The 72,089-nt window shown below is 50.1% G+C and overlaps 1 protein-coding gene across 1 annotated transcript; it reads left to right on the forward strand.

The window, feature by feature from the left end:
- The first annotated feature begins 36,112 nt into the window (after positions 1 to 36,112).
- On the forward strand, positions 36,113 to 50,743 carry LOC119373546 (uncharacterized). Its single transcript, XM_037643599.2, has 4 exons — positions 36,113 to 36,227; positions 42,803 to 42,882; positions 45,724 to 45,941; positions 49,188 to 50,743. The coding sequence occupies exons 2-4, from the start codon at positions 42,859 to 42,861 to the stop codon at positions 49,786 to 49,788; spliced, it is 843 nt and encodes a 280-aa protein (XP_037499527.1). The 5' UTR covers positions 36,113 to 36,227; positions 42,803 to 42,858; the 3' UTR covers positions 49,789 to 50,743.
- Positions 50,744 to 72,089: the final 21,346 nt, after the last annotated feature.

The following is a 72,089-nucleotide window of genomic DNA, read 5'->3' on the forward strand; positions in this document are numbered from 1 at the left end:
TGCAGAAATTAGTCGAGGCAAAAATTAAAGGTGAAAGTGAACGCTGGATGACAGAGATTCGCGAAAAGAAGAAGGCCGCGCCTAGGATATTTTGGAGCCACCTAAAAGCGCTAGGTAGGAAGTCTGTCACAATGCAACAACGTTTGGTAGATGAAGGAGGAAATCAATTGGAAGGGCATAAAGCGCTAGGTTACATCCGAAAGATAACAGCCGATTCGTTTAAAAAGGTCACCCAGGGGATTCCCCCGGTAGGTAATAGTACGCAAAGGAGTGCAACTGACGAAGGTGTAGTACTAGAGAATTTCAATTGGAAGAAGGCCGAAGGAAAAATTCCTAAGCGCACTACTCCGGGCTTAGATGGGGTTCCCGTCAGCCTCATTAACGAACTCGGACATAACACTAAAGAAGCACTGCTGAAAGCCGTAGAAAAGTGCTTACAGGAGCGGGAAATACCAGACAGTTGGCGAAAAAGTAGAATGAACTTAATCTATAAAGGCAGGGGAGAAAAGGATAACATTCGCTCGTATAGACCGCTAACCATTACATCGGTGCTATACAGGTTGGCGATGCAGGCAGTAAAATTAAAAATAGAAGCGTGGGTAGAACAAAATGATATTTTGGGAGAACTTCAGAATGGATTTCGAATCGACAGGCGGTTAGACGATAATCTGTTTGTTCTTACCCAGTGTATAGAAATATCGAAAATAGAAAAGAGGCCCTTATACATAGCTTATCTAGATATCACCGGAGCGTATGACAACGTTAATCAGGAAATTTTGTGGGATATATTGAAAGAAGTGGGCATAGGGGACGACTGTATACAGCTTTTGAGGGAAATGTACCGAGAAAATACAGTTTGTATAGAATGGGAAGGAATAAGTAGTAAGGACAGCGTTGAAATTAGCAAGGGGCTGAGACAGGGATGTCCTTTGTCCCCGCTGTTATTCATGCTGTACATGGTGAGGATGGAAAAAGCGCTAGAAGGTAGCAACATTGGATTTAATTTGTCACACAAACAGGTCGGCACGATGGTTGAGCAGAAGCTTCCAGGTCTATTTTATGCTGATGATATTGTCTTATTTGCGGACAGTCAAGATGATATACAGCGACTGGCAGATATATGCGGAAGGGAATGTGAGGCTCTAGGACTAGGATTTAGTGCAACCAAATGTGGATTGATGGTATTCAATGATCACGAAGACCATGCGGTCTTCATACAGGGCCAAAAAATACCGAGGGTAAGCGAGTACAAGTACCTCGGAGTATGGGTAAATGAGGGGGATAGATATATGGAGGTACAAGAGAAAGCAGTGGTAGCAAAGGGAAAGAGGAATGCTGCAATTATGAAGCACAGAGCTTTATGGGGATACAATAGGTACGAGGTGCTTCGAGGGCTGTGGAAGGGTGTGATGGTCCCGGGGCTTACATTTGGGAACTCAGTGGTTTGCATGAAGTCAGAGGTACAATCAGGATTGGATGTAAATCAAAGGACGGTGGGCCGCCTCGCGTTGGGCGCTCACGGGAAGACGACAATTGAGGCTGTAAAGGGTGATATGGGATGGACAGGCTTTGAAGTGAGGGAAGCTCAGAGCAAAATGAGATTCGAAGAGAGGCTGAGGAAAATGAAGAAGAGTAGATGGGCAGACAAGGTTTTCAGGTATTTGTATAGAAAAAGCGTTGACACGCAGTGGAGAAAGAGAACTAGGAGGCTCACCAGTAAATATACGGCTAGCAGTGCGGGCGATATGGCAACAGGGAGCATTAAGCGGAAGGTCAGGGAGGCGGAGAGGACTTATTGGATGACAGCGATGGGAAAGAAGCCGGCTCTGAGTAACTACCGAAAGGGAAAAAACGAAATAAGGAGGGAAAGGTTTTATGATAATTCAAGGGGAAGCGCTTTACTGTTTGAAGCAAGGTCGGGCTGCCTTAGAACGCGAAGCTATAAAGCGAGATTCAGTAACGAAGACGAACACTGTACATGCTGCGGGGGAACTAGGGAAACGATGGAACATGTACTGATTGAATGTGGCGATATTCACCCAGGTATACGTGTGGGCACGAGTCTACAGGAAGCCTTGGGTTTTAGGGACAACAATGGAAAGCTGAACACGTCCGCGATAGAAATAAGTAAGAGACGGTTAGAGTATTGGTGGCAGAAGAGTAGAGATAAAGTACAAAAATAAATAATGGGGGGGGTGGGGGGGGAATAAGGTCATTCTGCCTTAAGAGGCAGAGAGATAGACCGTGAATTTATAAATATTTTTGGTATAATAAGATAGATTTAATCAATGTAGACAAGGTATTAGGCCAGCATGAAACAAGGAAGTTTTTCCTTTTTCTTCGAGCATGGTGGCAGACATGTCACCGCCCCGTTATAAAGGGGACGCTCATAGCATCCAGCAAGCCAGAGCGCGTCCCATCGGAGGTATAGAGTTTCCGCCCTTTGCCCTAACTGCGTCAACGAATCCTCTCTATCGGCGCTCGCGAGTGTCATCACACAGAATTTCACTTCAGCGCTCCGAGACAGCGACGCCGCACCGCCAACCAAGAGCACCGTGTGAGAGTCGACTGAAACGCGCTCATCGGCTAGTTAATACGTTGTCATTAGGAAAAAAATAAAGACAGGAAAACACGGACATGAATGATAGGACATATGGACACTCACATGAAACACAGACATGGATACTCATCCTGTTCTTCGTGTCCGTGTTCTCTTTTCACGCCTTTCCTTGCTATGGGAGTAATCTCATCTGTTCATTGCGCACATCGCTGAAATACTCGGCATGCCTGACCGGCATTCCGCAGTTATATCGAGGGTTTTTCTTTCCCTGCTGTTGCCTTTTAGCACGTTATCGATCAGTGTGCTATAGCAACATTAATCCTTTCGGATACGGGCACACAGAAGTACAGTATATATTAACCACATAACACCACACAGCCACCAGCCATTGCATCCATAACAATCACCAATGAACAGATTGCGCAAACTGCTAGTCCTTCCTCATACTCTTATGAAATATCGAGCGACAGTGGCAACGCGAAGAAACCGTCGACTAGTAACTGCCTGAAAACACTTCAGGTGAGCTGCGCGCATTAAACACGAGGAAAGACCTGCCGCGGCAGAGCACCAGCTGTCACGCCACTCCAGCAGGTAACGCTATTTTTGACGCATTCGCTACAAGTACAACGCTTCTGTCCCAGTATCAAAACACAGAATGCAAGTCAGAGCACACTAACGTCAATATATAATCCAGCCTAAAAGCTTGTCGAATCTAGCCTTACGCGAAGTGAGATATTTTGTTTGAATCGTAAAGGGCACTTCGAAGGTTAACATTCAAAAGAGGTATCTCTGGTTAAGGCTGAAGCGGATGTGTTTGAACTGCGCACACATAGCAACGGAGCAATGGCAGAAAATTCAGGCGCCCTTCTTGAAAACGATAGCCTCAGTGCTTTACAAATAGCGAACCACTAGGCGATGTTTCTTGCTGTAAACACCAAAGCACACAAAACAAAATCGAAGTCACCCATCAGTCAGCAAGCATGTCCTTGCGCACAAAGTTCTGGCCTCTTGCGAACACGCCACGAATGTGCGCTTCACACGTACGCGTACTCTCTGACCGTCGCGTTGCTGGGGCAGGAAAACGCCCCTGCGAAGGGGCCGAAATTTCTCGTCGCATCAGTGCACATCTTAGAAAACTTCCTCTTCAAAGAGTCCGTCCAGCAAGTGCCATGGCAGAAGGTGGCGAAAAACACCTGCGTGGGACTGTATTCGCTCAAACCTTTGAGGCGCAGGTCGGAGGCCTCGTCTTTAAACCTCAAATACGACGTGTAGGCGACATCCAGCGCGGGCAGCCACGGAAACGTCCTCTCGGCCTCCCGGACATCGGAATACCATGAGAGGTTCCAGAAGGACGACGTGACTGCAGATTCCGATGGTGCCATCACAGCACCTCCGTTCAAGAGGTGCGTCATCATATCGACAGCCCTGAAGATTCCTTCTGCGTAGATAAAGCCGAGGCCACCGTAGAACATCGTGCTAGTCGCCTCGCCATAGTAATACGGTGGTCTAAGGGCGGCCACAGAGATGGAGAGCACGTTCCGCACGGGATTGTAGCTCGTCAGAGCCCGCCCAACAAGCGCGAAGATTTCCGAAGCAGCCACGTAGTTCCCGATAGCCACTGCTGCTTCACTGCCGCGGTTGAACATCTGCAAGCAGCTCCATTCCCATTCGGCGTAACAGCCACCGTCGCTCTCATTGTACGGTTTGCCGAAGTACTGCTCGAAGCCGCCGGGTCTTCCAAAGTCGTCCTCGAGCCAGATGATAGTGGACATACCTTGCACAACTGAGGAGAGTGCTCGTCTCATCTCGCGGTGAGCTTGGAATACGCGCGCAGTTTCTCGACTACGACAGATCGGATGTTGTCCAGCCGGCTGGTGATGACGAGTCGTGCTTCCATCGATAGCATCGGCTTGTTGATGGCCGCCAGAAGGACGCTGTACGTCGTGTCCACGTGGTCGAAGCAGATGAGACGCTGAAAGTACTTGCCTTCCGGAATGCTGCTTACGGAGGAACGCAGTTTACTGCTGATAGTGGCACCCACAGCTTGCACAAACCACCAGATCGTGTGGAACCAGATGTCTTGCGCGGTGTTCGAGGCAAATATGGAGTCTACGGCTTTGATGATCCCGCCGTTCGTAGCCAAGACGAAGTCATTCTCGTTGATGTCCAGTCCACGAGTGCCATATACGGATCGAAGCGCTCTCACCCAGTCGTTCGCGCTCAGATTTCTCACTAGCTCCGGCATGCGTCCTATCTCTACGAGTCTTGGCTCATGGAGGCCATTGTCGATCGAAGAGGCCAGATCGTGAAATATCTGCTCCTGTACTCCGTCACTTCTTGTTAACAAGAAGGTCGCGAAGGACTCCGATGCTGGTCTAAGCGCGAACAGAGTGTCCATTAAAAAGTTCGTGTACATGGAATAGCCGTCTTGGTACCTAGATATGGTCTTGTGTGTGAAATGCCAGAAAAGCGACGGCGTGGATGGACTCAGCATGATGGCACGATCCCGTTGAAGACACGATGAAGCCGCCGCCGGAAGCAAGTGGACGCGGAACCACAGCGGTAGCGCCCATACAACGGACAGTTCCAGGACTACCACCAGGGCTCGGCCGTGGTCGACGATTTCTTCAGTTTCACCAGACGTGGGCCACGCGAAGCTTCGTTTGCTTATGAAGGCCGTCAGCATTTTCACGGCGTCCTCTTCGTCGGCGGTGCCCGACACGCACTGGCGCATCATGCTGAGCGGCCTGTTGATCACAGCGTGCCGGTCGTAGTCGCCGAAGCTCAACTTATCAATGGTCGCGATCCAGTTGAGAATGGCTTGCTCCGTGACCGAGCCGTTGACGTACCGATAGTCGTTCGACCAGCCAGAGCACACGAAGCAACCGAAGCATTGGCAAGGCGATCCCCTGCGGCCGTTGTCGATGTTTAGCGCCCTGGCGTGCTCGATACAGTCTGGCGTGCCGCACAAGCCAGCCACTCGGCTGTCAACCTTGTTCCCCTGGTATAGAGCGAACAGCACCAGTGCCAGAATGAACGCCAGCAGTGCAGCTGCTCCCACAAATGCTGTTCGGCCAAACGACGGGCGGGTGACGCTCAGTTTGTCCTTCTTGGGAGACACTTGCAGTAGGTCTTCGAGCCGAGCCTTCTGCAGGCGGCGTAGGAAGAGAAAGGGTAGTCGAAGTCTTAGGAAGATTAGAGCGACTGCTACCATCTTTGTTTAATTTTAATGAAATATTGCTTTCATACCCAAACAACTTATTGGGATGTGTTTGTCTGCTTAATATGACAGCTCTTTATACACTGCGCTAGCAGCGGTTTTTGCTTGACACTCGTGTACTCGACTGGTGTCCCTGCTCTACTTTCCGACCAGCCAGCGGGCTGCAATTTACTTACAAGAAAATAATAAGAAGCCTTCGCACGATGGCGCGAATACTGCTCTGCAGTCTTACCTTGTCTGTAAGCGTATTCTTTTCACAATACGGGATCACCTGATAGGTAAAGCGTGGACACCTGGGCTAGTTGGTTTTTACTGTTGCTCTACACTTGAAAGGTGTAGAGCAGCAGCGACGCTGGTAGCGATATTTTTTGTGACGCATCGTGTATACATTGAGGACATAAAACTGCAATGATTTTTCATATTCTTATCTGCTCGGGTAAAGCGTTCGTTAGCAACATATTCACTAACGTGCAATCTTTTCACATTTCTTCTCGGAGAGAACTTGTTCCGCCCAGAAACCTCTCAGTCGTATTATAGTGGCAGAAAGCGTCGCAGGATACCACTTATATTCACACTGTTGCCACTTATGACTCCGATTACATGGTGGTTTGCAACAGTAAAAAAATTCCGGTGATCAAAAAAAGGAAAACGAATCTACCTAAGCAAAATAGCAAGGCGATTCTGTATCAAACGATCACGGTGAGTAAGTATACAGGGTGTTTCACGTGAGTAGAACCAAGTATTTTAAAAAAGTTGTCAACCGCGACTGAATGAAATTAACGGCATACGGTTTACCCTCATGTGACACTCGTTATGGTATTTTTGTACTGTGCCTAGTTGGTTTATGCAACATTTTTAATATTCACTGTAGGGCCAAGTGCGTTTCGTCACGTCATAGAGAGCATTCCAAAACGAGGGATCTAGTTTTCTTGGCGATGTACATGTTACGTGGTGATTTTTTCCGGCTTTTAAAGAAAGCCCACGAAATTTGAAATAATACTATGTGACTGCGCTCATGGGCTACCGTACTGCAGCGCTCTCAAACGTGCTTCGAGCGAAGCAACCGGCGCGCGGACCGTCATCCTTATCGCTTCTCGGGGACAATGGCGTCCTTGCCATGTGCGGTCATCAGAAATGGTGACAGTGAAACCTTCGTCAGCATTAAATTTTAAGGTCAGGCAATGAAAACCTATAGAAAGTGCCTATAGAAGTTGGCATAGAACGGCTTGCAGGGACACTGATAAGGAAAACGGAGTACTTGGTATTACATTTCTCGAATCCTTTTTCCTAACATTTTTAGATGTTTTCTTATAATTTCCATTACTATAATGCCAATTCAATTTCGCTCGTTTAATGAGTGTTAAGCAGAATTTTTGTTGTACTCCAGCCACTCACAGATTAATGTACGGTCACAACATCGGCTTGACATAACAGCAAACACAAATGGAATTTAGATATGCAAATAGCAGGAATGACGCAGAAAGTCAAAAAAAGAACAACAAACCAGAGTACGTATTTTAGCAGCAGGTTACAAATGAAATGCTGCGGTAAGCAGACGGGCAAAAACGATGCAGAATCCTAGGTAATGTATGAAATGCAAACGGAGGACAGCTAAGAAGGCACTTCTGCTAACAATCAAATTATGCTTAAAAGAATTCTAACAATTTAGCAGGAAGACCAAAGATACAGTATGCCAAGATATATTGCGTTACGTAAATGTTTGTTCTATTGCATCTAGCATCGGCGCCGGTGGTGCGACAGTTGCTAGAATCTCGTTTGCATACAAGTCAATCTCATCGTATGCAAGTCGAACTTACATCTACGAGATCGTTCAAATCACTGACGTGTGAAAGCCGCGAGACGCAAAGAAACCCCATTCTTGCATTCTTGAGACTTCGCAACGAAGCACCACGCAAGAGAAACTTCGATAACGTGACTATAGCGGGATAACAATTCGCGTGAAAGACGCCGCACGCATTGGAGTACGCAGCACAGTACAGTGGCTACGAGCAAATGTCATGGAACCAACACAACCAAAAAGGAAGAAAAGTCCAGAAAAGAAAAGTTCGGCTGCGCGCAGACGTTCGCGCGCCTGTTTTTTCGAGATTGCGCGAGTGCGACCACGTGACTCTGCTCCACCAATAGGGACGCGCAGAGCTCATTGCCTACCCTTCGCTGGAGCACTCTAGCTGAAACATAAAAGAATTTCACTGTAGTTAGTTTTATTCAGGTGGCTTAGTGGCAGAAATATCAGCTTAAGAAGCGGAGTTCAGCCAACGTTTCTTGTTCCGCACGGTAGTGTTTCTATAGCGGTATCTTGTATCTTAAGTTACAAGATACATTATTGGATGTATCGGAAATACAGATACAGATACTCATGAGGGTGTCGACTTGGGCTTGTTGGTTTGTCATAATCGTAAACTGTTGGTTTGTCATAATCGTAAACTGTTGTTGGTATGTACTTGCTGCCATGCGCATTGAGTTTTGCCAGGTGTATAAGGTCACGTCGCTCTGCTAATAAAATTTGTTGACAGTGTGCGCTCCGTGTGTGTCTTTTGTGTTCCCCGTCTACGTCTTTCCGCGCAACAGTTTACGATTATGACAGATACTCATCTTGCGGGACGTATCGCGATACAGGTACAAGATACCCAAAATGTATCTAAGATAGTGTCTAAGATACATGTATCTTCGATGCTGCCCAGCCCTGGCAGCACCATACACCAGAACGCGCTTGAGTGTTTCAAAACGGTCCACAATCTCACCTGCTCCGTAAGCGTGGCTCGCCTGGTGCCCAATTTGCCACGTCCGGAAGTGAACCGCGGTATGGCACGAGTAAATGTGGAGCACCGAGGCTGAGCGGCGGCCTGCCTCACTGGCGTCCTTGCGGTAGTCGCTGGTTCCTTCGAGGTGGAAGGAGCAGTGTCACTCGTCACGGAGATGGCACTGCGGCTGTCGGGAGCTTCAAGGAGCGCATCACAATTACAAATTGATATGTATTCAGGCATATCGAAATGTTTCTTGTGGGGCACTCTCTCTCCCGTTTGTGTGTGATGTGTGTGTGTTGCGTGCGTGTGTGTGTGTGTGTGTGCGTGCGTGCGTGCGTGCGTGCGTGCGTGCGTGCGTGCGTGCGTGCGCGTGCAACAGATATTTGGCGTCTAAAGTCACCTAAACATACGTTTTTGCTGGAAGATTATGGCTTATACTCGAGGACAACTTTCTGTGGCAATAAAGGGAAAGCTACGGCGGCGGAGCGTCTGTCCATGTACTGCTACGCGAAGTAGTCCGGTTTGGCGCGCGTCTCGTAACGCCGTGGAAAGTGATGGCAAGCGTTGCATTTCGACGCAAACGCTGCTTAGCGTCTAAGATACGGGTAAAAGGCGCGACTTTTTCACGCACGCAAAAACGCAAAGTGACAACGTATAAAGTAAAAGAAATACAAATATCTCGCTTGTGTGCGCTGCGTTCCGTCTCAAGAAGCTACATGTAGAAAATGAAGGAGTATTTTATATATATCACGCAGAAAATACGGACGCAATTGTGGGACTACATTTATTAGCGGTAGGATACGTGCATTGTGGCTCTGTAGCTTTCCCTTCATTGCCACAAAAAGTTGTCCCCGAGTATAGAGAGGGCTCTCAAGCAGTGTAACATTTTTTTAAGAAAATTGCTCCAACTACGCGGCTCACGTATACTCTTAATTCCGGAATTAGTTCGACCGAAGCTTTCCCTTTGTGCCATTCCGCCTGCTCTTTCTCTCACGCCGGATCTGTTACACAAATCAGAGATCAAAAATTACAAAACACAAAATCACAAATCGCAGTTGTTACTACATGTCACGTGACGGTTGGTTCATTTTAGTGTTTAAGTGGATCGAAAGCCTCGTGCTCCGCAGTTCACCCAATCAGTTATTGCGTACGCGTACACTATAACTGAACAAGTGACCAAAGCCGGGTTAGTTTGTACATTTCTTGAAGTGGTAAAGACATTCACAGTTTCGCTGCAAGGACGAAGCAATGAAATTCGAATGTTCTATGAAGAAAGGCTAACAGCTCATTCCTTTAGGAAATGCGGCCACTGAGACGGGCGAAGTGACATTCGTGCTGTCTATACGGCTTCAACTGAAACTTTGCTACGAGAGCACAAGACGTACACAGCTGTGAGCCATGTGTTCATTCCTTCTAGAGATAAGCGTGCGACAGATGTCAAAATACGCATTTTTTCCTGGAGACATGCGGCCGCCCTCCGGCTCTTACTCCATGCGCCTTTCACGGTTGGGGCGTTTCCTCTGTGCTTGAGTAACTGTTTCATGCGGCGCCGGGGCGATGGTACAGAGTCAGAATTTTAAGCAACATCAGCGCGGCGCCGAAAGCGGCGCTCACAACCAAAAACCCGCCGAGAGTGCCCATGTAATTGCTATCGAAATAAAACTTCGTTGAGGCGGGACAAGAGAACGAGATACTCCCAGCGCTTTTTGTAGCCTTCTTCCTTTTTCCCGCCTTAGTGAGGTGTTCAAGTGAGCCCATTTTATGCCGGAAAGCTCCGTTTCCATTGGACCGAAATTTCTCTCGCGTAAAGCTCACCCACCTTTCACTAGCCCTTCGTCGCTGAGCCTTCCGCCGGTACCTCCCGACTGCCGTCTTCCTCCGGGTGTGACTGGGGCGTCTGTAGCTTTTCCCACTTCCACAGTCGACACGGCCGGTTCTTTCACCGTCCTGGACATGGACGATGCTTGACTTGGAGTACCACTGCAGGTTGCGGGACCTGCTGCTTTTTTCGGTCTTGGCTCACCAGGCTGCTGCAGAACGCGCGCAGTCCGATCGGTAGCTGTGACAGCGGCGAACGGTGCTGTCACGGGTTCCCGATCGCCGGTCGAGTAAGGAGGGACTACATCCGACCTGCGCTGCTGCCTCCGAACGGCGCCGCGACGCCGCGAGCCCGAGGACTTGTCGTTGGACTGGTCATAGTTAGGCAGGACCAAAACCACACTCGACAGCGTTCGGCAAAGTCGTGGTGGCTTGCCGGCCTCCTGGGCTGCTCGGACGGTTTCGCCCGACCGAGAAGCCTTGTCCAAGTCCCGGTCGTTCGAGTGACCAGCGCCGTCTGGCTGAACGTCGCTGGCGGCGGCAGCTGAACCTTCGTTCCTAGAAGCCTTCTTGGTGCCGCATGAGGTTCGGGAGGGCTTCCTGGACATAATTGCAGCTCGGAGATCGCTGAATCGACCAAGACCGATTGTTTCTTCTTCTTAATGAACGCGCAAAGCGCACGACGGAACGCGTGGCACGTGACTATTTGATGCGTCCTAATGAAACGCTCGTACCCTCTATGGGAAATTGGCCAGGAATGAACTGAATCCTGGCAGAAAACACAAATTAATGAGAAAGATAGATAAGTAACATATAAAAACATGGTAATAAATGTAAAATCTTAGCAAGGGGACCATCCTTGTTCACGAATAAAAGACTGCCGTCATTTGGCTATTTCGTCCGTTCTTTGTTCCTGGTCCTTCTTTATGTACCTTGACATAATCAAAAAATTGCGGGATGTGCTTAGAACGTTCCGAGAATTTCAGGGTGAAAGCCTCGTTGGACCTTCTGTTGATCTGCTGTTCCGGTAGTCGCCTCTCCCTTCGCCAATTCTGCATTCCCCGAGCTCCTGCGTCGCATTTAGGGCCGCATGTTGGTCTCGTCGGGCTGCTTCCGCAGTTCCATCCATAGCCGCATCCTCCTGTCAGCGGTTAAGATGAGCGTCTTTTAGGGGCGAAGCTCCTTAAAGCGGCACCCGTTCGTCCCTCGTAGTCGTAGTGCGTAACCAGTCGTAACGCTAGTACAAGATCTTGACCTCCAAGGTGGTGCCGGTGGGAGATTTTTCCTGTGCGTTGTTGAACAATAAAAAATTCGCAGCGTGCGCGTTAACTAAAAGCCGAATTCTTCTGTCTCTCATTCCCCATTAGCAGCCATTGGCATGTTCCAGTAGGAAACGTTAGTAGAAGTAGAAGTGTAAGCGTTAGCTAAAAGCAGACTTCTTCTGTCTCTCATTCCCATTAGCAGCCATTGCTTACCTCTAAGGTAGTGCCTGGTGAGATTTCTCCTGTGCGTGATTAAACAATAAAAATTTTGTTCAAAACGCCGTTGATTGATGAAATAAACCAACGAAAGACGCCAGATGTTTTCTAAAAGCAATACGAAAGAACGCCAGATTTTTTTAAAGCAAAACGAAAAGACGCCAGCTGCTTAACGAACGGCGCCAGGGGTTTTCTAAAGCAATGGTTTTCTAAGCAATGAAAATTCACAGCGTACATGTCAAATTAAAGTGAGCTGCAAGTCTTCATAACTCTCATCGAACCTTTAGTATAAACGCGCCCGATCTCACGTCGGTGATGATGCACTGGGCAGAATTCACGGAAGATTCACGGTTTACCGATGAACCTCCGCTGCTTCGCCCACTCATCATCATTCACTCCGTGGATATGCTGTGATTTTTCTATCCTTAGATTACAAGGTAGGCTCGTCTGGAGCAGGTCGCCCAGCACCAAGGCACTGCTTTTACTGATGTTTAGTTTCGCTCCCGAGAGCCTACCGTAATCTTCAAAGCGCCTCAGCGCCTAAAGCGATGACACGCGGAATTGCGACGTACACTGCCGATGGAGCCAAATGAAAAAAGATACACCTAGCGTAAGTCATCGTGTAAAACCTCTGTGCTAGATCAAGCTACATTTCAGAGTTCGGCTGCCTAATAAAATATGTTTACTTGTAACCTATGGAATAATATGTACTGAAAAAGACTAAGTGAGTTTTCATTTTATTCTTTAAGCAAACGACTTCAAGATAAAGAAAATGCTTAGAATGGTGTCTTTGAAATGTATGATACAAATGCTTCCACAAACAAGGGGCCGGATCTGCCAAAAAGAAGCACTGATAGCCATAGCAATGAATGAATGAATGAATGAATGAATGAAAAATTCACGCTGAGTTCCTTTTTCTGGCTGCTCTCGCCTCTCCTGCCGTGACGTACTTGCTCGGCATTCCTCGCCTGCGACTAGCGCGAGGTTACGTCATATTTCCGCTTTCCGCTTTAAGAGCGAAGCTGTTTAGGCTAGCCGTAATCGGTGTGGCCTATCAGAAAACCATCGTCATAATGAACGGGTATGCGCCGCAGAAATTGGGGTGGTGGTGGTAAAAAGTATTTTTATTAGTGAAAATTAACCAAAGAGTTGCAGTGTGAGACACTGCATGCTTGAGTGGCCAGACCCTATTCCGGGACGCCAATGGAGCTGGCCGCTGCACGAGCGCGCGTCACCAAGGAGCGTTGAGCATCCGAGGTGGAGCAGACTCACCACGGGTTCACTAGGAAAAAGAGAAAGTTATAGAAGGAAAGAGAGAGAGAAAGACTGATAGAAATAATGGGAATACATAAGAAGATAGAATGAAAGAGAAAGATATCGAAAGAGAGATAAAGGGAAACATGGAAAGAGAGAGAAAGAAGCAGAGAGAGAAAAAAAGAACAGAGATAAAGATAGGGTCGTCCTATGAGAGGTGCGAACGCTCGGTACTGGAGTTTGGCCATCCGTGTGTTGACTAACCTAGCGAAATCGTAGCAACAGCCTATAAGCACCAGATTAGGCTGCAGAATCGTCGATTTGCTCAGTTTCAAGCCTTGTGCGACTTGGTGTAATAAAGGTCACATATAGGAGGTGACAGAGAAAATATGAGAAAAGACGACGAAGACGTTGAGCATGGCATCAAGGCTAGAAGAAGACAAAAACGACGTCGAAAATATAAAAGAGGAAGCTGACGTGGGCAGGGGGGCCCTGGGTGTTCGATCGTGAGCGCGTGAGGCGGGCACGAGCGTCGCCGGCTTGTGTTCCGTGCGCTTCGGCTCCCTTTGTTCTACGGCATCGCACCGTAGTCACCGGCCGTTCAAGGACACGTCCTAGGAACTGAATGGCCGTCACGAACACCTGCAGCGGCTAGGGAGCGTCATCGGCTTGTGTCCCGAGCGCTTCGTCCTACGGCACCGCCCCGTAGGCCTCGTCTGAGCCAGGACCTGTTCCCGAGCAACGCTGGCCAACTCAAGAACCTGCGGCGCACAGGTCATTGAACTTCGAGCCTCCCAGCCTCAACAACAACGCCAGCTCGCGTTCCGTACCAGAGAAAGACAGCGTCGCCGACTTGTACGCCGGCGTTGACTCCAGTGCCCAACGCAACGCCTCGCCTCATCATGAATCGGCACAGAACGCCGTGAGTTGTTTGAGCGAAGAACGCTTCGTACTATATAGATGTTGGTTTCCTTCATTTTTTTGTGTGATAGCTTTATTTAGTGTCGGTATGTTTTATATGTTTGCAGTGGTTTGGGGTAAAAATGTGTTTTTCTTTTTTTGTGTAATTAAAATAGGTGTGTGTAACGCTCTCGTCTTGTCTGTTCCTTCTGGCCGATTGCTGTCCGGAGATCCGTGACAGGGTAATATACTTTATTTAGAGTCCATCGAGGAATCACTGGCCCGGGCTAGGCCTCCTGGAGCCGTCGTCCGGGGAACATCGTGCGATGTCCTCGGCGATAGCCCCAACTCGCTGGACAGCCCAGATTTGGTCCACTAGATGTGGGCTGAGAAGGGCGGCTCGCCACACTTCGCCATGTTTTTTTTTTCACGCGAATGGCGCAAAGACGAAGTCGACGCACAGCTCGCGCGCTCACGTGGTAGTATCTGTAACTCACACGACCTTAAAACATGGACATCTAAGGCTTTCGCCTCAAAATAAGGTTGATTTGATTTGAATTACACAAAAAACATAATGCTACTGACAGACTGTGTTGCTGTCCCAGGTGGCGGTGCATGGACGTGCCACAATAGGGCAGCATCAGGCGTTTTTTTTTTTCGTCCAATGCAATCATGAATCGACAACGACTGTCTCTGTCAGGCCATACTTGACAGACAGTGAGGGCTGCCCCCGTCTTTTGTCGAAAATAGCACTTGTACACCTGCACACTAATCTACTGGGTGCCATTAAACGAGTGATACGAGCCGAGGCCTAACCAGTGAGTGGTACACCGGGCTCATCTCAAAATTTCTGTCTACCATGGGCTACCTGGCAAAAACATGCACGTGACAACATTCGCGTCCAAGGAACCGCTACACGGTCAAATGCCTCCTCTAAACAAGATTGCTCACCACACCAGCGAGCACAAGTCCATTACAATCCCATAGTGGACAGTCGGCCGTAAAAAGTATACGCACCATGCGCCTGAGTTCCAAATTAGGGTGCCTTGATGCGCGTTTTGTTGCGCGTTTTGTGGGGCGCACACATCGAGGCACACTATTCCAAATTGTTCATCTGCGCCACCTGGAGGTATGCCACCTAACGTAAAACTAGGTGCTTCGTAGGAAATGTGTATTCCTGTTATTCGATCACGTATGAGTTTTTCCTCCCGCACAGCAAAATTTCCGTTTCAGTGTTTTGTTATAGGCTTCCCAAGCAACGCTTAGCGGCGCTGCTGCTCTTGACAGGCAGCGCCATCTCTGGCAGAAAAAGAGAAACTGGGGCGTGATCAGCGAGCGCTTTCCCTTCTCGCCACCGCGTTGCCGCTCGCTTCCGTGCACGTGCAGAGCTCTCGCGGTGCACTTGCGGCGTCTCACGATGTACCGCGTGCAGTGCGGCTTCAAAAGGATCTTCAAGCTTGACTGGCACTTCCGCAAAGCGAACTTGATAAAATGAGGAAAGCTCGTCAATCACGTTAACGGTGAAGAGCAGACGATCGACGACAACCACGCCCGACTCAAAGCGAAATGCATTTCCCAAGTCGCGATTACACCGTGTAGGACGTATACCCCGAGGTAAGTCTCATTCTGTCATGTTAAAGATGAATAATGGTCCACATGCACTCCGAAATGAAGCCGTACACGCTATCGATGTTCTGCGGTGTGGACTACGAATCATATGATTGTTGTTTTGATATGGCATGCTTACAGTAGCAGCCGTGTACTTTCGTGAACAAACGTTTGCGGCGTGCGAAAAAAAGATTATACGGCCATGGCACTGCTTCCTGAGAAGGTTAGAGTCAAGTCCTCCGTGCCGCTGGAGAATCACCCGCCGATTAAGACGCGAGGCAGCTAGCTGAGCTTCAACCACTGTGAAGCAAGATGAACTGCTCACCTCGTTTTTTCGGCTCTCGCGTCATGCTTGCAGTCTCTTTTTTATGATATCGACTTGACAGGCGTATAAAACCTGTTGCGTGAACGCGGCTAGAAAATCGCACAAAGTCAGAAGGTGGTTAATTCAAGGTTGCAATTGCAAAGCATGTATGAAGTGCCAGTTATATTTAGCGGCTTAAATATATATCACCCCAATAAAGTGACAAAAACAAAGCAAACCTGCAGAACGATGTCAAAGCTTGCTGAAAATGCACAGACGTCCGTTCCGGCGTGATAAAGCAGCCTTCCCGACGCGTGAAATGCAGGCGCCGAACTTCTGACAATGTGCGGAGTTCAGTTGAATTCAACCAACCGCGCAACGCTAACGGTATAACGCGAATGTGAACGTTCAACAACGACGGGTAGGTCTCACGAGCACGGGGAATCAAAACACAAAGTTGCTTCACCTACAACCGTAACTGGACTTTCACAATGCGAGAAGACAGCGAGTAATCATTACTGTAGTCGCTGCGTGCATGCGCCCCGTTACTTACCGATTCAGGTAGTCGGAACGAACGAAAGCGATGAACTCAGACAGCCAAAATAGAAGGCGAGACAGCGCTGTCAGGTATCCACGCTTACCGCCTTTATTTCTCGTGCGACACGCCAGTTTAACACGTGAATCGTGTGCCTTGTCTGCACTGTTGTGGCTGGCCACTAAACCGCAATACTTCGGACCACGCTTGCGCTTCCGCGGGGTCGCTTCTGCCATCGTGGAAATGCGCAGCTTCGCACAGCAAGCCTCTCGGTTCAACGTGCCGAGCTGATTGCCCCACAGTTACCCGCACCGAGAGAAGAACGCGAGCGCACGTGCGCTACCGCTACCGTGAAAGGGGCTGAGTCGGCCGCGCGACGGTTCAGTGTTTTCCGACAGAGCCGCAGCGCGGCTGGCGCGGCGCTGTCGTCGCGCCGCAAACTTGAGCTTGGGTTCCCTATACCAGCCGAAGGCCACGTGACTAATAAAGAGTTATGGCTCATTCACACTGGGGAATCCGCCGGCCACAGCGACCGGAATTTGCGCGCCGCCGAAATTCAACATTGTTCACACCGCGTAGTAACCGCACTGCCGAAACTAGGGCGCCTAGTTGTCATCGTCCCTTCGCTCGAAGGAACGCTGGCATCGACGCGCTCTGCGTTGTGTACGCGTTTCGTTATGGCGAAGCGCATAAACAGGAGCAGGGTCGTGGAACTGCTGGGCCTGCTGGAAAGGAACTTTCTGGCGATATCTGACGAGGAGAAACATGCGTTCGCCGAGCAAGAAACGACGCAAGCAGTCGTGGTTGGTTCGTCCTGATTTGCAAGACGCGAGAAGCTTGGTCGAGCCGAGATAATGCTACCCGTTTTGCGAGATCGCGATGGTGTATTGCAAAGATGATAATCGCGACAACACTTGGCACTTGTCGAGAGCTACAGGATGATTACGAAAGACTTCGCTGTTGCTGCGGGCTTCGACGACTGCAATATCACAAGCACGCCGCCATTTTTCAAATGTTCTACTCGCGTTCCGATTGGTTCGCGGTGAGGGAATCCGGCGGCAGCTGCCGCAAAAATCGGTCCAGGACCGATCGACGCGGAAAGGGTTTTTCCGGCGGATCTCGCTGTCGCCGAAGCGGATTCCGCGCGCTCTCGCCGCCGAATGTCTCAGTGTGAACGCGCCCTTATATCGATACTGCTCTCGAGCCAGAAGCGTGTAGCTATGGCCGCGTAAGAGCGCTTCGCATTATAAAGTAGGTGAGGCTGGAACTCCCCCTCACCCACGTGGGAGCGGCCCGCGACGTTGCTCTTTTAAGTGCGTAGCAATTTAGGGGCCCGGCTTCTCTTCCATTAACAGACCTCATGTGGCGTGGTCAATCTCACAGTCAAGCGCTTAATGTAGACCTAAAACATGGCTAGCAATTGAACAAAGCCGGATTAAAATAAACAAGCAACGTCTGAAATAACATAACAGCAATAACGAATACGTAATCGCAATAATTAACTTAAAATTGATAAGAAAGCTTCCGACACATGCGGTTCCCTCATGCACCGCCGCCTCGCAGAGCGCACGATTGCTCCTCCCACCTGCAATTCTCTGGCGCCTTCCTCGCTAGATCTGAAGGGGGAAACAATCTGACGGAACTCGCTGCAGACGACTCGTATCTCAACTGCCGTAACCAGCAGGAATTCGATAAAGCGCGCCAAGAAGTAGTGCGCATGTTGCAAACCGAGTTTGGGAATCTCCCTAAGAAGATTCTACTCGTGCCTGGGAAAACCTACACGGTTGCCTCAAACATTAACGTTATCGACGGTTTGTTATGCGGAGCAGTGGGAACTCTACGAACGGGAATCGCTGCGTGACCGTGCTACGCACTTCCTCAGGTCTCACAGTAGCGTAGCCGCATTTACTTTTATTTTGCATTTTTTTTACAGTGGCGTTTCTCAGAACCCAAATAATGTTCTTTGCCTATCTGTCATGGTTGCACGCCGTTAAACGAAGCTTGTCGAGTGATAGGTCGATTTTGCATGCTTTGGGAAAGCTCGAGACAGTTGGTTTGCCGAGATTTAACTCTATAGAATGTCTTGGTTTAGGCAAGGGCGACGAGAAGTCTGCACGCTTCGAGTACACGCTGCGACAAGGGAGCCAACGTGCTGCCCTGAAAGACAGCACACGGACGCTGCTTGGTGCTGTCGGTGCGATAGTCGCAAATGTGCAGCAATTTTGGATGCAGCCAGCGCATGCGGCCTTCGCGTGACGAAGATGGCCGGCTCGTTTCATTGTAGCTTCAGCCGCGTTGGTCGGCAACACTCGCGTGGTTTTACTCGCACGTAGAACATACGATGCGCGGAGAAATGTTATTGATTTGGAATTTATACGGAACATAGCGGCGACGCGGACGGCGAAAACGCGCCCAGAGTGTACATATTTATTTATTTACTTATTTACTTATAGGTACTGTGATCTGGTACCACATCTTGGTAGGGTGGGTATACATGAAATCGTACAGGCATTTAAACACATAAAAGGTCATAGCGATTGCAGGCATTGTTGATACATTTGTAAAGAATTTTTAAACACTGGTAGTGAACACATAACAAATACACAAAGACAAATTAATAACATTTTCAGATATTTTTCAAATATATTATTAAGGCATTTGGGCAACGACTTATGTATTAAGATTATTCCAGTCAGTGATTTCCCTAGGAAAAAAAGAATATTTAAAAGAGTTATTCCTTCTGTTCAAGGGAACTATTGTTAGAGCATGTCTTTGTCTTGTTTGATAACCTGGTAAGTAAGTAAAAAACTGGAAGTCCTATATAACTGCTATCGCAATAAAATTACCTAAGAAATGTGTGCGTTAACTCATTTAAGCGACGAACCATGTTTTAAAAATCTCCGTCTTAATTGCAAGATATTCACACTCGCCAACTTCATTATATCATTTCCTTTGCCCGTGAATGGCCGCTCTAAGAAAACATTGCCCCGTTCGGGCAGTATCTAGAGAACCCAAAACAACTGTCGTCATCTATAGTCGGGTACAACTTTAGAAGGCAGCGGCATTTCCTCCTCAAAGGCGGATGAACACAAGCCTGCACCAATGGGCGCGCCCTCAGGACTGACGTCATGAGTGGGACGCCCGGTGGCTCCGCCTTCGGAGAACATCGGCGCGTGCATGAGCGGGACTATTTCTTTAGTCGCGGAGGCGATCGGTTGCCGCGTTTAAGTCGTCTGGGCGGGGCCTGTCCTGCCTTCTTAAGCTGTATCCGACTATAAGTTGCATGCATATTGCTTAAAGGCACCGACAGCCGCTCAGAACACGAATTGAGATAACCCCATTAATAGAAGGATTGTCTATCGTAGTGTCTAAAACGAACCCTGTTTTTCTCATTGATCACGGATTTATATTTTTATTTCATCACTCAAGGTTACTTTTGGCCCCTCTGGCGGTCAAGAAGTGAACGTGCACATATGAGGCGTTTTTTTTCGAAATGGGTCAAATTCATCCAAAGAGAATTTGAAAAAATGGCAAAAATTTGCTATGCAAACTAAATACAACGCTGTCAAAGCTATTCTATGATATGTTTTACATGTCGGCTAGAGGAAGTTTCTGGCCACAATCAATTAAAAAATATGCAGCGGATTTCACCATTATTAGCATGATAACTTTGGATTTCGCTCATTTCGAATTGAGACATGGAATTCAATGCGGTATTCTTGAAAAAACTTTATTGAAATTCGACCAGTGGCACATTCTTGCTTCGTCGGCGTCGACATTTTGCTTCTGTTCACGATGTCGTCGACGTCTCGGGACCGATCTCTCGCCGATCTCTTCACTTCCACCGGAATTCATGATAATCCAGCTCCGAAAGGGCAAAAAAAAACTTGCACAAACACCCAGAAAACAGGCAGAGTAGTCAGGCGAGGCGGGAAATCACACGGAGGCTTCCACGTTCGCCGAATCACGTGATCGCCGAAGCGCTCTACTATCTGCATACTGGATTTGACTCATTTCGATCCATACATCGCATGGATCTGGCTCAATTTTGTTTTGAAACGGGATCTGTGAGCACACGTAGCTGTTGGTATTTGACTCATTTCGTTCCGATCTCTCTTTTAGAGGAAAGTTGAGAGAATGTACTTGCCAAGGGAGCAATATTTGAGCTAGTTTCGGTTTCTGGATTTAGCCCATTTCGAAAAAAAAGCCACATATACCTGTCACGTGACCTATTACAAGTGCACGCTATAATTGTATTTATATTAGTTTTGAAATACATCACACCTTTTATTATAATCTTTTCTAACGTAAAACGTGCACATATGTATACACATATGTATACATATACATATATACTGTGAGACAACGTTTAGGACGCTCAAGACACTTCTTTATGGTGTCGAGTATGAGCCCCACAACCCAAACCCAAGCTGTGATGATGAGTATGTACATATGAGAAGATGAAGCGCATAAACAATGCTCACACTAAGTTTCCCCGCGCGCGCGAGCGGCCGGCCCGGCCGCGATTCAGACGGGAACGGTACGGCGAACGAAGGGCTTGAGGCGCGAAACGTGAACTACCTCAGCAGCACGGTAGCGATGGTCCGAAGAAACCTCGATGGGAGTGACAAGGTAGTTGACTGGGGATGTTTGTTCACGGACAACGTATGGTCCAAGAAAGTGCGATTGAAACTTGGCACACAATCCGGGAGTACGAACAGGCGTCCAAAGTAGTACTTCATCTAAAGGACGGAAGGCGACGTCGCGATGAAAGCTGTCATAGCGCTGCTTGCGGTCTTGTTGACTGGCCTGTGTGTTGAGGCGAGCACGCCGTCTACATTCATCCAGCCTAACGACGAAATGTTCTGGTGTAGTTGAAGGGGTTTTCGTCGTTACATTGAAGAAAGAGGCGTCGATGGTGAATGTCGGCGCGCGACCATAGACGAGGTAGAAAGGTGAATATCCGGCAGTCCGTTGGACAGAGGTGTTATGCGCAAACGTCACGAAGGGTAAGATTGTGTCCCAGTTATCGTGGTTTGGTCCGATGTACATTGATATCATGTCTGTTAGAGTCCGATGGAATCGCTCTGTTAAACCATTTGTTTGAGGATGGTAGGCTGATGTCGTCTTATGAACTGTCCCACAAGTTTTAAGCACTTCCTCAAGAATTGTGGACAAAAAGGTCTTCCCGCGATCACTAAGCAGCACGCGAGGTGCACCATGACGCAACACAATGGCTTCCAAAAAGAAGGCGGCCACGTCTGACGCAGAACTAGTGCGTAGACGGGCGGTCTCTGCGTACCGTGTGAGGTGGTCGACCGCTGTGACAATCCACCGATGACCTGCTGGCGTTACGGGAAGTGGCCCGACTAGGTCTATTCCGATGATGGCAAATGGTGTTTCGGGACATGGGATAGATTGTAACAGGCCAGCAGGAGGTGAAGTTTGTCGTTTCTGGCGTTGACAAAGTGCGCAAGAAGCGACATACTTGGCCACAAAGGTAGAAAGGCCAGGCCAGAAGAAACGGCTCCTAACGCGGTCGTATGTCTTCTGAAACCCCAAGTGGCCAGCAGATGGGCCATCGTGCAGTGCTTCGAGAACTTGTGCACGCAGTGAACGGGGAAGTACTGGCGCCCACCGATGTCCATCGGTATTGTAAATATAGCGATGCAGCACGTTGTCTTCCAACTTGAACCGTCTCAACTGACGACGTAGTCTGGCATTAGGTGGAGAAGACGTGCCACTTAGGTATCCGATTACGCGGTTACAATAGGGGTCGTCACGTTGACACAAGGCAAACTGAGCGCAGCGGTTAGAAGATAACGACTCAGCAACTGCCAGCGGCGATAACGTGGGTGAAGATGAAGCCTCATGAGCACCTGGAGGGTGCGTGGCCGGAGATGAAAGTGGCAGAGGGCAGCGAGAGAGGGCGTCGGCATCCTGATGCTGTTTGCCCGACTTGTACACAACGTCAAAAGTGTACTCTTGCAAGCGAAGTATCCAGCGACCGAGGCGCCCAGACAAGTTTTTGAGTGAGGATAACCAGCACAAAGCGTGATGGTCGGTAATCACAGTGAAATGGCGTCCATAAAGGTACGGTCGGAATTTTTGTATGGCCCAAACTACAGCGAGACATTCCTACTCTGTTATCGAGTAGTTCTGCTCCGCAGGTGTTAGTGCACGACTGGCATAAGCGACAACTCGCTCGTGTGAAGTGTCGTCGCGCTGTAGAAGGACAGCACCGATTCCATGGCCGCTTGCATCTGTGTGCAGAAAAGTAGGCGCACTCTCGTCGAAGTGACGAAGGACGGGGTCTGATGTTAATGCACGTTTGAGGGTTTGGAACGCACACTCGCAGTCATCGGTCGAAACGAAGGCTGTTCCTGAAGCCAGAAGTTTGTGTAATGGCCCCGCAATGGCAGCAAAGTGACTGATGAAACGGCGGAAGTAAGACGCCAGGCCAAGTAAACTTCGCAAATGTTTCTGATTTTCTGGACGAGGGAAACGAATAACGGCAGCAATCTTGTCCGGGTCCGGTCGAACGCCATCTTTACTGACAAGGTGGCCCGGTACTTTAATGCTTTTGCTGGCGAAGTGGCACTTCTTTGTATTGAGCTGAAGTCCAGCGTTCGAAATACATGTTAAAACTTCGTCCAAACGCTCAAGGTGCTGAGGAAAAGTGGAGGAAAAAATAACAATGTCATCCAGATAACATAAACAGGTTCTCCACTTTAGGCCTCGTAAAACGGTGTCTATCATGCGCTCGAATGTTGCAGGAGCGTTGCATAATCCGAAGGGCATTACGTTGAACTGATAAAGCCCATCCGGCGTTGCAAAGGCTGTTCTGTCTTTGTCTGCTTCGTGCATAGGTATCTGCCAATACCCGGACCGGAGGTCGAGACTGGAGAAATACTCTGCGCCTTGAAGGGAGTCGAGGGCATCGTCGATTCGTGGCAACGGATAGACGTCTTTTTTCGTGATCTTATTAAGGGCGAACGATGCAGCTCTCCCTCCCGAAGCTGCACTATTTAGTTTTCCAGCCGATGATCAGGAGTCGAAGTAGCAGGTCGAAGTGGGGAAGAGGAGCGCCGCATCGGTGAAGGCGAGCGACGACGCGGGAATCGGGAACTACCAACTGAGCCGAAGTTCTGCGGAGACTGTGATCGACGTGGGCTGTTCTGGTATGGGCGACGATATTGCGGTCCAGTGGTGTAAAACTCATCCCGTTCAAAGTCCTCGTAGCCTCGTCTTTCGTCTTGCTGACGGCGTCGGCAAAACCTTGCAATATGGCCACGGATGCCGCAATAGAAGCAGATCGGCCGAGGAGTGCGCCAGGCGTTGTAAGGCTGGACCGGCGCTCGTGGTGTGAGGGAGTTGAGCGAATCGTGCACTCCAGGCGCCTCTAGTGGTGTCTGCTGGGGCGGTGGTGTCATAGCAGCAATCTGAGCATATGTTGGCGTTGGCACAGGACGCGAGCTCGGGACTTGCGTGCCTGTCATGGAAGCCAATTCCTCCCTCACGACTTCACGTAGATTGGCACCAGGTGGCCTCAAGATGGCACGGCGAAGCTTGTGCATGAAGTTCCTCTCGGATGATCGAGCGGATCAATGCACGCAGCTCTATGTCATTGCTTGGCCTCAGGTCAGACATGTCAGGTTGCAAGCGTGCGGTCTGAAGCTCATCGAGACGCTGACAGGTAGCGACAATATCGGCTACGGTCGTGGGGTTCTGCACTACCAGCGCATTGAAAGCCACAGTCCCTATAGGCTCCGTGCAGACGTAACTACGCTCGGCGTCCCTAGCGGCAAGAAGCGCAGATTTGGCGGGATGCTCTGACGCGCTCGCAATGGGGTGAAGTCGAGGAACTATGCCTTTTACAATGATTACACTTTTCGTGCTACTCGCGCTTGACTAGTGACCAGAGCGACGGTACGTCCGCGTTATCAACGCGATCAGTCAGCCGCATGTGGTGGACGATAATAATAATATAGCTACAATATCGCTCCGCGATTGCACCCCTGCTCGCTCCACGCTCCCGCTGTGACGGCGCGAGGTATTTTCGCGGGCAGTTCGTTTTGTGCCGGTATCGCTGTTCGTAGGAATGCCGAACTCCAGGAATAATTGCTGCGTTGTTGGGTGCAATAACCCCTACAGGAATTCTCTGGGCACGCGTTTTTACCGGTTTCCATTTAGAGAATATGAACGGAATCGGCGTGAACGGTGGATCGCACTCATTCGACGACAAAAGTGAGTTTTGTAAATAGATGGGGTATTTTTTTTTTCTGGGGTTGCATTTGCCCGTGATTGTTGATCTGCCGAGCAACACCTCTTCCACGACGCCGTGATCGTGCCCCGCTTCGAGGAGGTCCCTGCCCTTCTTCACGTTAGCCTCTCGGAGGAAACTATATCACGTAGCTCTCTGAATGCAAACGTAATAATAATTGGCACGCTTTGCAGTGCCATGGCAGCAAAATACGAGCCACGACGACGAACTCGGCTGCACTGGTTAAGTCGGCGCAGTGAATGCCGCGCCATGGCCGTTCGATGGACAGCGTTTTTTCATTCAGTGGCCGTGACAGTGCAATATCGCTGGTATCGCCAGTTTCAAGCTGCCGCTGAGTTCACTGCGGCGTTAGCCCGAGGGTGATAAGCTGTGATTGTTTAGTGAGCGAGGCGGCCCGCGTTATACGTGCGCAGTTTCGCTCAACGGGCTCGTCACCTCCGTTGTCTTCCCCCAGCTCATGCATTTAATGTTGCCGCGTTCGCCTGAGGATACACGAGGTCTGGCGAAAAGAAGCACCCGCGCTAACGCTACGTTCTCGGACAGCTGCTAACAATTTGACGTCTTTTGGAAGCAAACGGGAAAGGAAACGCCTCGAGCGAAGCACCAAAGCACGGCGCAGTGGCTTGCCGCCGCCTGCGTTGTCTGCTCCATTATCCCGCCAGATCTACTGCCGTGGCCGATTTGGCGCTGGAGGCAGCGCGCGACTGTGGCGGCTCCTAACGTATGCACGGTGCCCATACCTTTGAGCAAGTGGCGCACGCGGTCGCTCTCCGCCATTGAGCTGTCGACGCGACGGCAGAGGGCGAGTACGCATTTGATGTAAGAAGTGTATGACTCTCCCGTGTGTTGAACACGCCCAGCAAGCCGCTTCTTCGCGATATCGGAGCGCACAGACGGGTTGGCAAATATCTGGCGTAGCTGAAGCGTAAAAGAGGTCCAATTCGGAAAATCTGTCGCATGGTTGAAGAACCATGTCTTTGCGACGCCGGTTAGGTAAAACGCAACGTGGGTGAGTTTCCCAGGCTCATCCCAGTGGTTGATGGCACTCACGCGGTCATACTCCTCCAGCCAGTCTTCAACGTCTTCACCATCAAGCCCAGCGAACATTGGTGGATCTTTTTGAGGGCTCGTGACCATCCAAGAAGGGGTTGCCGCCGGGGCGTGCGTTGGGGTTGCTGCCGTGCAGGGCTGCTCGTGTTGCGACATCGTCGAACTCAGGTGGTGTAAGCGGCGTCCCGAACGGAGCTCCAGGGATGTGTTCTAGGTAAAGCTGGAGATGGTCGGTTAGCGTGAGAGGATCCAGGGACCGGACAGCACTCTCCACCACTTGTGAGACAACGTTTAGGACGCTCAAGACACTTCTTTATGGTGTCGAGTATGAGCCCCACAACCCAAACCCAAGTTGTGATGATGAGTATGTACATATGAGAAGATGAAGCGCATAAACAATGCTCACAATACATATGTATATGCATCTTGACAAGCATGCGCTGCCTGCCCGAGCCTATTTCAGAGAGTGTGCACTGGCTTCTTGAGATTCACAAAATGGCGCCGGAACCACCAGAGTGGCTATTAAGAGTAGAGCCGCTTGTCACCTTGTCGGAAGGAAGGAAGGAAGAAAAACGGGAGAGAGGAAAGACAGGGATGTTAAGCAGTTTGGCATAACCGGTATGCTACCCTGCACAGGGGGGAGGGATGGGGGAGATTGAAAGAAGAGTAAAGAAAGAGAGAAAGAGAGGAGAACACACACACATCACTTCACAGCGCAGAGCGGCAGTCTTGTGCGGTTTGCGGCATCATTCAAAAGTCCACGTGAGCTCGTGTAAGCCTGTTGCACCTTGTCGGAATTTTAACCTGACGATACCAGCACTTTGCCGGTTGATATTTGTGTCCTCATGTAGTGTAACATAGGGGTAGTTTCATGACAATGTTGTCTGTGTAATGTATTTGTACCAAAGCCACGTAATAAAGGAAAAAAATGGAGTGGCTCGGGGGTAGAACACCTGCTCGCCACGCAGACGGCCTGGGTTCAAATCTCACTAGAACCTAAGATATTTTTCATTATTTTATACAAGATGATGGTACTAGCGGCTGGTTACGGAGCAACGGCGGACAAGCCTCGACTTTACGGAGCTTCGCCCCTAAAAAGAGGACGATAGTGGTGCTCAAAAGAACCGGGGGTGGTGTCCGGTCACCGGGAAAGCCTAGCAGACGACAGCTGCCCAGGGCTGCTAATAGCGCGCCTGCGCGTATTCTCGTTCATTCCGCCGCTGCGCTCCGTTGTACGGCGCTTATCAACTCGGCGGTCGTCGCTCGCGCGTTCAGGTTAAAAAATGAGCGGCGGTACGTGCAGTTCAGGGCCTTTTCGGGTAGAAAAATACTGCTAATAAAACATCCGCGCCCTTTTGGAATTAACCGCTGCAGCTAGAAGCACTACGAAAGCTGAGCTTCCTCTAGCGCCGTAAAAAAACTGGGTCGAGAAAAATCCGTTTCCGGCCCCTTTAAAGGGGCCCTGCAACACTTTTTTAGCATTATCAGAAAACGCTGCCAATCGGTAGTCGAGGCTCCTGAAAACACGTGAGCCAAATATTATAGCGCAGCACGCGCCTTGGTATTTACAAATAATTCTCACCGTCAGCTAGAAATCGTTCCCACTTCAGTCGACAAATGATGCCATGAGCCCAAATGACCGCGCCCTAAACCCAAAATCCATGGCCACTGCATGATTTCTGTATCGTGAGACGCAGGGCCGGGCAAAGATACTCTGAAATTGTATCGCGATACGATACAAGAAACTCGGGCAAGAAATATTTGAGATACAGATACAAGATCTCTCCGGAATAATTGTATCCGACACGATACTTCCCAATTGCATCTTAAGATACTTCGATAGACTTGCAAGTTTGCTCTTATATATCGATATAATGAAACAGGAAACGCTTATGAACAAAATTCTTTAATCGGAATTTTCTTAACTGCGACCAACTTTGTTTAGTGTTGAGAGAATATCTCTTTGTGTTCCCAGATTTCTGTCTTACTTGCTCAAGATATATGTTTCATTCCGAAACAACTCACCTTAACACGAGGGCTCTTTATACGCTGCGCTGTCAATGGTTCCTTTTTGACACTTTTGTGATTAATGGGTGCCGCCTCTCTACTTGCCGACTAGCTAGCGGGTTGCCATCTGAATACAAGAACGTCAATAAGAAGCCTCCGCACGATGGCCCCAATACCGTTATGCAGCTCTACCTTGTCCGTAAGCGTATTACCGTTTTCACAATACCGGATCACCCGAAATGCAGCAACAATACTGGTAGCGATATTTTTTTCGTGACGCATCATTACGTTGAGGGCTTAAAACTGCAATGATATTTATATTATACTTCTCTGCTGGCGTAAAGCATTCGTTAGCAACATATTTACTAACGTGCAATCTTTGGACATTTCTTCTCCGTCGAGAATTGTCTCAGGCGTATTGTAGTGGCACAAAGCGTTGCAGGACACCACTGCTATTGTTAATTGTTGCTCCGACTATCTCGTGATTTGCAACAGCGAAAAACTTTCCGGAGAACTCTCAAAAGAAAAACAATATATATATTGTAAAGGCGTTTATTGACGGCGGGATCGACGGCGACGATGCGCAGCGACGACAGTAACGACAGAACGACAGAGCGCAGACTCGCAGACTCTCACGAGCAAGAGCACGAGGGGCGTGCTCTCCGAGAAGAGGCGAAGAGGGCGACCCACTAGAAGGCGCTGGAGAGGACGGCCCACTACAGCGTTCTAATGCTTCTGCACAATTACCCCGGGTACGCAAAGGGAGCCGCCCGGCGACCTAACAGCTGGTCACTATGAGCGGGTCATGGTAGGGCTTGAGGCGCTCCACGTTCACAATGTCGCGCCCTCGACGGCGCATGTCCGAAGATAACTCAATGGGTTCAATCAGGTAGTTGACCGGGGACGTGCGTTCGACGACACGGTAGGGGCCTTCGTATTTGGGCAGCAGTTTGGAAGAGAGGCCAGTTGCAGCGGTCGGGACCGAGAGCCACACGAGCGCTCCAGGGAGGAACGTGGACTCAGAAGTGGTGGTGCCACCGCGAATGCTCTTCTGCCGCTCTTGTTCGTGCGTTGTGAAGGTCTTCGCAAGCTCGCGACATTCTTCAGCAAGCCTGGCTGTGTCCGAAATAGGCGCACATTCAGATCGATCCGGCGTGTAGGGAAGGATGGTGTCGATTGTGTGCGACGGGTGCCTGCCGTACAATAAGAAAAATGGCGAGAAACCAGTAGTGCTCTGAGAGGCGGTATTGTAGGCGTACGTGACGAAGGGCAGAATTACATCCCAATTTGTGTGGTCGGCTGCGACGTACATTGAGAGCATGTCGCCGAGCGTGCGGTTAAAGCGTTCGGTGAGGCCATTCGTCTGCGGGTGGTAAGCAGTAGTTTTGTGGTGAACGACGTTGCACTCTTTGAGAATGGCTTCGACGACTTCCGACAAGAAGACACGGCCTCGATCACTGAGCAGCTCCTGGGGCGGACCGTGACGCAGCATGAATCGGTGGAGCAGGAAGGAGGCCACATCGCGCGCTGTAGCCGCTGGGAGGGCGGCGGTTTCGGCGTATCGCGTTAGATGGTCAACAGCGACGATGGCCCAGCGGTTACCAGCCGAAGTCAGAGGAAGTGGTCCATACAAATCGATGCCCACGCGCCCAAACGGACGGTTAGGGCAAGGTAATGGTTGTAGACCTGCTGGCGACACGTGCGTTGCAGGTTTTCGGCGTTGGCAATCGAGGCAGGAGCGAACGAACTTCTGCACGTAGCGGTACATCCCTCGCCAGAAGTATCGTTGTCGAATGCGGTGGTAAGTTTTGGATACCCCAGAGTGCGCGCATTGCGGGTCAGAGTGGAAGGCCTCGCATATTTCAGAACGCAGACTGCGGGGTATCACTAGTAGCCACTGGCGGCCGTCGGCGTTATAATTGCGTCGGTGCAGTAGGTCGTCACGAATGGCGAAATGGTGGGCTTGACGACGCAACGCGCGAGTGGATGGTGTTGCCGACGGATCCGTCAGCAAGTCAATCAGCGAGGTGATCCATTTATCCTTGCGCTGTTCGGTAGCAATAGTGTGAACGTCGATTAAAGCAACAGCTATGTGAGATAATCAGCAGGGGGCATTGTCGTCAGGCAAGGGAGAGCGCGAGAGGGCGTCGGCGTCAGCATGCTGGCGTCCGTTGCGGTACAGCACGCGGATGTCGTAGTCTTGCAGTCGAAGTGCCCAGCGGGCGAGACGGCCTGAGGGATCCTTCAATGACGACAGCCAGCATAGAGCATGATGGTCGGTGACGACATCAAATGGGCGACCATACAAATAAGGTCGAAACTTTGTAAGGGCCCAGATGATCGCCAGGCACTCTTTTTCCGTGACTATGTAATTGGTCTCGGCTCTGTTAAGCGTACGGCTTGCGTATGCCACGACATATTCGGGGAACCCTGGTTTGCGCTGCGCAAGAACAGCGCCGAGGCCTACACCGCTGGCGTCCGTGTGTACCTCCGTTGGGGCCGTAGGATCGTAGTGGCGTAGTATGGGAGGAGACGTCAACAAACGACGGTGCTTTGCGAACGCGTCGTCACACTCGGACGACCATGAATTTAGTGGTTCGTTACTTCCAAGGAGCTTCGTCAGCGGCGATATGATGGTGGCGAAGTTTCGTATGAAGCGTCGAAAGTACGAACACAGTCCTACGAAACTGCGCAGTTCTTTGACGGACGTAGGTTTGGGAAATTCGGCCACGGCCCGAAGCTTGGCCGGATCGGGAAGGATTCCGTCCTTGGACACGACGTAGCCGAGGATTGTCAGCTGCCGCGCTGCAAATCGGCACTTCTTCAGATTCAGTTGGAGGCCTGCGTTACGCAAACGCGTCAAAACATGCCGCAGACGTTGGAGATGCGTGGAGAAGTCCGGAGCGAAAACGACGACGTCGTCCAAGCACGTGTGCCATTTCAAGTTGCGCAGAACGGTGTCCATCATGCGCTCGAAGGTCGCGGGCGCATTACACAGACCAAACGGCATGACGTTAAACTCGTACAAGCCGTCGGGCGTGACAAAGGCTGTCTTCGGTCGAGCGTCATCCGCCATGGGTACTTGCCAGTACCCCGAACGCAAATCAAGAGATGAAAAGAATTCGGCTCCTTGCAGACTGTCAATCGCGTCATCGATTCGCGGCAGCGGGTAAACATCCTTGCGAGTGATCTTGTTGAGCCGTCGGTAGTCCACACAGAACCGCACGGAACCGTCCTTCTTCGCAACGAGAACAACGGGAGACGCCCATGGGCTGTCCGAGGGCCGAAAGCGTCGCGTCGAAGCATGTCGTCGACTTGTTCATTAATGACCCGGCGTTCTGCTGGAGACACGCGATATGGACGTTGCCGCAGTGGTGGTTGGGCGCCAGTGTCGATGCGATGGGTAACAGCGGAAGTGCGGCCGAGAGAAGTTTGCCCGACATCGAAAGAAGAACGAAATTCTTCCAGCAGGCACAGAAGTTGGGAACGCTGGACCGATGTGAGGTTGTCAGCAATGGAGGACCTAAACACATCAGCAGGTGACGAATCGGACGTGGAAACAGCACTGAGCGTACGGGAGCTGGCGCAGTGCGTGTCACCCGGTGCGTCTATAACTTGGGCGTCTTCGAGGGGTTCCGCTCTGCCGAGACATTCCCCTCGCACCAACGTAACAATGAGCGGGGATGGGTTGGTCACAAAAATATCCGTGTCGCCCTGAGTGATTTCCACGGTCGCAAATGGCACCAGCAAGCCTTTCCTAGTGAAAACGCGGTCACATGGAGAAAGGAGTGCAACGGCGTCGCAGAAACCGGTGCAGTAGACTGACACAGCCGTTGACGAATTTGCAGGAACTGTGATGTCGTCTTTGACGAATACCTTGGTCGCAGCCGATGAACTGTCTGCCGGCGTCAAATCTAAGAATGGTGAAAGCTCTATTTCGGCTGGCGCGCAATGAATCACGGCGTCGTGGCGGGAGAGAAAATCCCATCCCAGGATGACGTCGTGAGAGCATGAGGAAATTATGATGAATTCGACGGCGTAAAGAGCGTCCTGAATGATGACACGGGCTGTGCATACCGCCGTCGGGTGAATACATTGGGCGCTGGCTGTACGGAGGGAAAGACCGGAAAGTGGCGTCGTCACTTTTCGGAGCAGGCGGCTTAGTTTAGCGTCCATAACGGATACGGCGGCTCCAGTGTCGATAAGGGCAGATGCGCGAACACCGTCCACAATAACGTCTATTACGTTCGATGGGCTTCGCTGAGGGCTTTCGCAGTTCGATAGCGTCGCAGCCCTTGCCTCGTGGACTGCGACGACTAGTTTTCCTGGTCGCGTGCGACCGGACGCGGGCGCATCGGCGACAGTGAGCGACGTCGGGGAGACGGAGAGCGCCGAGTAGATGGAGCTTGGCGTGACGTCGGTGACAGAGGCGTAGGTGGGGCGTAAAATGTGCGGTTCGTCTGGCTGGTGGCGGGCGACACGACTTGAGGCGGCTGGACGCGATTGCAATAACGCGCCACGTGGCCAGCGTAACCACATGCGAAGCATATGGGGCGGTTGTCCGGTGTGCGCCATCGGTTTGCTGGAGCAGGGCCCGCCCATGGCGCAGGACGTGATTGACGGGGTAGCGACTGATATGACTGCATCGTGGGCTGCGGTCGTGGCCTCTGCATTACGTCGGCGTAGGTAGCCGGCACAGCCGCTTCGAAGGACTGATGTCTAGCTGCGGCTTCGGCGTAACTATGTGGGGCTGCCGTAGGTATTACTGGGGACGTCCTTGCGACAACTTGGGCGTAACTCAGTGGTGCAGGAGCGGGATGGTGCTGGTGGTACTCAGGCATGACCTCCGCGATTTCCTGCTCAATCGCTCGACGGAGGGGAGGGAGAAGAGTGGTTGACGGCTGGTGAACGTACTGAGGTTGAGCAAAGTCCAGCAGAGAGAACTGGCGCGCGATTTCCTCGCGCACGAATGACTTCACCTCTGCGAGCAAGGCGGAGTGGTCGGATATGCTCGACAAGCCAGCGAGCTCGGCGTCGCGGGATGGAGAGCGACGGGTCATCGACCGCTGCCGGCGCAGTTCCTCGTAGCTCTGGCAGATCGTGATGACCTCGGCCACTGTGCTGGGGTTTTTGGCGAGCAGCATCGTGAAGGCATCGTCGTCGATGCCTTTCATAATGTGCCTCATCTTGTCAGATTCCGACATGGTGGCGTCGGCTTTCTTACACAAATCGAGGACGTCTTCAATGTAGCTGGTAAAGGTTTCGCCGGCCTGCTGAGCTCGTTCTCGCAAACGCTGTTCGGCCTGCAGCTTACGAACGGCAGGGCGGCCAAACACGTTGATGATGGCGGTCTTGAAAGCGGACCACGTCGGGAAATCGGATGCGTGGTTGTTGTACCACATGCCGGCCACACCCGCGAGGTAGAAAACCAAGTTGCTCAGCTTGCCTGCTTCGTCCCATTTATTGGGGACACTCACCCGTTCGTAAATCGTGAGCCAGTCCTCCACGTCGGTGCCATCCGCGCCGGTGAAGATAGGAGGGTCGCGGATACGGGGGACACCGGGACAAGCGGTCGGGGCAGGAGGCGGAGTTTGCTGAGCGGCGTCTTGCGGCATGGTAGATAGCACGGTACCGGATCGAAGCTCCAGGGGCATCAGATGGAGACCGAAGTTGTGGGGACGGTACAGCACTCTCCACCACTTTGTAAAGGCGTTTATTGACGGCGGGATCGACGGCGACGATGCGCAGCGACGACAGTAACGACAGAACGACAGAGCGCAGACTCGCAGACTCTCACGAGCAAGAGCACGAGGGGCGTGCTCTCCGAGAAGAGGCGAAGAGGGCGACCCACTAGAAGGCGCTGGAGAGGACGGTCCACTACAGCGTTCTAATGCTTCTGCACAATATATATATAGCAAGGCGGTTCCGTATCAATCACAGTGAATACGTTTACAGGTAGTTTCACGTAACTATAGAATCAAATGATCTAAAAAAGTGGTTAAAGGGACACTAAAGAGCAAAACGATTTTTTCTCATATTAGTTAACAACTCTTTCACGATAGCAAGAACACCACGCAGGCTGCGAGAAGAGGCTTAGTAAGCGATAAAAAAAAGAAAATGTGGGTGGCGACGCCACCTTGAAGTTTCCGCACCATTCGTTGTGACGTCACATATTTTGACGGCGCCTACTAGGGCCTACGTAGTTCCTAAACTGTAAAAATGAAGTACACTGTCCTCTAAGGGGACCATTGAGTTCATAGGCGGGCGCAGGGTTTCCCATTAGGGGGGGCAAAGGTTCGCCGCAGTGCCTCCCCCCCACCCTACTAAGTCAATGTATGGGGCAGATTTTGCGCCCCCCCCCCCGCTTCTTGGGTGACTAGAAGGGTCAATGTACGGGACAGATTTTGCGCCCCCCTCTTAGGTGATTAGGGGGGGCGGCCGCCCCACTGCCCCCCCTGTGCGCACACCTATGATTGTGGTAACATGCCAAGTTTGATCAAATTTAGTTCAGCCAATGGCGCCAAAATACGATAAGTACACATAGAAATCCGTGACGTCACGCGTGGAGATTATGGCGCGAAACTTTTATATGAAACTTTGAACTTCACTTTCTCCTTTATTAATACACCTATGATGGTGAAATTAACGACATTATAGTTCTGAAAGTACAATTTATCAATCTAAGCCGATTCATTGTTTCTCTTTAATGTCGCTTTAACCGCAACTGAATGAAACCAATGGACTATACTATGGTTTACGTCATGTGGCGCTACTTATAATATTATTCATACTATTGCGCTTAGTCGGTTGATTAACTGAGGTCAATTATGATTAACTGAGGTTAAAGAATGATTTTTAGTATTCATTTAGGACCAAGTAGGTGCCATCTCGTCGTAGAGGGCGTTCCAAAACGACCGGTCTAATTTTCAGTGGCGATGTACGTACATGCTGCGTGCTGATTTTGTTCTGATTTTAAAGGAAAGCGCACGAAATATCAAATGAAACCACGTGACTGCGCCGCTCGTGCGCTAACCTACTTCAGTGCTGTCAAACGTGCTTCGAGCATAACAACCGGCCCACGTACTGTTAGCATATCGAGGACCACGGCGTTTCTTTGCTGTGTGTGGTCGTCAGAAATGATGACGCACTGTGAAGCCGATGCATAATGCCGCGGCCAGTCATTTCGCCATAGTCTACGCGCAGGTTGTTTCGCTCGAAACGGGCTTGAGAGAGCTGCAGTACGGCAGCGCACGAGGGCAATGACGTGGTCATGTTTCGCGGGTTATCTTTGAATGGGATGCAAACGGAGGACTAAAAATAGCACTCATGCTGGCAATCAAATTATGATAAAATAATCGCTTGAATAATTGAGCAGGAACGACGAAGATACAGCGCACCAAGATATCTCAGTTTCGTAAGTGCTTGTTCTACGGCATCTAGCATCAGCACCGGTGGAGCGACAGTTTTTAGACTCTCATTTGCATATAAGTCAACCTCATCGTATGTAAGTCAAACTATGTAAGGCCCGGTGGATGGCTTGGTATTGTTTCGGAAGCTCTCGATGTGTTTCTTCTGCACAGCGATGGCGAAAGAGAACCTTCGAGCAACGCACGTCTTCTTCTCTGCTTGCCCAATTCCCGTGGCACATACTTTCTTTTCGTGGCACATAACTCGTTCGCGCGGTTACGCCACCGACGGCAACGGCAACAGCGACGCCGCTCAACGCAGGGACGGGCGCCTAACAGTTGCGCTCTAAATGTGCTCAAGGCCATGACGCGCGCTGACGAATGGGCGCATCTCCTTGCCCACTTGTCATCCCCCCTCCCTCTCTCTCCTCTGCGTAGCTTTCAGCACGCTCGCTGGTACGAAAGGAGAGAAAAAGCGCTTGAAACTTGTTAGAAATCTTTGCAACTTCACTCGTACTGGACGGATTCTAAAAGTTTTGGCGGCAGTCGATTCGTGAAGCAAGAAGCTCTTTTAATGAAGCCATTCGATTATTACTTGGAAAAATGCTGCAGGGATCCTTTAAAGGCTACGCGCCAGGCACACTTACAGGTGGCAAGCAAACGGCGCATGTGCAACCGCAGCGTTACACAGCATCCTTGATCGAAAAGCAGCTAGCGCGGAGTTTTATTCAAACTGCAAAACGAAAGGAAAGTGGCGATTAGTGTTCGAAGGCGAGATATGCTCCCAAATACCAAAAAAAAATAAACCTGTATCTTTTCTAAAGTGAGCGTTACTTTGCCTTTTCGTATTCGAATGATGTCAACGCCCCCCTAGTGTCGCTACATGTTTCCGACGCACGCTGTCCGCCATTCCTCGTCTTTCAGCCGTCGAATCCTGTCTCGCGGAAAGCCGCGGGAGAACCACGTCTTAGCGTCTCGACCGTAGCCGTTGGTACCGCTGGACACTGTGGACACTACTCACGTTCTCACCTCGCTTCTGTAAGTCTGTGCCGGCGGAAGTGCTGAAGATTTTTTTTTCCTTTATTGCTGTTTTTTTTTAAATCACTCCTCATTTCTTTCCGCGCGCTAACCTTCCAGGTCAGAGCTAACCTGGTGCTTCTGTCGCAAATTTTTTTTTAGTAAATAAAGTTAATCAGCACAAAGGAATTGCGAACAAACACGGTCACACATGACCAGGGCTGACCTGCGCTGGTGCTGTGGGTGCGTTTCTTCTTCCTTCGTCTTTCGCGCCGATAAACTTTGCAACGCGTCTCACCAAGTTGGCCCGTGTACTTTGATTTACGAGCCCTTTAAGGAACCCCAGATGTTCGAAATTGTCGGAGCCCTCCACTAAGGCGTCTCTCGTGATCGCGTCGTGCTTCGGGGACGTGAAACCCCAATACCTATCGTTTAGAAACGTTATGTGAGGGCTAGTTTGTGTATGTACTACGTTCATGATTGCTTCGTTCAAGGCGTTTCGAAAAGGAATAGGTTGATACAAAGAGCGATGAAAGCAAGGAAACGGTATGTAGACATGGTCGATACGAATCAACTCTGCATTGGCCAAACACCTATGCTTGCGTGCGCTGTAAACACATTTTAAATGGATACCTGCCTACTCCATCACGCTACACGACTGCGTTGCGCTGAGCTTAACGCTGGAAATACTTAAAAGCGAAGATGCCCGCAGAAGGACGTAGCGTGTGCAGTACTCCTGGAGTGAAATGCAATTTTGGGCTAAGTAATGTAGGGGCAAATGTTTCCACCGCCTGCAGTTTGTGTGATATTGGCGTTATTTTAAGTCTTACATTTACATCACAGCTAATCTTATTTTTAGCGACCTGTTCGGTAGCGGCTTGACGCGGTGATCTCGAGCAATTACGCAAATTACGCATAGCAGTCGTCGTCATGCTAAATGTTTAGATGTTGCGTTTCAATGCATGAGCACGTCTTCCGTTGTACATTTTACTAAATATTTACTGAATTCTTTTTCAAGCTGTCACAATTACGTGAACGCCTGGCTCCGCCTCCGTGGTGCAGTTATAGGTACACGGCGCTCGAGTCCTGTCCCAGTCTCTGTCCCAGTGGTGGCATTTCAATTGAGGCAAAATGCTGGAGTCCCGTTTACTGTGCGATGTGAGTGCACGGTAAAGAGCACCGAATGGTCGAAATTTCCGCATCCCTCAACTACGGAGTGCCTGAAAATCACATCGTGGTTTTGGCATGTAAAACTCCAGCGATTGCCGCGCGTGTTTCTTGCTTCATTTTGACGTATTTGGATTCCGCCCACGAAAAGTGTTAGCAGCGCTCGGCGCAGACGGCGCTACAATATTCGGGAAGCTTCGCGATTATTTACGATAATTCTGTTAAGATTACGCGCAGGACGCGAACATTCAAGTTCATTGGCGAGATTGTGCGAGCACCAGCGGTAACGCTGGAAGGTTCGATGGCTACTATATCAAAGACTACGCGTGGCGCCGATGATCAGTTTTTCAACGGCCGACGCTCTGTTCGCCGCTATAAGTGTACGCTGTGTTTCGCTTGTTCATTGACTTGTCGTTTCTAGGCCACAAGTTCGCCCAAATAAAGAGTTTTGTCCTGAACACACAGAGTACTGCCTTCGTCAACGTGACGACCACGTGACAATATATTACGTGCATGCGTGGGCGAATACGTGTCAAGTGCTGTTTACAAACCGATGGTGCACCTCTGTACCTGAATTTCGGAGTTTTATAAATCGCGCTTATTTTAACTGCGTTTCACTTAACAATATATGTGTTCTTGTTTTAAACGGCATTCTCGTCTATATCACTTTGCGTCATCTCGACAATGCATTTGGTCAATCGCGCTGTACTGAAAGGAATAACGCTGATTAAACACGAAGTGTAAACGGACATGCGCGAAATCCTCGACTTTCTTCAGCGCTTGCATTATCTTTGCGCTGTACCTTTCAGTATGCCGTGCAAACAAATGCATAATCTCGACCATTTCAAATCAGACTAGCGCTAAACGCTGAGGCATACCGGTGGATAGCCATTCAGACGTATATAAGCGTATCGTCTGCGCAACAGGCACAAGACTGAACGAGACTTTTGACAGATTTTGAACTGCTATCTGTTAACTGAACATAACGCGCACTGTTTTGTAGCGTTAGCTACACTTGCCTAGCCGGAGCCGCTTTCGCGTGGAGGGTCATGAGCCGTGCTGCGCGTGCGCGAGGATCAGTGATGTCACACAGCTGGGTCACCGGAGCTGGCATCTCACGCGCTCTCCGACACCGCCGCGCGCGGCTCGCCGCTGCAGGTCTGCGCGTTTGGGAGGAGTGGCATCGTATGCGCGGTAGACACGCTGGCGCCGGCGCGCGCGCAGACTCCGCCGCCGCCGCGCGCGGCTCGCCGCTGCTGGTCTGCGCCGCATTCCAGAGGAGTGACCGGAGTGACGTCGTAGCCATAGACACAGTGGTGCCGGCGTGCGCGCAGCTATTTGCCTTCGCTGTGTAGTCGCCGTCTGACACTGCGCTGGGGCCGCTTGATAGCGCCACTGACTGGCGTTTGCAGGTGGGTAACGCCATGGAGAAGGAAAGCGCAAATGCTGCTCGACGGCGCAGAAGAGCCGAGAAACTTATCTCATTGGATCCCGAAGTAGTTGCCTGGCAATTAGCGGTTCAGCGTACGAAGAATGAACAGAAGGCTAATAATCCTAGACAATCTGGAAAGCTAAAAATAATCAGCTGAACCTTTGCTAACGCTACGTATATCCTGGCATAGCCAAGCTAAGCCTCTACAAATTCTTTTTTTAGTTGCGGTACTGACTTTCCACACGCAGAGCTGCCTTTCTTTCTCTTGTGCGAAGTTCTTCGCCTCCTCTGATTTTCGTTCTTAGTATGATGGTGCGCGTCGGGCAGCCTCCAGAACATACGCGCAAGTACTCGATAGCAATGAAAACTTCGCAAGCGTTAATTTGTTGGCATGGTGTGACACATTCCTTGCTCATATGCTAAGCACTACAAAAGATGCGTTGCATTACCACGTACGGCCCATAACTACGATAAGTTAGCTTCCAAGATCCTGCGCATTGTCGGTGCATGTTTTTTTTTATCCTTGTAATTTGGTAAGCGCGACAAATACTTGTATTTTTTAAGACATATATTTCATGCCTCACCCAATGACTTTCCGGGGGCTGCTGTGGTGTGGCAGTAATACCACCGAGTAGCAATGGCCGGCGCACATTCGCAGCAGCGGTGGAAGTGGCGGTGAGGGCAGCAGCATTTCCGCTCTCTATCACTCCCCTTACACTTCCCTCTAACGACGTCTTGCCACCCTCTTGATGGTGGGTTCTAGAAATAAGCACTTCTCCTTGACAGTTCGATACGGATATCCCGCACTGTCGGAGACGTGGAGCCGGGAGCCGGTTCGTTTTCGCGAACGCTCAGCACAAGTGTCTGGCTAAAGCTCGTTCGCGGCGTTCACCTTGGCTGGCCTGGAAGGTCAGGTTCACGCAACGAGGGGTTTTCTGGATTTGTGCAGGGAAGAGTTGAGGTATCGCTCTGAAACAAGTTTCCGAGAATCTCATTCGTTTTCCCCGCGTCGTCGGCCTTCCCATTCGCACACGTCGATCAAGTCGTTTGTCGCTGGCCTTACGGAGCTTCCGAGCGCCGACGGTCTGAAGTTAGCGCTCGTCTTCGCCACTTTGTCATCCGATTCGGTGGCACAGTGGTTACGGTGCTCGGCTGCTGACTCGAAGGTCGCGGGTTCGATCCCGCCCACAGCCGTCGCATTTCGGTGGTGAGAAGCGCGTGTACTGTGCGATGTCAGTACACGTTACATAACGCCATAGTCAAAATTTCCGGAGCCCTGAACTACGGTGTCAATGATATCGTGGTTTTGGGACGTAAAACTCCAGATATTATTTGCCACTTTGTCCCGCCGTCTATGGCTCAGCACTTTAGACTCATTTAGATCACGCCAGCGATAACAGTGCTGACGTTATCGTGGTCAACATATTCGGGCACTAGCACGCTAAGAAGCAACCCTCGTGACGTCACGTGAAGACGTTGCCAGCTTGTACCAACGTTACTAGAACAAACTCAGTTTCAAAGCTCCGTATCTCCGCCAGCGGAGGAGGGTGGTCCGAACGGCGGTCGCGAGAACTAGCGGCGCTGCAGTTCCGTCTTGCGCCACTATCGGCGCGTCGTCTGCTGCCACGGCATAACGCTGCGGTCCGCCGCGCAGTTGCTCGCGGCAACTGCGCGGCAACTTTATTATTGTACTAGTTAGGTGGTTACTTAGGTGGATATGCATTAGTTCATCTGTATGCATTGGCCCGCGTGCGTTGTTCATTGATTGGCTAAGAATCGATGTTCGGTCTATATCGCCACGCCCACTTCTTGTTTTATTTTGCTGTATTCGGGTTTGACCAGCAAGGACGCTTATCAACGCTCGAGGCTGTCCGCGAAGCAGTGTTCGAGAAGCTTCGCGATTGTAGTAGATCGTTTTGGTAAGATTGCGCGCTGCACGCGAATGTTCCAGCTTTGTCGAGAGATAACGCCGCCACCAGCGATATCGCTGGAAAGTTCGATAGCGCCTGTATAAAAGCCGACGCGCTTGAGCGCTTGTCAGTTGATCGACGGTCGACGCTCTGTTCGCCGCTATCAGTGTATTGCTGTAGTTTGACTTTCAGTTTCCCGGCCACAAGTTCGGCCAAATAAAGAGTTTCATCTCGGACCTACTGACTGCTGCCTTCGTCGACGTCACGACCCTGTGACAATATTTGAGCTGTCTACATTGCGCGTAACTTCCAAGCATAGGAGTTTTTAAGCGAATGAGGGTTTTCAGCGTAATTTGTATAACTACCACCACAATTTTAGCCGCTGCCGTCTTATCTAGACCAAGAACAACCCAACACGTTCGTAAAAGCCTGTACAAAGAAGCGTACTTACTCGAGATACAAAAACGTTCTAGAAAAACAGTACTCATGTTTCTACAATTTATTGAAAAAAAAAACTTCCTCGAAAAACATCACCAATGCTTTGCAATGTTTACAAGACACGTTTTCGCGACGGTTAAAGGGATACTGACCCAAAATCGGAAAATTTTACGAGAACTCAGTAAATGAAATCTCAGTGTGCGATTACATCGAATAGATGTCGTCTCTGAGCAATTTTTTCAGCGGACAGTTGTATTTTTGGTGTCTCATCTTTCTACGTCGCATCCTGCTACGGTGCCTTAAACAATTCGAGCAGATCGGCCGTGATGTGAGCACCGAGCAGTTATTCGCGCCTACTCTGTCGCTAGAAGAGTCGTCAGTATTCAACTTCAGTTTTTCAACTTCACCAAGCAGATGTTCCATGCCCGCAGCACTTCTTACACTGTACGACAGCCGTTTGCGTTTCGTGCTGTAGCCGTTCACTACGCAGTTAAACTGCTCGTCAACTACAATTATTTTTTGCACAAGTAAGTCTCCGTTCCCGAAGCAAAGTGTGGGATTGGGCTAGTTGGTATTCCATTATTAAACTGCTCATAGCAAAACATTTGACACGGTACACATAGAAAAGACGAGGACCAGCGCTGGTCCTCGTCTTTTCTATGTGTACCGTGTCAAATTTTTGCGCTGAGCAGCCCGTTCCCGAGCCGGCGAGTGTAAAATGTTCCGCACATCTTGTTCAATACCTCGTCGTAAAATCTCTCGAAAATCCACTGCTTTGAAGGCATAGCGACAGCTGACAACTGATCGAATGTCAGTGTGATGCAACTCTCAGTCTCGGTAGCGTATATAAGTAATCGCATGCCTTTCGTTTTGCTGTTCTATTTCTGGTGGCTCCTCCAAATTGGGCACTGGGCTTTCGCGGGACGCCGTGCGTTTTGGGGGGGGGGGGGGGATTTGCGCCTAAACCCCGAACATTTTGGCTTTGAAATGTGGGGTGGAAGAACTGGGAACAAGCGCGGCACGGCACCTGGCGCGAATTCCCACTTTCCACACGGGATAAAAACTCCTTGTCCCGCAACGTCACGGCGATAGTGCTTTACAATGTCGTCACTCTCAAAATGAACGTCACAGATCTTGCATTTCGCAGTAAGCTTTCTATCTTTGCGATGCAAAGCTTGAATGGCGTAGGGTCTTTTGGAGGTCCGAAGAAGTGTCGTGAAGCGGAGTCGTCGTTGCGGTAGCCGCTCTTGCAGCCCGGCGCAAAGCAAGTCGGCATACCGCACTGTGAATCTGTTCGCCCTCTACACGCTTCGTACATCAGGCACGTGTCTTCGTACAAGATGCTAAGCCTGGACAAGAACAGTCGCAAAAATGACGAGCTAACAAAGTGCAGACGACGCTGTAACCCACGTGCGCTCGTACATCGCGATCGGCGGCGCCGATCACAACAAGCGCCAGCCGCGGGGCGGGAGCTAGACGTGACTGCAGCGCCACTAGTTCTCACGACCGCCACGCGGACCGCCTCTCCGGCGGAGCTTTTAAACTGAGTTTGTTCTAGTAACGTTGGCTTGTACAGTGTGCCTTCTTTTCTTTCTTTTTGTGCGCGGTTCTGGTCACTCCACATGCCGTCTTATTGTTCTTACTCACAGATAAGAAGAACTGCACTTGGTGTCTGCTCAGTAGCCGCTGCTTTTGCTCTCATTACATGAGCATCCGCTCAATGGGTCCCGTAAGTATTTCTGTGGAAGCAAGAATCTATTATTATTCTTATCCGTTGTTCTTGAACCGAAAGGTTCATTACCTATTACAAGGTGGCCAACTTAACAACGTTCGCACAGCTATCTTATCGCATTGCATTCTGTGAGGCAGCAGATCACAAGCACGTCCAGACCGACAGAATACGGTCAGCTACATTGGCTTAAAAGCAGTACGTTTATACGTATTCGTATTCGCAATGCCCACGAACTATAGGTGGCGCGCCGTGCTTTTCAAGATGGCGCCAGGAGGAGGGTCAAACCGTTTGTTAGCATAGGAACATATAGTACGTGCGGACGTACGGCCCGTGCCGCTTTCACCGGATGAAGTCATGAGCTGTGCTGAATTGGATATGAGACTAAACTACTTTCCCAAACCATGGAAAGTGCTAAGTACTCGCCACCCAATTATTTGCTGTGGTGTGAAATGTTATATTTCAGCTCCGTTACCGTGCATAACGATGCTTTGCGAAATCGTGTGCGTGCTACATAAAGCTGCATGAACTAAAATTGACGTATGAGCAGAACGGCACTCCGAGGTAGTACGTACCGAGCCAACGTTTATAGATACGTTGTACCGAGCCTGCCTTACGGATTTGCCGCCGTAGTAGGCCGCCAGCGAGTAGCGCCATCGCTGCTGCACGGGACCGCACGTTTAACGTGGTGATGGTTTGCAAACATAATACGCCGTCGTCATTACTTGTGCAGTCGGGAACGCGGAGTTACGTCTTCAACGGAACACAAGCATTTAACTTCCCATTCAGTAGCGCTTGTGCCACAGCCGTGCTGAAACTCTAGCCGTGTGCAATTCACTTCACTCGCATGTTGCAGGCTCGATCAGCACGATCGAAACACGAATATCGAAAAGAATGCACACGTATCCTTTTCGCAACGTCGAAGAAGTTAGCCGAGAGGCGTGGATTGTGGCTGTGACTGCACGTTCCAACGCTCTAGCCATTTCGCTTCGCTGGTCGAGCTCGAGCGTGTTGGCGGCATGCGGCATGCGGCGCTCCATAATATCCACAATAATTGATACATGCAATGCACAAGAGGAACTATGCTTTTATTTTGATCTCGCTTAAGGATATTATACATTGAATACAATCAAAGTGGCTTACGAGCGTGAAAGAACAATAACGCACGAGGGGACGTGAAGTGCAACTCGCTCCTCGTGAGTTAGCAGCTGATCGTTCACCTTCGCTGTCACTCTCGGTGCCTTCACAGTCTTCTACGTCCAGTGAAAAATCCTCGTCGTCAGGATGGTTTCTTTCAATATCACTGCTGAAAGCAATCTGAAGAATTTCCTCCGCCGAACAACTTCGACCACTCCGCGTCACCACGTTTACAATTACAGAGACGTCTGGGCCTGGGCGCGGAGAACATTTCGCTCTCAGATCGGTCAACGAGCAAATCGCTTGCAGTGTGCTGCCACGTATCAACAAACGTACGAAAACAAGCGGCGCAGCGCTGGCTATGAAACCAACACACCAACACACTGGCGAAGGACGGCGTGGCGAAGCGTTCGCTCCTCGAAAGGCGTGGAGCAGACGCGTCCTCGAAAGACGCGAAAGGCGTGGAGCAGAGTCGCTCGCACGATTAGTAACAGCGCTTTGCTGACAAAGGATAGAGGCATATTTTAATGTATCGACAACTTGAGATCGCTCAGTTTTACAAGAGCACATCGCGAGCCGGCGTGACCTTCCGCGTACAGTGTTATGGGATTCATGCACTGCAAGAAACACTGACCAATGCTATATACAAGTAAAACAGGCTGAGCTTCAACTGAATATGTCAGACGATAACATTTAACTAACCTACGTGGCTACAGAAAGCCTCGCGAAGCTGATAGTATGCGTACGCTGTGGGCTAGCATTGAAAGCGCGAGTCGCCACGTATTTTCACGAAAACTTCGCGCCTCGCAAGAACGAATCAGATTTCTCGTGTGACGGAGGGCCCGGTTTGTTCACTGATGCAGGGAACATGCCAAGTCGTTGTGTTCCTTCCTTGCCAACGCGTTAACACTGGGTTTAGCACAGCCGAACAAGGGAGCGACTGCGTAGTGCTCCCATTTTGTCGTATACTAACCCTCCTCGAGAGGACGCTCCTGAATTCCGCTTGGCGGCGCGACAGTCTACGGGCATTGCGAATACAATCATTGCTACACAGGTAATCTGAAGACTCCTTGAGCACCTGATAGTGATAGTGCTGGAGATTTCCGGCTGGGATGCCTTCTGTACACTAGAAGTACGCGTCTTCTAACACCTTCAATGTTTGCATTTTGCACGCCACATTTTTTTGTCACTGTTCAGATGCCTTCAGTATCCCGCTAGATAACGGTATAGAACATCTCCTGCTTACCGATGCTTACCTACAGCGCAGAAATCTCGAGCCTTGCAAAAAGGGCTTAACTTAAATTGAGGACAACACAGCGAGTGACGGAAAGAAAAATGGCAGATGTAACTTTAGGGACAAGAAGAGAGCAGAGTGGGTCAAATGGGAATGGCATGTAGCGAGAAGGAAACCGCTGGTTATTAAGGGTAACGGAATGCCTTCCAAGAGAAGGCAAGCGCGCGAGGGGGAGGCAGACGGTCAGGTGGGCAGATGAGTTAAGTTTGTTGGGATAACGCGGCCGCACCAAGCACAGGACCGATTTAATTCGAGAAACGCGAGAAGCCTTTGTACTGCAGTGGGCGTAGTCTGGCTGATGACGAGATGACTTCGCTATTTGGTTTGTCTAAGGGTAGCTGTAATTGCACCGCGTGTTTCGTTTACAAATAAATCGGCGCCTCCGCTTTAGCCGCTTTCTCTATCACCAGGCCAAGTTTCTCAAGTACCTCGAAAGCGGCGAATTCGCCGACGTCGAGTTCCTGGTGTTTCCGGAGCAGTTTCCCGTGACGCGCACCTTCAAGGCGCACAAGCAGTTCCTGGCCATGGTGAACGAGGTCTTTGGCACAATGTTCTTCGGGAGCCTTCCGGAAAAGGACCAAGTGATCATCACCGACATCCATCCGGACGGGTTCGCCTGCATGCTCAGGTAGGTTGCCTTTGTTCGTCCCTGCATAGCCGTCCTTCGTCGATTATCATGCTTTAGACCATATTGATGAACTTCCTCTGTACGGAACTTACGCTTTACAAGGCGTTGTCCCATGTGGGCTTATACGTCCTAAGAAGCGCGAAGCAACGATCGCACAAGGAAGGGATACGAAAACGTAACGGGCTCGGACATCAAGTGAACGTTTGCTGGCACAAAACGACGGCAGTGCACATACATGCGCAGTACCTACGCGGCGCTGCTAACACAGATAGCTGCAATATCACTTGAGATAAGCTTTTACATACGTAGCAATTCAGGGGCTCAGCTTGTCATCCGCCGTCTCACGTCGCGTGGTCATGCAATGTTCAGTACATGCCTAAAACGAGGATAACAGTGCACAAAACCAGTGCAAAATGAACTAACAATGTCTAAAATAATATAAACTGCACATATAAACAAGACTTAGTCGCAATAATTTACCGAAAATCGCGAAGATCACTTCGGAACCATGCGTGTTATACTGTCGCCGCGCAATAGAGGGCGCATGCCACCGCCTCGGAAATCGCATGCTTGTGAGGCGGTGGCGCCAAGGGAATCGCTGGGTTGACCGTGCTACGCACTGCCTCGGGTTTCACGGTAGTGGAGCGCCATTAAGCGCAGGGTTTAGAACTACACGAAGACCTACACAAGAACGACATATTTTTCCCGGGCATGCAAAGCCAGTGGAGGCGAACTCACGCATTTTTCTGATTCTAGACTAATAGAGAAAGCCTCATAGATTTCGTGAGCTTGCCGAGTATAGCAAGGCTGCGCAATATACAGGTGCCAGTCAGGCATGCAAGAAGACCTGTGGCAGTGGTCTGCCAAGTGTTGAATCCCCTGTGGGGTTTTAGTCAACATTGCAGTACGCAATCACTGCTGCAAGATGATCAAGCTACCATTTTACCGAACCTAATACCGACCATTTCAGTGCTGTTGGCACGTATTGAAGCTGCGTGGCCGCCACTATCCGCGATTTTGATGCTCTAATTGGCCGCCGAAGAGGCACGTTTGTCTAAAAATTGGGCCGAGAAACTGAAGCTTTACTAGAAGCCCTTCTGCACTTTTGTCAAGATGACGGAACATGGCGTGAGACAGTACAGAAAGCTTTTTCTGCTAGCCTTTGGCAGCATTATTGCACAGTCATCACTTAAAAAAAGAGAGCGGTAGCACGGTTGAATTTCTGCAGTGTTCTTGAGATTTCCCGATTACAGTATGATTACAGTATGACTGGGGCAACGTCAGTGTGAATGCATAAAAAGTCCCACGAATTACACCTTCTTCGACGACATTTCGGGCTTTGCCTCACGACGTTGATCTCAGCCTCGGCTGTTCAGATGATGTGTCATAATTTATAGTGCGGCGAGCCATGCGAAATATTCTAGTACACCACCGAATGGCATGTGGTAACGTCCGTTGTCCATCAATAATCTTTGTTATAATCTTAGATCGAAAGGCCGAGGCTGTTTTTGGTCAACGATACTGCTTCTAAGCGTTGTCTATTTCATTCTGGTATCACTGCAGAATGTTATTCCGGGAAAAAAGGCGAAACGCAAGGCCCATGAGATGAGCACCTTGCGCCCTGTGACCTCACTTCTGTTATATGAGAGAACATGAGTTTGGGCATGTTGGTAATCCCTCTTAACACCTATAGCGCACCGAAGGGACACGAACACCAAGAAACGACGTGGACGCAGCGCCAACTTCCAACAAAACTCTTATTTACAAAGCAGACACATGAAAATATAAGAAAAACCGAGCATCGCACGCAGGCGCATAAGTACGAGATTATTAATTATCATGACACATGTTGAAGACGCGTAGACAAAGATAACATGAGAGTACAAAAACAAGACTACCAGGCCATGTGGATGCAGCCATCCCCCTCAGGTCACCCTTCCTATCACCTTCAAGAAATCAAATTCATTTCTTGTCATCTCGATCGACAGCGTGCTCACACACATGTACCCCAAACTCGCGATCTGCATAATGTTCTGGAATAACGACGTGCCAAGAAGCCCAAGCATCAATACTGGTGCTCCTCTAGTCCCTTGCCCTTCGGGAGTGCTATGTACCAATATGGCCTAATTGTTCTAGTTCGACAATATTGCCAGTCCATGGATATATTTCCTTGCTCTCTCACCTCTTGTTAAGCTTACTACTGACCAGTTCGTTTGTACTTGTCTCTTACCCGCTCTGCTGTCTTTAGTGTCACAAGAACTGTTGGTGGTTTAATACCCTGCAGGAAGCACATTTAAAACATCAGACGAAAATTTTAACCCATAGCACCAATATTTTCATGGGGTCGTGACGGGGACGAAGGCAGCAGTCGGCGTGTCCAAGAAGACTCTTTATTTGGCCGAACTTGTGGCAGGGAAACGGAAAGTCAAACTACAGCGATACACATTGTACACTAATAGCGAGTCGGCCATCGGGAAACCGGAGATGACTGTGACGAGCCGTCTTTTATACATCATGCATCAAACTTTCCAGCCCAGTGGTCGTGCAAGCCCTGGAATAATCTTGACTACTCGCGTCATCTGCGCAATCTTAACAAAATGATCTACTACTATCGCGAAGCTTCTCGAACAGTGCGGCGCGGTCAACGTCGAGCGTTGCTAACCATCCGTGTGGGTCAAGCCCGAATATATCAAAATAAAACAAGCGGGCGTGGCAATATTGACGCCGCACCAGGCCAATCTTCGTAATTACAGGAATGAAAAGCTTCTGATATTAGCACCTCATACATGAGTGATGACATCATGATATTGACTGAAATATTTATTGCAATGATTCGGTGGTTATGTTCGCGTAGGGACCTTCTGATAGAACACTGAATAACTCCAGTGTTACGGAACATGTCGAAGTCCTTGCAATGTATGGTGGGGCTCCTCGTAAAATTACATAATTTACATTGTATTCTCCATACCAATGTGTATTATGATATTCTTGTTTAGGATATGGTTAACCCTACATGCTACTCTGTTCAATTTTCTATCGTGTTGCTAGTGGTCGAAAATATTCGAAAGCTTTCTCCATGTGAAGACATCGTGAATGAAAGGGCTAAAAATCTCCAACATGTGCGATAATACGCCACATGCATTTGGTTTGGAGCCCTGTTATTTTCCAACTTATTCTTCCAGAGTGTACTGAGAAATGCTCGGTGTTTGTATCATAGTCAACTCATCAATTTCTCCGTGTTTGCAGGTACTTTTACGGAGGCAAACTGCGTTTCAGGGGCATCGAGGACGCCATGTACACGCGAACGGCGGCCGTGAAGTACATGGCGGCTGACTTGCAGAGAATCTGCTCCGAGTACATCGTGTCACACATCAGCGCTCGCAACGTGTGCCGCCTCATCGACTACGCGTCGCTGAGCGACGGAGGCTTGATCGACGACGCGGTCCTCTCCGTGCTTCGACACGACGGCGTCGCCGTCGTCTGCTCCGACGACTTCGTCGACGCCCTGGACGGCACGGTCGAGTATGTGCTCAAGAACGTGCGCAACGTCCCGGAGACCTGCGTCGTGCACAGTCTGCACGAATGGGCCCGGGCCAAGGTAATCAGGAGCCTGACGGTTGAAGCAAAAGACGGGGACATCACACCGCCCTTAGAGATCAAGACCATCATGAAACCTTTCATGCATCTGCTCAGGTTTCTTGCCCTGACGCCGCAGGAGTTTATAGTGGGCCCTTCGTCGTGGTGCATCTTCGATGGCCGCGATGACTTTGCCATACTCTGCAACATCGTCTGCTTCGGCTCGGTCCCGCTGCCCAAATGGACGTGTCCCCTTAGGTACCACAGATAGCAACCTTCTCATACACTGTTTGCTCGGCTATCACGGCCGAAGGTACGGGGCGTCGTGAACGCTCCCGTACTATGCGTTTATGGACCATGTGTGCGAACTATTTCTAAACACATCAAGATACCCATAGACGCTGTAGACCAAGAGTAGCCAGGTGTGCCGCCTCTTGATGTCGCGGCCATTGGAACGTCCTTCATCCCACTGCGAGTTTGTGCCGACGATGCTCGTCGGTTTTCGTGATGTGGGATCAATGTTGGGGAGGCCCTCCTCATAAGGAATATTACGAACGAATCTTTGTGCCGCTGTTTCGAGATACTAGTGGCAAGGGCGTGTTTCACAATCATGTCACGGCGTCCGAACCAGAGTCTTTGTGGTCCAATACGATGCGTTTTTATTATAGCGCTTAGTCTTACCTTCGTCAGTGTGACCTGAAAGTTCTCGACGACGCCATTCAGCGTAATGTTTCATCACCTGACGCGGGATTGTCGTACATGTTTAGCAGCCGGTGTCTTTTACCATTAGTCATGACGCCGTGACGTGAACGAGAGCGCCATTCTTTTGGTCTGGGCAATGTGCCTCGATTGCATTGTACAACCAACTTTGTCAACAACTGCATCACACATTTTGTCACCTCCCATCACCATCATCCGTGATGCACATTTTCATTTCGTGCGTCTAATACGGCCTGCGACAAGAAAGTTTGAAGAAGGCTCTCTTCGAGTTGACAGAAGGAAGCTCGGAGGAGCAACATACGAGCACGACCTTCGTGCGCAACGTCTTGAACGCGCGCGAGATCCTGTGGCAAGTTCGGGGTCACCGTACACGTTCACACGTGATTCTTGCAGTCAGTCATTGATCGCGTCAATGTACATAGCCATTATCCACCACATTTTACGTGTCATTGTGCATGCATTTTAGTGCGTAGTTGAACGGAGAATAAACCATTTTTCACTCATCAGCCTCCTGTTACTGTTTTCGTATTTCCAGACCCGCAACTATTCGCGGCTGTCGTGACATAGAGAGGGCGCTGCAGTCGAGAATAGAGGTGGCGGCTGGATCCAGGACTCCTTCAATGCTCAGCTGGAATCTCATATTTCGTGCACCTTGATTTTAGTATAATGGTAAGTTGTCGAGGGATATAGCATTCTGTTGGTCTTACACTTAGCAATCGCAGGCGTAAAAGAAAAAGCTACAAAATGGCAGCCATGTAAATACTTTCAGGAATAATCTCCTCGCAAGCAATGGGTTTGACATATCTCATCCTGGGACACCGCATTGAAAAGTACGACGACTGTTCAACCGTAAATACGACCCACGGAAGCGGTCATAGTGTTTGTTTATAGTTAGTCTCGAACATATTGTGTGAAGTTGTACACAAGACTGGCATCTGGCGTTGGTGTCTATGGGAGCTGCAAGGCATGGTGCTTCAACCAGCATGTTAATGTGTCGTACACGGATTTCCCAAAGCCTCGTTGTTTCGGTTCCGCGTGGGTACGTGTGGCCTACAGCCGCTTTGTCGCAAGCCGAAGATCAGCAAAAGTTCATCAGCCCAATTTAAACACCCCGACCCTTTTAGAGGGATCAATTCAAATCAGCTCACCAAGTTCACAACGAGCCATGATTGCATCAGAAATAAAAGACAACACACAAGAATAAGCAAAGCCGCGAATGCGTTCGAAGCCGCAAGCACGAATACTAGACAAATCTAATACTAGACATATTGTATCATATGGTAGACATATTGTAGACATTTTGAATACTGTACAATATTGTAAAAAACTCCGTGGTCTTGATATGCAGCGGCTGGCTGCCAAAAAACACGGTTGAGCTGCGCACGACCGCGACGAAAGTGCTTCGCCGCAACGCAGGCAGGAGAGGTGCCGTAGCTAAATCCACCAGCTAGTGTCCCGTCGTGTCCCATTGGGCAGTGGCTCGAAAGGTTCTCCGTGCAGTTAGAACGAAATTACTATTCAACGCAGAAATTTGGGCTAGTTAGTGGTAGCTGAACCGGTGCATTGTAACAAGCGCAAAGCAACAAACACAGAAGCAAGAAACACGTAAACAGGCCAGGCGCTAGACATAATCTGAAAGCTTACTGACGTAAAACGATGGGAACGTTACAAACATGAGCAGAACCCACAAACAGGTGCAGACTGCGCTGGTAACACAGATACCTGCCATGTCGCTTCAGATACGCTTTTAAAGACCATAGTCTTTCTTGGGGAACTTGAACGCAGAAATTTTGGTCTGTCTTTCTGTTTCTCGGCACGTCACCCGATTCAGCCACCCGGCCAAAGTTGAACCACTTGCTTACCGCCCACCTTGAACTGGTACGGCTGTTCATACTTGTGAACGTTGTAGATCAAAAAGTAAATATTACGCATATCTGAGGCGCAACATCATTAGTAATATAATATCTGGGGTTTAACATCCCAAAACCACGATGCAACATCATTAGGTAAGTATCAGGTGGTGTGTTCCTTTAATAGAAAATACATAGATACGCAATTTAAAAGACCCTGGTTTCTTAAACTGCGCGGAAAATGCGACTGCGCTGAAACTTGTCTTCCTCCGTGCCCTCTGCACAAGCTCATGTTGTGTTTCGGTTTCGGTTCAGTATTGCATTGTACGAATGACAGGGGGCGCCGCTCTGGCATTCCTGTTTTACCCAGGTGACGTGTAAATAAGAGAGTTTGTGGAGAGTATTCGTTGAGTGCCGACGTTTCTTCTCCTTCGGCGCATCGCGCCAAACAGCGTGTTCGGGCTGGCCGGCGTCCCCACCGGTCACGTTGGTCACCGCCGGTATTCGCCTGCCGCTGCGCCGGGACTACCAGCCCGCAACACAGCACTCATGTTTCCCGACGTATTGCCAGATGGCGTCCATATCTCACGCAGCGCCTCTTCTATCGTCTTTAGACGACATTTGCAGCGAAGCACGCAGATACGCGGCCAATTTTTTCCTTGGCGTACAAGGCCGGTGAAGATGTGCTCGCACATTGATGTGCTTTTAGACTGGTGTGTTTGCCTAATAGGTTTCGCGAGCTTGCTGAACAGCGAAGCTGCGAGAGATATGGGTGCCATTGTTTTGCCTTAGTAAACTTTTCGTTGATGTCTATCGCCCGTCCTGTTTACGTGTCTCTTACTTTTGTGTTTTTTTTTTCGTTCGCGCTTGTTAAGAAGCAACAGTTTAGAACGAGCGATCTGGTCGCCCAATGCGCTCGACGCGGAGTTTCGTTGATCGCTGCTTTTACTTGCTAAGTCGCTCGCACCAGGTTATTACTTTCATTTGCCACGCAGACTGCTGACCGACAGAGCTCACCGCAGTGCCTCGAATGTTTTTCAGTGCAGGAATATGAGTACTGCATTAGACACGCTCACTCTTGAGTGAAATTAAACGATCGTAAATGAGTTACTGTGGAACCTTGCAACGAAACGCAGGCGCGTACGTCAGCTAGTGCAAAACGCCTAGCGGTGGTCCACTCGGTGACGGAGAAATATTTGGTTGTGAAACAAGTGAGACTTCGCACTGAATGAAAACATTTTATTGGCCCAATCTGTATGGGCGGGGCTCCGTCACCGTGCCGGCGACGGAAATTTAGAGCACCGCTCTACATCGTTGTGCAACCCGTTTTTGAGGAGGCAATGACTAAGAAATCCTCTCCCCTGACGAAAAGCGGTGACGTGACGGAGAGTTTGACGGCTGTGTGAATGAGGCATAAGCCACACCTGCCAGGGTAGTCTAATGGTTCAGGTGCTCGACTGCTGACCCGAAAATCGCGGGATCGAATCCCGGCCGCGGCGGCCACATTTTCGATGGAGGCGATAATGCTTGAGACCCATGTACTTTGTTTTGGGTGCACGTTAAAAAACCCCAGGTGGTCGAAATTTACGGAGCTCTCCACTACGGCATCCCTCGTAATCATACCATAGTTTTGGGACGTTAAGCCTCAACAACTATTATTATTATTATTATTATTATTATTATTATTATTATTATTATTATTATTATTATTATTATTATTGTTGTTGTTGTTGTTGTTGTTGTTGTTGTTGTTGTTACGATAAGCCACAGATAACGCCAACTTGGAGACCAACATCAAACTAATGGCAGGTCCGCCTAACAGGCCCACGTGACAAGGATCAGCGGTACGGCTGATGATTATGGCTATCACAAGCTCAAGGCTACATGGAAAATGACATCCACCCAAATCTGGGCATAATAGCTTGGTCTCCAAATTAACGTTTAGTGTCTCCCTCTCTCTCCTGCGCCACTCGACTTCTTACCAGTCCTGCTCATGGTTAATAGTAGTAGTAGTAGTAGTAGTAGTAGTAGCAGTATTAGTAGCAGTAGTAGTAGTAGTAGTAGTAGTAGTAGTAGTAGTAGTAGTAGTAGTAGTAGTAGTAGTATCCTCTACTGCATGGCTCATACCCAATCTGGGGGATTGGGCATGTACACCAGCATCATCGTCATCATAATGAACATCACGTGTAGCTCGTTCGTCCACGCGCTGCACCTGCTATCAAGAAGAAGCGAGCCTTCGACCATCGTGTTGCTTCCCCCGACGCCCTCTTCGCGAAGACCATGCCCAAGGGCCATTCACACAACAGGCGCTCCAGCAGCGCCAGCAGCAAGGATTTGCATTCCGAGGGCGCGCACACGGCCTCCGACCGCCGCACCGACAGGGCAGCGCCACATTCCCAGAGGCGGAGCAGCCGGAACTTGGACGAACACCTTGTTGCTCAGGCAGCGGCCATTTCGAGCTCCGACCAGGCCGGACCCGCCGCCCACCCAGTCGTCAGGACGCTTCGGCAACACCGCAAGCGGTCCATTTCCACAGACAGCGTTTCGCTCAGGCCTAGCCACGCGCACGTGCGAGCCAAGGGTTCTGCCATCCCTCCGCCGCCCGCAAACGACTCCACGCAGCAGGCTCATGAACGCCGCGGTTCGGTGACTGCCGGACTTTCCGGCGTTGACATCTCTTCGCACTCGTCTAAGGAGCCGCCTGAATCATCGAGGCCTGTACTCCAGGATGCTGTCGGCCGAGCTTCTGAGCCCGCCGAGACCAAGACGTCCGCGTCTGGAGTTCACGCAACGAGTACGCCGGCGTCCCAGCACAAAGCGTCGAAGGAAGTCGCCCAGCCGTCGTCGGACGCGGTGCCTGCGGAACACCAACCTTCGCCTCCCGGTACGATGGAGTCAGGTGAGTGTCCACTACTGACCTTATTCTTATACCAAAGCTTGAAGTGGGCGCTGTATAGTAAATCGTCTCACGTTGTAAGGGTATGCTTCAAAATTACGGCCATATACATGGCGAAAGAATTTTTTTTAATTTGTGCCCTATTCACAGAAAAAAATCCGCTTATAGCCAGGATAGTTCGTAACAGTAGGTGTCGGCTTCTCCCGGTTCTGCTCATTTTATTCACGACGGTCGTCGACAATTGGCAAGAAACACTATCGACCGAAAATGCGTTAACTTGGATAACCCCTAAGTGGGCTTACCACTCAGACGCACTAGTACTCAGCGGGGACCATATATCTGAGTGATCTCGAGCGGGTCAGGGGGTATGAGTTGGTGACCCCGGAGTTGAATATTGGAGAATCTCAGTTCGAATGCGTACGCCAGTAGGATTTCGCTCAGTCTTGAGTGGGACCTATGTGTACAATGGCGTCTTGTTTTTTAGTTGCGTGAGTGAGTTAGCTATGGTGCTGTGAGATAACAAAAGAAAACAAATATTTGAGAAAACGGAAGCCTCTGGACCCGAAATATGTCGCCACTTCTATGGGCGAAGCAGGACGTGAAAATATGAGGAATGCCTATGTTTGAACGACCTATCTATAAATAACGGCACCCCGAGATATCGAAAGCGCGACGGGGACAACAAAGTTAAGACAGGATTTGTCGGCTGCCGAGGTCTCCGTGTGCCGCGAGGCATTGATTGTCTGCTATCCGGATTACCCTGTATGCGGTCACCTGTATTACACTATTGGCCGCGAGATCGGGCTACAGGTGGCAGCACCGTCGCCGCGCAAGCGTGTATAAGCGGTTGTCGGCGCGTACACAAACGCACACAACAGCCCTTCGTTGTGAGCGATCTGACGCGATTTCCCGAAAACAGAATGCGTTGACTGCAGCTTGCTGGTAATATGTGCGCTCTTCATTCCCGAATTAATGCATGAAGCGCACCGAACGTTACTATTACTTGTGAGAGAAGCGCATTCTGTTAACGAACAGGTTGCTCGCCTTCGGCAACAGTCGGCGTTTTCGCAATGGAAGACGTTTTCTTGTTTTATTTGCACATGTTTAGCTTGTGTTCCACCTGCTAAGCACTGCTGTAACGTGACTGAATTAAGTATCTACTTCTTGTTCATCTGGATATCCCCAACAAATAGTAGTTTGCGCCCTGCGTGCTCAAATATTCATCCGCATTTCTTATTCAGTGCTCCATGAAATGTAGGACAGTTGATAGGTTTACTGGGGAAACCTACGTGGCTGACAGCGCTTTTACGGACACGTTTAACGCGCACACGCTTGTTTTTATTCCAGTAACAGTACGCAAAGGTAACTGTACAGCACGTAACTTTATTTGATTGATTACTTGCACGACAGTAATGGAACGAAGAGCCGGTTATTTCACGGGACCAAAGTACGTTTTTTCATGCGAATAGTGTCCGCTGGCTTCCGTCAATCTATAACAACGCACCACAAAGGCTCAAGATAATGTAAAGAAAAAAAGATGTGGCTTCGCGTGAAATTACTACGACATGAATCTAAAGTACGCCGTTTGGATTATTGTGACCATCAGGGCTCTTTAACGCGTACCTTAATTTACGTACACGGGTGTTTTTGTATAAATTTCGCCACAAGTTACAATTGCGCAAGGCAACTCAGTTTTGTAGTTTCCGTGTCATTACATTTTCTGTTCTTTTTAGGGGACAATTTAAGTACCCAAGTGTCAGACGTGACTTGACAGAAGTATTTCTCTGTAGTGAAACCAGGACCGTGCACAACTAAAGCTCGTCGCGTAACCTATAAAAGACAGTGCCGAAGTTGCACACCTAACCACAACGCGCAAGTGCATGAGAGCCTTTTTTTTACCACCGAGCCGCTAAAAGGCTATATTTACATGTTATTTAGTACTTCTCATCTTTAGGACAACGCCAAGTACACTTGGCAATGCGCTTGGACCACAGAGCGGCACGTACACTGATATAGGGAACCCAAGCTCAAGTTTGCGGCGCGACGACAGCGCCGCGCCAGCCGCGCTGCGGCTCTGTCGGAAAACACTGAACCGTCGCGCGGCCGACTCAGCCCCTTTCACGGTAGCGGTAGCGCACGTGCGCTCGCGTTCTTCTCTCGGCGCGGGTAACTGTGGGGCCGTCAGCTCGGCACGTTGAACCGAGAGGCTTGCTGTGCGAAGCTGCGCATTTCCACGATGGCAGAAGCGACCCCGCGGAAGCGCAAGCGTGGTCCGAAGTATTGCGGTTTAGTGGCCAGCCACAACAGTGCAGACAAGGCACACGATTCACGTGTTAAACTGTATCGGTTCCCGGGCGTGTCGCACGAGAAATAAAGGCGGCAAGCGTGGATAGCTGACAGCGCTGTCTCGCCTTCTATTTTGGCTGTCTGAGTTCATCGCTTTCGTTCGTTCCGACTACCTGAATCGGTAAGTAACGGGGCGCATGCACGCAGTGACTACAGTAATGATTACTCGCTGTCTTCTCGCATTGTTAAAGTCCAGTTACGGTTGTAGGTGAAGCAACTTCGTGTTTTGACTCCCCGTGCTCGTGAGACCTACCCGTCGTTGTTGAACGTTCACATTCGCGTTATACCGTTAGCGTTGCGCGGTTGGTTGAATTCAACTGAACTCCGAAGTTCGGCGCCTGCATTTCACGCGTCGGGAAGGCTGCTTTATCACGCCGGAACGGACGTCTGTGCATTTTCAGCAAGCTTTGACATCGTTCTGCAGGTTTGCTTTGTTTTTGTCACTTTATTGGGGTGATATATATTTAAGCCGCTAAATATAACTGGCACTTCATACATGCTTTGCAATTGCAACCTTGAATTAACCACCTTCTGACTTTGTGCGATTTTCTAGCCGCGTTCACGCAACAGGTTTTATACGCCTGTCAAGTCGGTATCATAAAAAGAGACTGCAAGCATGACGCGAGAGCCGAAAAAACGAGGCGAGCAGTTCATCTTGCTTCACAGTGGTTGAAGCTCAGCTAGCTGCCTCGCGTTTTAATCGGCGGGTGATTCTCCAGCGGCACGGAGGACTTGACTCTAACCTTCTCAGGAAGCAGTGCCATGGCCGTATAATCTTTTTTTCGCACGCCGCAAACGTTTGTTCACGAAAGTACACGGCTGCTACTGTAAGCATGCCATATCAAAACAACAATCATATGATTCGTAGTCCACGCCGCAGAACATCGATAGCGTGTACGGCTTCATTTCGGAGTGCATGTGGACCATTATTCATCTTTAACGTGACAGAATGAGACTTACCTCGAGCTATACGTCCTACACGGTGTAATCGCGACTTGGGAAATGCATTTCGCTTTGAGTCGGGCGTGGTTGTCGTCGATCGTCTGCTCTTCACCGTTAACGTGATTGACGAGCTTTCCTGATTTTATCAAGTTCGCTTTGCGGAAGTGCCAGTCAAGCTTGAAGATCCTTTTGAAGCCGCACTGCACGCCGCAAGTGCACCGCGAGAGCTCTGCACGTGCACGGAAGCGAGCGGCAACGCGGTGGCGAGAAGGGAAAGCGCTCGCTGATCACGCCCCAGTTTCTCTTTTTCTGCCAGAGATGGCGCTGCCTGTCAAGAGCAGCAGCGCCGCTAAGCGTTGCTTGGGAAGCCTATGACTCTCGTGAACGGAGGATACGACGACCACACACAGCACTCTCGAAAAGTGCACTCACTGATCTTATTACAATACATATACAGCCGGTCAAGGCCAAATGCTTCTTTACATCGTTTTAGGCATACGTACGAGTGGTGAAAGTTGCACTAACGCAACGGAACAAACCGCCTTTGGAGGACCTGCATGACGTGCGCGTGCATGCAAACACAACGTGGCTAGGAGATGACGCATGGAATCCACACTAGGCGCGGTTCAGCCAGAAGCCGCCAGGCGGCGACTCCGCTCGATCTCGCGGCCAATAGCCACGCGCACGAACCAGTAAGTTTCAGCAGCAATCCCTCCCGTTGTTCCCTAGGTTCCCTCGGGAGACCTCGCCGCTCGCTTTCTTATAGTAATTCCAAATGCTTTCTCGACGCTTGCGACTGCCGACGCTTGCGTCTTTATTGTGCGTAAGATTAAGTCACGTGCTAAATGTAAATTTATTTCTACCAGGAAGAGAATTCTTCTGGACGGTAGTGTAACGGGCAACTCCATATACAGAAAGTGGGGCAAAGCCCCTGCGCGCGCGCGCGCCCGCGCGCGCGCGTGTGTGTGTGTGTGTGTGTGTGTGTGTGTGTGTGTGTGTGTGTGTGTGTGTGTGTGTGTGTGTGTGTGTGTGTGTGTGTGTGTGTGTGTGTGTGTGTGTGTGTGTGTGTGTGTGTGTGTGTGTGTGTGTGTGTGTGTGTGTGTGTGTGTGTGTGGCAACCCCCTCTCACGCCATCCGCCCGACCTTAAGCCTGACTCACCTTTAGTATTCAGTGCGCACTCATTAACAAAATATTTAATCATTCCTGCCCCGCGACAGTGGGCGTCCGTGAAGCTGTTGAAAAGCACCAATAGAACTGCTTAGGGGGGTGTGCTATGCATTTTTTAGAGTGATGGTATTGACGATCGCTTTGTGGCCGCCGTGCCACGCCGTGATGACTTCCGCGACCACTAGCTGCCGCGATATTCGTGGCCAAGACCAAATGCGAAAGCGTTCTTTACCGCGTGGTTGGTTGGTTGCTGTCGTGTGGGGAGTCCAAATTTCTCTCGGGCAAAAGACAGAAACCATTCCTCATTGTCAGATATCGCAATGTCAACACTAAAATCACCGACTATAGCCACTGGTGTTTTTAATAATAGATTATATTAAAACTTCGCCAAAGCTTGCACTAAGCCGCGCAAGGCTTGAAAAAGCGAAACTGGAGGATTCTAAAGACTAATCTGGTTGCTTCTCGTTTTGTTTCTAGGCCTTTGTTAGGTGGTGCAGGTTGTTTCTAGGTTGCTTCTAGGCTGTTGCTGGGCTTTAGCTGGGTGATGCTACGTTGTTACGACGTTGATTCCAAGCGCATAGAAGTGCGAGTTAAACCACAGACAGTCGCAGACACGACACGGATGTCCAAACAGCAGAGACAGAACCTCCCGCTGAAACCAAGCGTTCGTACCTCTCATAGATCTACGGGCAAGTCGTCATTGGCGTAGGCCTTCTATCGCTTCGGGGTCTTCTCACATCCGCCGTTGCCTTTCCCGTTCCCTAGTGTTCTCTCGTTACGTACTTGGGGTCTTAGGCTCGCCGCCTTCGCTTCGCAGCCATTTGTTGGGGCTAACTGTTGCCTTCCTCATTTTCAGTGGACCAGTGGTGAGTAGTGGCATTTGCCCAATTTAAGCGGCATATACCCGTTTATGATGATGATAGTTTTATGGTTCGCCGGACAGGAAACGATATGCAAGCAGCTTCGCTGGTAATATATGAAAGGCTAGTGCCATTACTCCATAGGCCGAAAGCGGCTTTTGCAATAGTGATCGTTACCGGGAAACGTATGCCGGAAGCGCTACATGTTTATCACGCCTGATCATAATTATGTGCATGCTTTATTGTGCTTGTTTTTACTCAACAAAATGTAGTGCGGTATGGTGCATGCGTGATAACAAAAAATGTAAGAATCTTTAGCTTCCATCAATGAAGGTTTTATTTATTTTTCCTGAGGACGACGCCGCGAAAAATATCGACGAACGAGAAAACGGCTTGGCTGTATAATATGTGGGCGTAAACGTGACGTCAGCTATGGTTTTACACAGCGGCGGAGAACCGTCACATCGCACCTCACGGCGGCCGTCGTGTGTCCTTCCCGGCGGTGCAAGCGGACGTCGCGACGTCACCGACGGAGAGCCACGCTGTTCCGGTACCACGCGGACGTCTTGCCTCCTTCGCAGGCGAGCAGGTGGAGAGCACGATGATGACGTCATCCGCTGCGGGTGCCGGTCGCACCACGAGCACCTCGTTAAACGATCGGGTGCGTGTTCTCAGTCGTCGGTCAATATCGGAACCTAACCACAGCCTCTTGTCTGCTCTCGTGTGCCGCATTCGAGTGCAGATCTGGGCAGTGTATGCTGAGCGTCCAGGAACTGAGAAACTATGGCTGGTTGTAAGCATTCTAATAAACCTTGAGTTTTTACGTGACAAAACAACGATATGATTATAAGGGACGCCGTAGTGGAGGGGTCCGGCAATTTCGACCACCTGAAGTTCTTTAGGTGCACCCAAATCTAACGACACTGCGATCTAAATGCGACCTTCAGGTCCGCAGTCGAGCACCATAGTCGAGTACACCACAGCGGCGGGTGAAAGTGGTTTTCTGCATGCTTAGCGCTCTGCGAATTCATAGTAAATTTTCAGCGCGAAAAAAACGAGAGACAGAAGAAATACTACACAGGGTTCCAAGTAGCCCAGCTAAGCACTCTTTTGTAAGAATTCGTATTGTGACTAATGAAACTGCTGAGTTCAGCGTGCTGATACATATCTAAAAACTGCAACGCCAAAACGACACAGAGAAGAAACAAGACGCCAGCACCCAATCTTGTCGTCTTGTTTCGTTATTGTCTTTTTTCGCGCTTCAGTTTTCAGCAGAGTACTATGACTGATCTGCCAACTATATAACATGGATGCAAGGCCTATTGCGCTGCAACTCAAAGCAGTTTTTCTTGCTTTACTCTGCGCATTATATATGCACATCCTCAGCAATAAAAACGCGACAGTAGCCCAAAAGCGAATGGTCTTTGTGCCGTCGGCGAGAGCCGCGGGCGCTGACCTGACTCATTATGGTGAACAGTTAAAGCAAGAGCCATGTTCCTACAATACCACAGCAACTGATCACAACGTGATCGCCAAGCGCTCTCCGACGGAGCGAAAGAGTGCCGACTGCCACCGCAATATATACTGCTATAAGCACTGCACATTTGTGTACCTACATGTGAGAAACGAAACCGAATCAGATTGGATACTGACGAGTCGCAGAAGTATCGTGCAGCTATGGACTTCGTCGATCAGCCGCCATAGGCGTCAGACTCTGGCCAGGCGGCGCTACGAAAAACACCGCCACCAGCGCCCTCATCGCAGCCCTGGCGCTAACTGGGTAGTGCAAAAGGAGCCGTCCGCAAGCGAATGGGCATAGGCTACAATATAATCCCCTCTTTCGTTGGCGTCGAGGCGTCGAGCACCTGGAAAGCTTTTTCTGCCAATCCACGCTTCAGAAAAGTAGGAAGCTCACCAAAGCAAATTGCGGGTACAATGCAAAAGAAGTTACATTAATTTCGGCGCGCCGCAACTCGCAAGTACAAGAGAGCATCGCACAACATCGCATTCAAAGTAGGCCCGGCCGGGTCCGTTCTCTAGCCCCTAAATGCGTTAAATTTGACCATTTGACGTAATGTCAAAGCGCTGAAGTACACGATCAATTGAGTTAGCTATGTATCTTACGATCAGTGGAACAAAGCTCGCTTTATCTTGGATCAATGGTCCCGGCGATTTTCGGCTTTTCTGTTGCTTTCCCCTCTATCTCTGGCTTCACCCCCGCCACGGTGGTCTTCCGGTTATGGCGCTCGACTGCTGACCCGAAGTTCGCGGAATCGAATCCCGGCCGCGGCGGCTGCAATTTCGATGGAGCGAAAATGCTTCAGGCCCGTGTACTTAGATTTAGGTGCACGTTAAATCGTCGTCTTTACTTCCACAATCTTTATCGTGGATTGTGAAATGATAACCATAATTCTAACGCACTACGGGCGTTTTGTCGAAGGTAGCAGCAGACGCTCTCCCCAAGCGGCGCCGGCGCAAGAAGACAATGAAACGCTGCGCGCGCCAAACGCCGCGCGCGGCGTTCTGTCGCGGCCGTCGAAACTCCCCGCCGCATCACCGCTCGCACCCCTCTCCCTGCGCTGCGCGCGCTGCACACTCATTCGCTCAGTCGTTCGCGCCACCGAGCCCAGCAGACGCTCTCCCCACCCGCTCCCCACCCTACCGCCTTCATGAAAGCCAGCAGCGAGATCAGGCGCATAGTCGTTTGCGTCCCAATTCTAAGAAGCTTCGCTCATCGGTTGTATTCGTAGACAGAACAACTGCTAGTTTTCTGCTTCGTACGACAGCTATAAAAGCGGTATAACTGGCCGTTGTTTCTCTCTCCTTTACATCCCGGGCAATTCACAACACAACAGCAGCGACGATTGTGGCGCTTCTTCGTAGCCCGTGAAGCTGTTACGTCTGCTTTCATTCCCAGGATTTGAGGACATCTGTACGTGGCGCCATCTCTCGGCGGCAGCAACGGCGTCGTGTCGTAACTAAATGGGAAAAGGGCGAAAAAAAACATATCTGACGAAAAAATCTAGTCACGAAAAACGACTCCCGGTTATATGCAGCAGATACCTACTGGAATATTTTGGTAAAATTACAGTGTCGCACTACAAAGCGTGTTGCTTCCCAGGATAATTGAACACCGCCCAATAGAAAGCCATAGGGCCGCATTGAAAAATATTAAACCCTCTGGAAAGCCACACTCTTTGTAGTGCGGCATTGTGACTTTACCAGAATGTTCAAATAAGCCTCTGCTGTATAGAACCAGAAGTCATTTTTGGTATCTAGCTTCTTTCGTCAGATATAAATTTTTTCGCCTATTTCTTATTCAGTTACGGCAAGCCACCGCTGTCAACGACGAGAAATGGTGCTACATGCACATGTCCCCAAAAGGTGGCATATGCAGTAACCCTAATGCCGCCCAAATCCTGGTCATCTAGCGAGCGATCTAACAAGTATTTCATAGCGGTACGGTGGCGCGTCGGAATATAGCAGAGAGAAATTCATAGCTCTCTCTGTGATTGTTAAATGCGCACACACGTGCAATATTAAGCTCAGTCGTTTTTTTTCGCGCTCGCTAGTTGAACCTGGTTCCACAGCAAACTTCGCAAGGGACTCCGACTTTGCACTACACAATACTGCCCCGAGAGGTGGCGCTACGCGTCTTGCGAAACTCCAGAGCCTGACGTCTATTTGGAAACTATTACTCTTCCTAATATTTGCACATCTTTGCAATGCGCTGTCTACTCCATGGCTTCCTCGTTTGCTCATTTTCTTATTCTTGTACGCCTTGTTTTTCGGAAGTTTATCAGCTCCCTTAGTTGTTTTTTTTCTTTGCTGCTTTTTGGCTTTCAGTTCCGTGTTCTTCTAATGTTATCCGCAGTGTATATTGGACCTTCATTAGTGCGTGTGTCGGCGAATGTTTTCCTGATCGTCTAAGGAGCGCAAAATATTTTATCATACTTCTGCATTGTTATATTGCCCGCCAATTTATGCATTCGCTATTCATATAACCTAGTACGTACTCTCCATTTCGTGTATGCAATATATTATGCTGCTTAATTCATGGTCGCTTATCTTCGCTTATTTTATTCCTGCATTGGTGGACCACAGAATCCTTCCGACAATCTAGCTAAGGGACCTCCGTCATCTGTACGTAAGCTTGCGCACATAACATGTTTCCAATAAAATCATTTTACAAGCGTTTAATCCTCGCGTATTCGCTGTACACTTAGAAGAAAGTGCCGTACCGCTCGCATCAACTCCCGCCTTCCACACACACGCACTCACACACACACGCACACACACACACACACACGCACTCACACACGCACACGTACACAGGCGCGTGTGAACAATGGCAAATACGCTGGATAATATCAAATGCCACTGGCGGTGAGCGGGCACATTTGATGCGTCCATTCGGACTTGCTACCCAGGGGCACGCTGAATTACCAGGCTACCACTTTGAATATATTTGTTCAGGGAACTACGAAACCTATCCTAATATGAGATCTAAATTCCCAGAGGCCCTGATGCCAGAGGAAAAGTCCTTTCACCGTAATCCTCAGCCGTTGCAGGAACCATTTAGTCTTTTCATTCAGTGTGTGTACCGCGACTTCGGGAGGCAGCCCGCTGTATTCACACTGTACATATATACACCTTCTGCAGATGGTAAGAGTTTATATCAATGGATACAAGCACATCAAGTACTTAGTGTCTGTGAAGGATGCGCTAGGTACACGTCCAATAGATCGGATATGTCGAAAGTGAGAATCTTTGACGGAGAAGAATTGAAGAAACAGCACCTTCCACCAGTCATATGAACACCGCTAGCGGAATCGCACAGGTAATTACATATCGAACACTATTTTCGGCGTTCGCCCGCATCTGTTTGCGGTCGTCGAGGCAACCGCAAGCCGCCGCAGTGGTACAGTTGCTAGGGTGCTTGGCTGCTGACCCGCAAGACGCGGGCTCGATACTGGCCGCGCCGGTTCCATTTCGATGTAAGCGAAATGCTAGACGCCCGTCTATTTATATTTAGGTGCACGTTCAAGAACGCAAGGTGGTCGAAATTTCCGGAACTCTCCACTACGGCGCGCCTCATCACATCATGGTTTTAGCGCGTAAAACACCAGGAATTGTAATATTGCGACAGCAATTATGTGGACAGTTTCGACGGGTTTTCGCCGTAACCGTTGTCGTCGCCGTCATGTCCTTCCGGTATGAAGTCCAAATTGATAAGATCCCCCCACGCATCGTATGTTCTGCCGCGGATAAAAGCGCGCGAGCCGGGGCGACGACGCAGTCGAAGCAGAGATCAACGAGCCGGCCAATTTTCGTAGCTCGGTGGGTGCATTCGATAACATCAACCCACTGGGGAGGCCTGTCGTTGACGCAGACAGGAAACGTCCCGCCCGTCTTTAACGACCATGAAAAAAGACGCGAGGTGGGGGACGGGGGGATGTTGTCACGCGAGGGGCCACTTTGAACTTTGAATCTAATGGCGCGGTCGCTATCGCTGGCGCGCGCGCTATCTCGAAAGCTATCACAGCGGGCGGCTCGTATACCCTTCTACGTGCCGCGCCCTCAACGCAGACTGACTATGCGGAGAGCATCTCTATCTGCAGCGGCCGTATTCTCTTACATCAGCGTTTTGTAGTTACGCGAGACTGCATACAAAACAGTTAGCTGCGAGCCTCACTTCGTGTAGCACTACAATTTGCTGCTATCGCATTCATATCGCCTTTGCGATGAAACTGTGACTTTTGATTAGAAAGCATCCGAATGTTCTATTTCAAAGCATGATCTATTCAGCTGTATATGTATATGTGTACGTATGCGCGATTAGAATTTGATATTTACCTTTATATTACCTGCTGTCACAGCAGATGGTGAAAAAAAGGCGCGCGATAATATACCATTAGGCGTTCCAGAATTTTATTTTATTTTCTTCTTTCCTCACACCATTGCAGAGTGAAAGAGGTTTCAGATGACGTAGTGTGCACAAATACTTAACGCGGAATCCTTAGAATAAAAATAGAAACTAGAGTAACTCTTGAAAGCATGATACGAAAGGCCAACGGCACCAGTTTTCTTCTTTTTTTACTTGCTCATCCAATTATTGCAACATTGAACGTGATTTCCTGGACACTTTACATATCTTCTTTCCGCTTGATTTTTTTCATGCATTATTCTATTCTGCTAGTTTAGAATTCTAACACCTTTCGATTCATGTTTATTACCCTGCGATGAAACTATAGGCTGATGTTATCTTCTAACAGATGTTATTTTACCCTCAATGTACATCTCTGACCAGCTGCCCCATAGGCTGCCATGACGCTAATAGGTGGCCGGCAGGTTCATATGTATGCAAATAACTTATTGTTTGCCTAACATGCGACCAATTGGCTCTCTCCGCCGCCAACAGCAGTCTCGGCTCGAAGACCTACTGCTGGTGTCTCCTCGGAAGGAAATCAAGAAAGACGTGCCGTGGTTTGACCACGTGGCCGTCACGGTAGCTGTCACCTTCCTGGTGGCCGTCACACTGCTGCTGCTGTTCAGGGTCCTGCGAGGAGGGATAACCGACAGGGAGCAACTGTGCAGCACGTTGGACTGCATCGAGCACGCCAACCTCCTCGGCCTCGCGGGCCGCCACGCCTCGGCGGCGTGCACGGACTTCGACGACTTCGTCTGCTCTGGCTGGAAGGCCAACGCACGAGGCGTCACCGCTGCCGTCACGGGCGAGACCATGATATCGTGGATTCTGGCGGTCGAAAAGATGAGCCACGGCGAATTCAACCGGCAGGCCACAGTGAACCAGCCGCTCAACATGATGCGCGCCTGCATGACCAGGACCGCCGAGGCAGTGGATGACGGCGTGGCTCGCTTCATAGACTTCGTCGATGGCACCGACTTTGCCTGGCCGACGGCCGAAGACGATCGCCACGGGCACATCGAAGACTACGGTCTACCTCTGAAACTGCTTCTCGAACTCTCCGTCCTCTGGGCCCTGCCGTTGTGGTTTCGAGTACGTATAATTCCGGCGGTGGAGTCAGCTCGTCTCCAGCTTGCCGGTCGCGCCATTGTTTTCGAAATGAGCGCGTTACCGTCTATTTGGAAGACCATACACGTAACCATCACGAGCTACGAGGCCTATTCCGCCTACCTCAGCTACTTCAACGACACCATACTGAAGTACCGACCTCCTTCGCCGTCCTTCGCGTCCTTCCTGATCACCAGAAGCGGCCGCGTGCAGGCATCAGTCCTTACCGAACTTGACACGGCGTTCCACTTGCCGTTCAGGCAGCCCAGGCTCTTGGCAATCTGGGGCATGCCGAAGCTGATCAGCAGCCTGGATGCCGAAGACTGGTTGAGCGCGCTCCAGTCCGTCTTCGGCGGTAACGGCAGCGTGTCGATAGACGACCTCATTCTGTCGACGAGCGATTACCTCCTCAGGGCCATGGACAACATCATAGAGGCGAACTCGGCCCAAGACATCTTCTTTCACACCATCTGGTGGTTCGTGCAGTTCGTGGGCGGCGCCGCGAGCGACAAGCTCTTCCTTTCCATAAGCGACCACCCCCAGGGCAGGCGCTACCAGCGAATCGTCTGTTTCGCCCACGTCGACATCACTTACAACGCCCTCCTGGCATCCGTCCAAAAAGACTTGCTGTCGGTCCACCAACGCCTCTACATTGCGAAGCAACTAGAGAACATCCGCGTGGTCGCCCTCGAGAAACTACGTTCCTACTTCAAGCATAGCGCAGAGATGAGAGAGGTGCTCCTTGAGGTCCTCCAGAGCATGTCCACCGTCATCTGGCCCGAGGACGACTTCGGAAAGCCCGGCGGCTTTGAGGAGTATTTCGGCGAACCTTACCGGGGCCAGGACAGCTTTTTCGCCGAGTGGGAGTGGAGTCGCTTCCAGCGGCAGGCTCGCAACTCGACGGCGCTTCTCTCGAACGCACAAGACTACGTGGCTGTCGCGGCGACCTTCTCGGAGGGACCTTCGCACCTGACCACGTACAACCCCGTGCGCAATGCCATCGCCATATCGGTGGCGGCCCTGCGCCCTCCGTTCTGCTACAAGGAAGCCACGAGCGCCGTTTTCTACGGAGGACTCGGTTACCTGTACGCCGAAGGCATCTTCAATGCCCTCGACTCAATGGTGCACCTCTTGGACGGTGGTACCACTATGCAGCCGTCGGAACACCAGAGGACGCAGGCCTTCTGGGAGGCAACTTCGTGCCCCAGGGGCATAAGGAGGTCGACGTTTCCGGCGCTGCTCGCTTTGGATGTCGCCTACACAGCGTACTTGCGGTACAGAGACGACGCCTCGGACTTTCCACTGAAAGGAATGCCCGACTTCACTGCCGAACAAGTCTTCTTTGCCACCTTTTGCCACGGCAGCTGCTGGGTCGACGACTTCGGGAACAGGGAGTCGCATTTCTGTAAACACGCGACTGACAATTTTAATCTGTTCATGAAGGCGTTTTCTTGCAATTTCACGGCCGAAATGTTTCCTTACGCGATGTGCGTGCAAGAGTGAAATGGACGGCCCGATGAGCATGGAGCCCTTTCGACATCGGCTTTTAATTTACTTCGCGCTGAAGTGTGCCTTTCTAGAGTGGTTGTTGAAAGACTGGAATTATGGGACAAGTAACAGCGTTCCCTTATTTTTTTAGCGTTTCTTCTTGAGTAGATCCGCGTTATAAGCTACGCGTTTGTCACCTCAAACCCATAATGACCTTGCGTATTTTGCAAACCTCTTCTTCAACTCATTTAAAGGTACGAAGAACCTAGCGTGTCTTTTCTTTCGCCACTGGTTTAGTTTCGTGCTACATGGGGGACAAGCACTTTTGATCGAATAATTTTACTAAATACATGCGTGTGCATCACCATGAATGGTAGTTCACTGAACGCAATTTTTGTCGCTGGATATTCTGCGTTTGACTACCTCGTTGCCACGGCAGGTGTGGCTTTGCTGAATGCCGGCCATGTTTGCGAATTGATGGGCGCAGTGGTGTTTCCTTCGGCAGTCATTTTCATCGAATCATGTGTCCAGTTTATAGGACAAAGGATATTAGGGATTCATGAATCATAATATGGAATACTCCGGACAAATACGAAAATAAAGTATTCCTGGCCGACAAATTGATACCTGAAATAACGAAAACCTTGTCCATGTCAACACGAGTCAGGTTTACAACTCGCGAACTATTATTCCCCCCTCGCCCCTAATACCGGTACGTACCGAGACGTAAGCGTCAAGCACTCGGTCAAGAACTTAAAAATTTCAGGTCATAGGCTCTGTAGCAAGTGCTAGAAAATTCTGCTCCTATAGTGCACTCTCGCCTACTGCTCCGTGGTAGGTCTGGCGGCGACACCGGACTGTGGAGCATTACGTTGCAGAAATTACCGCCTGGCTCCAAGCACCGCCTACAGGTGTCCCTGACACCGACAATGAATCGTGACCCGGTACTGTACGCCTCCCTTCTGGCGTGACCGTTCAAACGCCAGGTTTAGTCTGCGACTATAACAACACTTCATTAGCAGCAACCAAAATACGGCTAGAGCAAGCAGTTCGTGTACACTCAAATACTCTGACGGCTTCTTCACCAGGCGTGAAAATCGCAAAACAAGCATGCGCGGCGCGAATATCGCTCAATGGTGATCGTGTTTGCAAAATGTGAAGAGGGCACTTGAGCGTGACGATAAAACGGTGCAAATTTCGAATATAAGGCCACGCGTCCAACTGAATTTCTTGTGGACAGGAGGGAACCGCCACCATTGATACGTGCCGCCAAGGAACAATACTAGGAGGTAGCGTAACGGGAGTTGTTAGTGGTTGGAGCATAGAAAAGATGCCTACTTTTGCAACCCAGGCCGACCCACGTGGAGCGATTTTGCGAGGAAAGAACGGCGGCCTATCGCCGTGCGGTTTGTACGCAGAGGCCGGCCAAAAAAAAAAAAGAAACGCCAGGCCTGCGCTGAAACCGCAGCACAGTCACAGCGAAAGCTGGAAGAGCGGAGTTTCTAGAGCCCGTTGTAAGCTCTCTTGGGGCTACAATACAAGTTCACTAGAAAGGTACCCACTACGCCATAAATCACAATTTTTGTGAAGTTGGGAAGCACCTTCTAAGCCATTATTTGTCATTCTGCGGAGAAGCGATGCACCAGCTACACGTCTGTAAGGCATTATGTGAACTTTGTTGACGCGACGACTAATGACGATGAAGAATTATGGCTCAGCTCTTTGTAATGGGTTGTAATGGGTTGGAATCTTTAAATGGCCCACCAGTTATGTAATTTGCATTGGGTGACGCCCAGTCGCCATTTCCCTCTCCCGTCATGCTGTATAACATATGTTGACGTGGGAGAGAGACGGGGGGGGGGGTGAAGAACTTTACTGAGACCCCGAGGAAATGGATCATGCGCTTATGGGCTTCCTTGGCAACCAATACAAGTGCACTTGCGAGGAACCCACTACGCTATGAATCATTGTAGTTTTACGAGACCCCGAGGAAATGGATCATGCGCTTATGGGCTTCCTTGGCAACCAATACAAGTGCACTTGCGAGGAACCCACTACGCTATAAATCATTGTAATTTTTGAGAAGTAGGGCAGCAGGCACTGTGCCATTTTTCGTCATTCTACGGAGAGCGTTGGTACCTGCTAAACGCATGTAAGGCATTATGCGCACTTTATTGATGCTGTGCCTGATGACGATGAAGAATTATGGCAGAGCCCTTTGTAATGGGTTGGAACAACCTACTCGTCGCGCAATTCGCATTGTGTGACGCCTGGTTACAGAATTCGCGTTGTGCGACGCTTGGTGCTTATTTTACTCTTCTACCACGCTATATTTCATGTATTAATGTGGTTCCTTCCCGACATGGAGCCTGTATAGGACCTTTTTGCAAAGCAGTTTCAAGCACCGGCATGACTCAGAGGTTGAATACTGGGCTCCCACGCAGAGGGCCCAGGTTCGAACCTCGTTCCAACCTGGAATTTTTCTATTTCGTTTTTTTTTTTTCTTATTTCGAGCGATACTGGTTACGGACACCGGCGGCGGCGGCGGCGGCGGACAACTACGGCGCCGAAAACGGCCGGTGAAATGATCTCATAACAGCTCTCATAACAGAAATGATCTCATAACAGTAAAATGTCCCCACCTCTCCAAAAGGAATCGTGAGGAAATGCGAATGCATTTCCTGTGCCGAGAGAGGGTACCGTTGCCGTCAGACATTCGCCTTCACCGACTTCTGCCATCGCCTTGAGAGGCGCCCAGCCAGCGAACGGTCGAGAGTGAGGCGCGACCGGACGGGAGAGTGGGGCGCCAGCGTTCTCGGCTCGGCGTTCGCGTTTCAGAGCGGCGTCTCGAGCACACATTTCCGGATGTTTTTGAGAGACGCCCAGCCAGCGAACGGTCGAGAGTGAGGCGCGAGCGGACGGGAGAGTGGGGTGCAGGGAGGAGAGAGAGCGAACGGCGAGAGAAGGAGCGGCGAAGCACTGCACCTACCCTCTCCTACACTCTCTCGCACCATATGCTCCGGTTGCTAGGGGCGAGGATAAGCGCGCGCGCCCGCAGCTGTTGCTATGGGGGAGGGCGCCGCCGCGGACAACGCCGGATTAGAATCACTAAAAAATTTTCAGAGTATCGCATCTGTTTTCCGCGCGCCGCCGCCGACGCGATTGGCTTACTCGCATCACGTGACCTCTCGCCGCCATATTCCTTCCAACGCTTTGGGTGCAGGCGCGCTTAATGCAGAGCATGGCCGGACATTTAGCTGTACCGC

The sequence above is a fragment of the Rhipicephalus sanguineus genome, chromosome 11 (assembly GCF_013339695.2).
Source record: "Rhipicephalus sanguineus isolate Rsan-2018 chromosome 11, BIME_Rsan_1.4, whole genome shotgun sequence".
NCBI lineage: Eukaryota > Metazoa > Arthropoda > Arachnida > Ixodida > Ixodidae > Rhipicephalus > Rhipicephalus sanguineus.

Bases quoted from the DNA above. Each gene is read 5' to 3' on its own strand.
- LOC119373546 (XM_037643599.2), top strand. From the start codon at position 42,859: ATGAGCATCCGCTCAATGGGTCCC. The intron at 42,883-45,723 runs GTAAGTATTTCT...CTCTATCACCAG, and splicing joins GCATCCGCTCAATGGGTCCC to GCCAAGTTTCTCAAGTACCT. The intron at 45,942-49,187 runs GTAGGTTGCCTT...CCGTGTTTGCAG, and splicing joins GGGTTCGCCTGCATGCTCAG to GTACTTTTACGGAGGCAAAC.